At 37.0% G+C, this 72089-nt stretch overlaps 1 protein-coding gene, 1 non-coding gene and 1 pseudogene across 6 annotated transcripts; 2 read left to right on the top strand and 1 right to left on the bottom strand.

The window, feature by feature from the left end:
• Positions 1–14805: 14805 nt before the first annotated feature.
• On the bottom strand, positions 14806–14879 carry TRNAN-GUU (transfer RNA asparagine (anticodon GUU)). Its single transcript has one exon. It is a non-coding gene; the product is annotated as a tRNA-Asn (tRNA).
• Positions 14880–42272: 27393 nt separating this feature from the next.
• Positions 42273–50346, top strand: LOC145804498 (beta carbonic anhydrase 5, chloroplastic-like). Of its 4 annotated transcripts, none has more exons than XM_082898580.1 (5): positions 42273–45098; positions 49291–49452; positions 49537–49585; positions 49723–49836; positions 50000–50346. In XM_082898580.1, the coding sequence occupies exons 2-5, from the start codon at positions 49322–49324 to the stop codon at positions 50210–50212; spliced, it is 507 nt and encodes a 168-aa protein (XP_082754706.1). In that variant the 5' UTR covers positions 42273–45098; positions 49291–49321; the 3' UTR covers positions 50213–50346. The 4 variants fall into 4 exon arrangements, with proteins under 4 accessions (XP_082754706.1, XP_082754705.1, XP_082754710.1 ...); XM_082898579.1 differs by lacking the exon at positions 42273–45098 and adding an exon at positions 49038–49180; XM_082898584.1 differs by lacking the exons at positions 42273–45098; positions 49723–49836 and adding an exon at positions 49038–49180.
• A 1136-nt stretch (positions 50347–51482) lies between these two features.
• On the top strand, positions 51483–66523 carry LOC145822800 (cullin-1-like; annotated as a pseudogene). The gene is made up of 14 exons (XR_014364510.1): positions 51483–51486; positions 51550–51737; positions 51832–51909; positions 52070–52159; positions 52282–52362; positions 52481–52543; positions 52956–52996; positions 53079–53166; positions 53246–53395; positions 53486–53541; positions 53639–53759; positions 53859–54020; positions 66069–66212; positions 66303–66523. The product of XR_014364510.1 is annotated as a cullin-1-like (transcript).
• Positions 66524–72089: the final 5566 nt, after the last annotated feature.

Genomic DNA, 72089 nt, shown 5'->3' with positions numbered 1-72089 from the left:
AGGTTAATTCGCTCGAGTGTACATGCAGACAAAGCTTTCCGCTCGAGCGTAGTCTTATCCGCTCGAGCGTTCTGCAAAACAGTCAAAAGTGCTGGATAGGTGAAAATCACGCTCGATTGGGCGCTCGACACCCGCTCGAGCATAAGACACAACATCACGCTCGAGCGTCAATTATTCCGCTCGAGCGGACTTCAAACAGAACAAAATGCTGGGAGCACGATTTCCACGCTCGAGCGCCAGTCACCTCGCTCGAGCGTGAGTCCAAATTCTGGAAATTCCAAATTTGAACCTCAAGCTCAAAACCAAGTTTTAAACCATAAATTTCGATCCTCTTTGGCCAATTTTCCAGAAAATATCCCAAAACTCATACTTTAACATGATTCAAAGCTCAATTTGTAAAATCAAAGCCCAAGGGTGTTTCAAATAAATCCAATTCAAACCAATTTTCATGAATATAAAGAACATGCAAACATGCATGTATTTAAATCATATCAATGCTCAAATACAAGCTCAAATGAGCTAACTCTTACAAAAACAAGATGAAAACATGGACTTAACCTAACCATGAGCATGCATGTGACAATTCTCCATGGAATCAACTCAAAATTCAACAATTCAAACATGCATGCATGGAATGAGCTCTAATCCAACAACTTGAGCTAGTTCTAGGCTTAGATCACTAAGAACACAAGAACCATGGATGAACATTCATAAACACAACAATAAAAGGTTGAATTTCCTTACCTAAGTCTTGAATTAGAGGTATGGAGGCTCAATGTTGCAAGAACTCCTTTAATCCTCCTAATTTCCAAGCAATTCTCTCAAGAACAAATCAATTCTCTCCCTCTCTCTCTCTCTCTCTTGGTCGGTTGGGACAAGGAAAGGCTGATGAAAATGTTTTGTAAAGAGTGTAATAAGGCTCAACAATAGTCCAAGTAGTGGGCCACTAGGTGGCACCAATGTAAATAAGGCCAACTATGCAATTTATCAATATTTAATCTAATTTAATCATACCTAACCAGTTTTCAGATAAATATGCCATAAAATCCTATAAATTCTAACTAACACAGAACATCAATCAATTTCAGATTCGGCCGCCGATAAGGCCTTCAATTCGCAATTTAACCATAAGAACACGAACAGATCAATTAACAATCAACAGATAGAAAATGCATTTAAACAGATACAGTCAATCAATCAGATAAATATATGTATATAAAAAATATATTTCACTAAGAGAGGCCTTTAAAAAGAATGGACCAGTAATAAGAGATCATTAAAAAAAAAAAAAAATTAAACTCCATTTGGTAAGCTTTTTGAATTATAGTTCCACCCATTGATTTGTGTGTGTTGTTTGTTTTGAGCTTTCAAATTATAATTCTACACTCATTTCTCAAAATTCAATTCAAAGCATAATCATTACTTTTCAAAACTCATAACCAAACACATAATTCAAAACTCAATTCAAATCAATATTTTAATTTTTTAAATAATTTAAATATTTAAATATTTTAAAAATATTTAAATTTTGTTAAGATTTTAACTATTTTAATATTTAAATATGTTTAAAAATTTTAATTTTTTAATTTTTGAATATTTTTAAATATTTTAATTTCAAAATATTACGATTTTAATTTTTTAAATTTTAAAATATTTTATAAAAATATTTTTAAATATTTTAAAACCATTTTAATTTTGTTAAGATTTTAAATATTTTAATATTTAAATATTTTATGATTTTTTAATTTTTTGAATTTTTTTAAATATTTTAATTTCAAAATATTACGATTTTAATTTTTTAAATTTTAAAAATATTTTATAAAAATAAATTCAAACTCTATTTTATAAAAATATTTTTAAATATTTTAATTTTTTTGTTATGTATTTGGTTACGATTTGAGTGTACAGTTGTAAACGTAGTATGGAGTTTCGAGTTATGTATTTGGTGATGAGTTTTAAAAATAATTTCTTAATTGAGTTTTGTTTTATGTGTTTAGTTACGATTTGAGTGTAGAGTTGTTTTTAAATTTAAAATATTAACATTTTAAATTATTTAAATTTTTGAATATTTAAATTGTTTAAATTTTTACGATTTAAATTTTTTTAATATTTATTTTAATTTTTTACTTATTAAATTTTTTAGATTATTTAAATATTTATAATTTAAATTTTTTGAATATTTATTTTGAAAAAAAATTGTTTCCTCTGTAGTATTTTCAATTAAAAAATTAATTACTATTATTTTCTGTTAATAATAAATTTTTTTAATTGAATTTTAAAAAGAGTTTGGTTATGAGTGTTGATCAGAATTTTCAATAGTGTGAAAGTAGTGTGTTTTGCTATGAGTTATAACAATTTGAATTAAGTTTTGAAAACTTTTTTCAAAACTCATAACTAAACAAATTTTCTTACTTCACTTGTCAAATCAAACTTTCAAAACTCAATTCTATACTCTATTCGAAAATCATAACCAAACAAATTTTCTACACTCAAATCATAATTTCACAACTCACAAACTCAAAATACAACTCATACTCTTAAATCATATTTACAAAACTCTATCAAATACAACCTTATATTTTCTGTGGATTCTTCGACTTTCTTGTGTTTTGTATAATTTTTAATTTTTTCGAGAATTATAGCTAATATGTCTCGAAAAGTACAAACAACTAAAAGAAAATAAAAAAACATTAGCCAATATATATATATATATAAGGTGTGGCTTCTCTCATGTTAGGGTTAAAACTGGATCAAACAGTCCAATCAACAAGATCGTGACACATCAACAAATATAGTAATCAAAGGTTGAGATTCAGCCACACATGTAGAGTCTTAACTCTTACATCAAACGGCATCGTTTTGTACTAACAGAGGATCACAAACTAACGTTGAGGGCTTTTCATCGTCATCTTCTGGTGAGACTTCTTATCTTCACGCTCAAAAGCAATAGGTGATTTTTTTCGAGCTAAAAAACGATAGTGATTGTTTTTCTAGAAATTTTCTCTCCTCACCAAAAATCTTCATTCGTAAAAAATGAATGGATGAATCAATGTGTACTGAAGCTTTTGAACCTCCATGGATGAGAGATTTGTTGGGACCAAACAGGTGATTTGTATGCTCTGTCTCTCAATAGCTAGTGTTATAGGAGTTTATATGTTCATAATATACATACACACACACATATATATAGGGATATATATTGTATATCTATGGCTTCTTTTTTTTCTTTACCAGATGTTCACATGGTTTATATAACTTTTGTGAATGTACCTATATACAATAACTTCTATACTTCTAGGACTAATTTATAATTTTTCCAATCAATTTGATAGGTGTAACTTTTTATTTAGAAAATATCATAGGTATTTATGTTCTCAATTATGTGTTCACTAGAAACTATATAAAAAGAACGTGGTAAGGTTATATTACTCTGAATGATTTCATAATATAATTTATTTTGTTGTTGAAAATTAAAATAGGGATGCCAATCCAAACCTCAATATACCAGATTACAAACCCCGAAGAGGTTTGGAGTTTGATTCATTGGATGATGCAAAAAAAATTTACAATGAGTTCGGAAGGATTGCTGGTTTCAGTGTTCGAATTGAATACTCTAACACATGCAAAAAAACAGAGAGGATCACTTCTAGGAGGTTTGTTTGTTCGAAAGAAGGGTTCCGACGTGAAGACAATAGGGATATCAAAACTAAAAAGCCGCGTCAAGAGACAAGAATTGGTTGCAAGGCCCTTATGACAGTTGTATTGAATAAAAAGAGCCAAAAATATAAGGTTACTGATTTTTTTGATGATCACAATCACCCACTTCATATTCAAGAATGTGTCCATTTGATGCCTTCGCAACGAAAAATTACAAAAGCTCAAGCAATTGAAGCTGATTTGGCAGAGGCCTCTGGGATTAGATTACGATCATCGTTTGAGCTTGCATTTCGACAAACAGATGGAAGGGAATGTCCTGGTTTTACTCGCCAAGATTTGAAAAACTATCTTTGGACCAAACGACAACGGGACTTGAAGTTTGGGGAAGCTGGAAGTTTATTGGCGTATTTCGCGGACAAATCAATGAAAGATTCTTCATTTCACTTTAATATGCAATTAGATGTTGAAGAACAAATTACTAACATCTTTTGGGCTGATTCGAAAATGATAATTGACTATAGTGTGTTTGGGGATTTTGTTAGTTTTGACACAACATATAGAACCCATAAGGATTATCGTCCGTTAGCAGTTTTTTTGGGGTTTAACAATTATAGAAAGAGTGTTATATTTGGGGCTGCACTTCTCTATGATGAAACTGTTGCCTCGTTTGAATGGTTATTTAGGAGTTTCTTAGATGCTATGTCGGGAAAGAAACCGAAAACATTTTTCACCGATCAAGACCCTGCTATGGCAAAGGCTATTTCGTTGGTTATGCCTGGCACATTCCATAGAATATGCACGTGGCATATGAAGCAAAATGCAATTAAGCACTTGGGAAGTAAATATGTTGGTGATAATGGTGGGATTGGTGCCGAGCTTAGTAAATTCATTTACAATTATGAGGCTGAGGAAAGCTTTTGCATTGCTTGGGAAGAAATGCTTGACAGATTTGATGTTCATGATAATAGTTGGTTGCCTACTATATATGGGGTGAGGGAAAAATGGGCAAAGCCTTATGTTATGACAGTTTGGTCGGCTTGGGCTGATACTACACAGGTAAGTGAAAGCTTCAATGCCAAGCTTCGTAATTTCTTGCAATCGGACTTAGGAATAGTGCATTTCTTTAAGCATTTTGAAAGGGTTGTTGATGATATTAACCACATAGAGTTGGAATGTGAATATGCTTCTCGTCAAAAGTTGCCGAGAATCGGATTACCCGTTCCCATTTTGATTAATACAGGAGATTTTTACACAAACCAGATTTTTGAATTGTTCAAGATAGAATATTTGAATAGCTTGCTTGCTTTAGCTTGGAAACAAGATGAAAGTAACCTTTCACATGACTATATGGTCAAGATACCTGATGAGCCTATGGTTCGTGAAGTGAAAGCCAACCCCCAAGGCCCTCAAGTGTCATGCACTTGTCGATTGTTTGAGAGATGTGGAATTTTGTGTTCCCATGCTTTGAAAGGCCTTGACATGATGAACATCAAAGAGATACTAGAATCTTACTTGTTGAAGAAATGGGCAAAAAAAGCCAAAGATGGATTGGTGCAAGAAAATAATAGATGTGTAGCTAAACAAGTTATGGCTGATTTGGATATGAATGCTCATTATAGAATGTTGTGCCCGAGTTTGATTAAGTTGGGTTGTCGTGCGGCTGAAAGCAAAGAAACTACATGCATTCTTATGAAAAATTCTATTGAAATGGCAAAAAAGATTGATGATGTCTTAAGCAAACAAGCTAGTGTGAACGAACAAGAAAATGATGCTCATGCACCTTCATGTCCACAAAAATCAAGTGAAAAGGTTGCAGAAGAAAATCAACCTCATAACCCACATGTTTTTAAAGCGAAGGGGTTAAAAAAAAAGGAGGGTTTGGGGAAGGGTAGGCCAAAAAAAAGGCCTAAGAGTTGGGTTGAATTACAACCCAAAGTAAAGAAAAGTAGACGCAAAATAGGATCTCAATCAGCCCCTCAGCCGTCTATTACAGATTCTACAATACAGGTTGAAGGTTATTTTCTGTTTATATATGTTTTCTTTCTTAATCATACACTTCTTATTGATTTTATATAAATTTGCATAATATAGGATAATATGCCTCTTTATGTGCCTGCGTTCGAAGATAAGAACATGGATCAAAGTCCTCTCTATCCACAGGGTGTTGAGATGCCCAATTCCATGTCATGGATGATCCCAGAAACACCTCAAGCTTGGAACCATCTTTCATTCACTCATTTGTTATAGGTGAAAATGAGTTCTACTGAAGTTTAATTATTTGGTTTTATACAACTTATATTATTCGTGTCAAGACTGCATAGTTTTGATTTGTTTTCTGACACATTACTTTCTTTTTTGATGTAGGAGTCCTTACTTTGTCCTTCAATTGAAGATTCTAAAGGATCCTCAAGCGCACAATATAGTAAATTTATCGGACTTCAGTGAAACTAGTTTAGACAATTTTTGTAAAAGAATTTTTTGATAATGGCATTTTTTGAGATCTTAGACAACAACATGCTTGTTATTTACAGTGGCCTTTTGTTCTTGGTAATGCTTGTCATGTGCTTTTGATGTTGATTATGGGGAAGGTTGTTGATAGCAAAGAATTATTTTTGTAAGTAAATATCAGCAACAATATTTCTGCAAAATTGGAGATAATAACACTTTGTAATTGTGTATGGATGGGGGAGATGCCTAACTTCTTTTTCTAAGTTATTACTGCTGAAACAAATTTTGCTTTGTAATTGGTTTTTGAACTCATGGCCACCATCAAAAAAGGGAGAAAAAAAAAACCATATGTACTCTGCTTTTTCATTAACATAGTTGAACAAACACAACATTGTATATATTATATATATACAAAAAAAAAAAAAAAATCCTGGTGCCTCTCCAATTTCATTTACAATTTGTCCTCTGTTTTAGAACTGTTATTCACATAATTGAATTTCGAAACTAGATATAGATATAACCTTTGTATTATATGCACAAAGTGGCTGCATTTTGACTTGATTCAACATTTTCCCTTTTGGCAGCGTGAACTTTTACCATTGCACCAAGCAGTGCCTTTATTTGATAAGCAAGGCAACACTTCAGAAATAATTGTCACTTACCAATGGTTTGTACTTTTAGGCGTACAGATTTGACTTGCCACTAAACAAGTTTGGTTGAATTCAATTCTTAAATCCTAATCATGAATTGCAAAATTTATATCAAATGCGATTTTAATGACAAAAGTCTTGAATGATACTAATTTTCTGTTCCCAATTTCAGCCCATCAATCAACTTCCGCGTTTATGTTGGTTGTCTATCTACAATGATGTGCTTGGGATTGGTTGTATATTTTTTATTTAAGCTTTGCTTATAAGATAATTTGCAATGAATTTTAAAAAATGTATCATTTTCCATGTAGTTGTTCTACATTTTGAACTTTCTACTTCTTTTTGTGTTTGTATTTTTTTTAATTTAGATATTTTGTTTATCTCCAATTTTGCAATCTTGGTTTATAGCTGTTCATTTTTCTGCAAAAATATTTATATGCTGTTCTGGTTTCCAATATTTTTCTTTTGTGCTTCCTGTATAAAGGACTGAATCTGAAATGATTCTTATATTTTTGATGCCTTCAGTTGTACAGTTAGACCCATGTTTCTTTTCTATAACAGTTATATGGATTTTGTTACCCTTCTTGCATAAAAATTATAAGCTACAACTTTTGGATGAGATTTATAATGTATACAATCTTTAAATCTCTTTTTCACTATTTTTAGTCATTAAAGAGAATGAAATTATGGGGGAAATTCTTACTGATGCTTTGACTTGGTTTTTGTTCAGTTGCTTGCACAGGCTGGGAAGAAAATTTTTGGTTCTTTGAATAGAGAGAATGATATGCTGAGTATAGATGATGGGGGATCTGGTGCAACTAGTGCTTGTGAAAGCTATGCTAATATTCCAGAGTGGGTACAATTGTTGGAACTTGTTAGAAAGTTGCCCACAAATGTGGGAGCCCGAATAAGAAAGTGTGTATATAGTGCTTTGGAGAAAGGTCCGCCAGATTGGGTAAAGAAAATATTTGAGCATTTAATCAGCAAGGAAGTTTATAAAGGAAATGCTTCTGGACCGACCAAGGTGATATTTCTTGATAATCACTCTCTTCTGTAGTTGTTGATGAAATTCCTGTAGGATGTTGATAAATAAACAGTATGGGTATGTGCTTTATTAATTGGCATGTAGAGTAGTTTTTGCACTTCTAACTGATTGATTTATTTCCTTCAGATATGTTGCTATGTTGTCAGAGTTTGTTGTGCACCCTACTATCCTTGAGCTTTTAATTCTTTTTTCTATGTTAGATATATGTCCAATTGGTGTTTCTTCTCTAAGACATGACAATCCTTTTTAGGTTTAAAAAACTACTGTTGTATTCCTTGGAATGAACCACTACCTTGCCCTTTAGAAAAGAAAAAAATGCTTTAATTATTAGTTATATATACACTCCAACTGGTGCCTCTCAACAGTCCATTGTCAAAATCCTCTTTGTGCTCAAAATTGTTCACTATGAACCTTTTTCATGGTTTACCATAGGCAGAGATTCCCCCAAACCTGCAAAACAAATTATAATCAGTGAACTCTAAACCCAAAACACAAAAACAAATCATTTTTGCCTATAATATTTTCTAAATAAAAGTTACAATTCTTATCAAATTTATTGAAAATATTATAAATTAATCCCATAAGAGTTATCTAATAGAGTTCTTATCCAATAGAGTTATTATATAGGTACATTCACAAGAGTTATTTAAACCATGTGAACATCTAAAATACCAAAAAAAAAAAAAAAATTGACAGTAGATATAAAACATATATATATATATATATATATATGAACGTATATACTCTTGCAAAACTAACTATTGAGAGAGAAAGAGAATACAGATCACCTGATTGGTTTCGACAAATCTCGCATCCATGAATGTTCAAAACCTTCTGTACCCATTGATTCATCCATTCCTTTTTTGCGAGAAAGAATTTTTGGTGAGGAGACAAAGTTTCAAAGAAAAAGAAAGAATTTGAGAAGTTAGGAAGGAGATAACGATGCAATACAAATTTGTCCAGCTTGTGAGACGTTAGTTTGTGATCCACCGTTAGTACAAAACAATGTCATTTGTGTAAGAGTTAGGACCTACATGTGTGGCTGAATCTCAACCTTTGATTGCTATATTTGCTGATGTGTTACGACCCTGTTGCCTGGACTGTTTGGTCCAGTTTTAGCCCCAACATGAGAGAAGCCACTTCCATATATATATATGGCCACGGCTTCTGTCCAGTCCGGGATCGAACTGGACCGTGCTGTTGGGCCCGTGGGGGCCCACCACGAGTCCCGTTTTGATAATCTGAACCGTTCAATGTGTAGAACTCGTCGAGTACTATATGCTTGTAAAAAATCACGTTGATCGGATATCGATAGTTATGTGAACAAAATAGTTTTTTATCAACCGTTAATTTTTTCACCGTCCATTGTTTTTATACAAAACTAATTTGATCACATAGCTATCGATATCCAATCAATGTGATTTTTCACAGGCATGTAGTACTCGACAAATTCTACATATTGAACGGTTCATATTTTCAAAACGGGATCCGTGGTGGGCCCTCACGGGCCCAACAGCACGGTCCAGTCCGATCCCGGACTGGACAGAAGCTGGACCCTATATATATATACAGTTAAACTATAATTGTTACGAAACAAGTCAGCTTGTTTGATTTTGATTTTCAGAAAATACATTTTAGAAAATTTTATTATTTTTATTTTTTGTATTTTATTTTTGTTTTCAATGAATTTTTTTTAATATTTTAAGTAATTTTTTTTATTTTATTTTTAGACACACCTGACGAAAATAAACTTAAAAAGTATAATCTTTGTGAAAAAATATTTAAAAATTTCACTAAATAAAAAAATATAAAAAAATAAAAATTCAGTACATTTTCTATATTTTTGTGTATTTATTATTTTTTTAAAATATTTTTCACAAATATTTTACTATTTAGATACATCTAAGTAAGGTGAATATAAAAAAATAAAAAATTACTTATAATTTTAAAAATATTCACTAAAAAAATGAAAAATAAAAAACTCAATTTTTAGAAAACTAAATTCAAAAAACTCAAACAAAAACACTGAAGTGTCGTTTGGTAACATTTGGTATCGTTTGGTAACACTTACGTTTTCAGTTTTCAGTTTATATTTACAAAAATTTAAAAAACTCAAATAAAAACTTGTTTCATAAAATTTTTGATTTATAAATCAGTGGTCTCAGTTTATAAATTGGGCCAAAAAATGAAAACACAAAAAATGTGTTTCCATTTTGAGTTTTGAGTTTTTTTTTTTTTTACCACCCAACACTAGCCACCACCCGCCACCATTTTCCACCACCGTCTTCCGCCACCACCACCCACCCCTCACCACCACCTGCCACCACCACCAGCCACCCCTCGCCGTCGCCACCACCACCACCCACCACCCACCTGCCATCCACCCGCCACCACTGACCACCCGCCACTACCATCCCCGCCACCTACTTGCCACCACCACTCGCCACTCACCTGCTACCACCATCCACCACCAGCCACCCCCCACCCACCATCCACCACCACCACCCACCACCACCACAACCCACCCGCCACCCGCCACCCAGCACCACCCATTCGCTACCACCTACCACCCGCCACCGTCACCCACCTACCCGCCACCGTCACCCACCTACCCACCACTACCCGCCACCGTTACCCACCTATCCACCCACCACCACCACCCGCCACTTACCCGTCACTACCACTCCCCATCCGCCACCCACCACTCGTCACTACTACCCACTCACTACCACCCGCCACCGTCACCCACCCACCCACCCGCCACCACCTACTACCACCAACTACCCACCAACCACTGTCACCACTTTCCACCACCGTCTTCCGCCGCCACTTGCCACCACTTGCCACCATCCATCACTAGTCACCATCCGTCACTATTTTCCAACACCGTCTTCCGGCACCACCACTCACCACCCACCTGCCACCACCAGCCACCAGCCACCAGCCACCCACTCACCACCACCACCCATCCCTCGTCGCCGCCGCCACCACCACCACCATCACCCACCATCCACCCGCCACCCACCTGCCACCACCACCCACTCGCTACCACCTACCACCCGCCACCATCACCCACCCACCCACCACCCGCCACCACCCACCACCACTACCACCACCCGCCATCCGCCACCCACTTGCCACCATCACCCACCACCTACCACCCACTTGCCACCACCACCCACCACCTACCACCACCACCGCCACAACCACCCACTCGCTACCACTTACTACCTGCCACTATCATCCACCCGCCATCTGCCACCCACCTGCCACTACCACCCACCACCACTCACTATCCACCCGCTACCACCCGCCACCGTTACCCACTCACCCACCACCGACACTACCACCCACCCGCCATCCGCCACCCACCTGCCACCACTACCCACCACCACCACCATTACCACCCACTCGTTACCACCCGTCACCGTCACCCATCCATCCACTACCACCACCCGCCACCTACCCGTCACCACCACCCACCCGCCATCCGCCACCCACTTGCCACCACCACCAACCACCCGTCACCACCACCACCACCACCCGCTCGCTACCATCCGCCACCGTCACCCACCCACCCACCACCACCACCACCCATCGCCGCCACCACCACCACTCACTCGCTACCACCCTCCACCACTTGCCATCCGCCACCCACCTGCTACCACCACCAACCACCACTACACACTCGCTACCACCCACCACCCACCACCGACACCCACCCACCCACCACCACCACCACCACCACCCACTACCACCAGCTACCCACCACCCACCGTCACCACTTTTCACCACCGTCTTCCGCCGCCACTTGCCATTTCTCACTCTTTTTTATATTTTAATTTTTTTTTAAATATTTTGTCAATTACCAAACGCGTTTGTAATTTATATTTTTCTAAAAATAAACAAAAAATAAATAAAAACCAGTTTATAAAATTTTTGTAAATATAAACTGAAAACGTAAAAGTTACCAAACACACCCTGAATGATTTTAACTTGTTTTTCAAACTTCAATGTTTTACAAAGTCTTATTTTGAAATTATGAAATAGTGTCTTGGAAACAAATAGTTCAATTAGCCTTCGTTTAGAATGTGGAATGTTTTTTTAGTATTTTTAGTTTTTTTAGCCTTCGTTTGGCAACCTGAGTTGGGTTTGGAACTATTTTAACCACAAAAAGGAATAAGTTTTTACCCTAATAAGACAAAGTGGGTGTTTGGGAAGTGGCTATTTTAGAGGTTTTTTGACTATTTTAATAGGCTATTTTAGTTTTTGTGTTTGGGAAGATGGGATGAATTTTTATTTAAGTTGTTGTATTAAAAAATGTATTTGAAATTATATTTGAGGTTGAAATGACAAATTTGTCCCTAATCCCACTTTTTTTCAAAATTAGTGTAAAGGGGCAAAAGTGTCGTTTTGTACCGGTGGGACAGCAATCAAGTGATAGTGGCAGGCTGCAGTTCCACTGACCATAGGCTGTAGAGCTACAATTTTTTTTTTCTTTTAATATAAATCAATGGTGTAGCTACAATGCCGAGCTACATGGCTTTTTTCCAACTTGAGGATAAAATAGCCTACTCCACAACTTCTCAAACACTGCTAAAATGTTACATCTAACTCATAATCATTACATTATTTTTCTAAAAAAGAGTCAAAAAGTCAAAAATTTATTTGAAACGAGGCTTTTTAGCCCCAGACTAAAATAGTCAAAAAATCAACCCACTTCCCAAACGAACTTTTAGTCTGGGCTTAAAAAGTCTCGTTTGAAATAAACTTCTTGACTTTTTTGACTTTTGTGAGAAAAAAAATGAAATGATTATGATTTGAATGTGATATTTTATCTTATTAACTTTTTAACCTATTTTATATTTGTGTGACTAAAATAACCTCAAATTGGGTGGTGGTCTTTGTAGTAGTTTCCAAAAAAAAAAAAAGGGTCGGTGGTCTTTGTAGCAGTCTCCAACCTAGGGGTGAGCATAGCCCGGATTGAGATAAAATCATGACCAATTCGTTATCTATAGTTTCTGAAAAATTGGAACTAATCCAGTCCGTTTAAATTGTTGAACCAATCCATTTAAATACGGATTGAATCGATTTATAACCACGGATTTACATAAATAAATAAATAAAAACTATATAACATTTTAATTGCACAAAAACATAAATATAGTATTATATTAGTTCCATAATAGTAAAATGTCTTTCCATAATAGTGACATATTGTTATAGAATTTAAATAACCATAAGAAAACTGGTTATACCATAAGTATTTAGATCATTACAAATTAAAACTAAAAAATAACATACAAAAGTTATAAAAGAAGATACTATGGGGGTTTGGGGTTTACGTTTTATATGAAATACGTGAAGATACTATACGGGAGGGTATATAATTTAAATATAAGCTATATGTATACGGTCCAGATCGGTTTTAATTCAAAACTGATTTGTGGACTACGATTTTTTAATTTTTCAATCCGAAACCGAACCATGAATTCAAAAAATCAATCCAAGCCTACTAGATTAAACTTAACCAAATCGAATTATGAATTTTACAAATTCCTTATTCATCTCTACTCGAACCCCGATCACCTACAGTTGTTAAGTTGGCATAAGCCTAACAAGACACATTTTTCATTGCCACGCACTATCAAAGCAGGAAACCAACATTTGTTTTCTTACATGCTATGTTTCTCTACATTTTTCTCCCTCTCATCACCTTTCTCCCACATTTTTTTTCTCGCTCATCCTTTTATTCTTTCTGTCTATGTTTCTTCTTGCGATTCATTATTAAATACTAAAATGCGTAGATGATAAGATAATAAATAAATAAATATGCTCAACAGTGGCTAATTTTACAGGATTTGAATGTGACAATGACAATTGACAGCAGTGTAGTGATTGTGCATTGTTAGTGAAAGAGAAGGGCAAAATAAAATATAGATGATAGAAGAAAAAATAAATAAATACGCCCAACGGTGGCCAATATTGCAGAATTTGGATGTGGCGAAGACAATTGAAAGTGGTGTAGTGATTGCATTTGCCGTCAGAGAAACAAAAGATGAAGAAAAAAAAAAGTTTTTGAAGTGAGAGAAAAAGGCGAGACAAGTTGGAAAAAAGAAATGTAGGTTGCGTTTGGTAGAGTTTTGTAAATATAATTTGAAAGTATAAGTTCTATTTTGAATTTGTGAGTTATGAAATTATGATTTTAGTGTACAAAATTTGTTTAATTATGGCTTTTGAATAGAGTGTTGAATTGAGTTTTGAAAGTTTGATGTGACATGTGAAATAAGAAAATTTGTTTGGTGATGAGTTTTTAAAATAATTTTAAAAACTTAATTCAACCTATAACTGATAATCAAACACACAACTCATAACTCAATATCCGTATTTTTTATCAACAGTCATAACCAAACTATTTTTAAAATACTCAAATAAGAAAATAATTTTTTTTTTCAATTAATTATTTTTAAGTAATTTTTTTGAATAATTTTTTTTTTCAAATAACTTCTATGTCAATTATTTTATGTTAATTAATTTTTTTGTCAATTCATTTTTTAAGCTTGTATAAACATTAAAAATATTTTAAAATTATTTAGAAAATTAAAATATTTCGAAAATCAAAGTATTAAAAATATTCCAAAAATCAAAAATTTTACAATTAAAATATCAAAATATTTTTATAAAAATTAAAATATTAAACATATTCCTATAAAATAAAATATTTAAAATAAAAAAATATATACTTAAAATAAAAATTAAATTATTTTTGAGTTGTGTATTTGATTATAAGTTTTGAAAAATAATATTTATAGTTTGAAATATATTTTAAAAAATAGGTATAAAATTATGATTTAAAAACTATAACTAAAGATCACATTTAACTCAATGATGGAATTATGTTATGTTTTCAAATCTAAATCAAACAGAGCCTATTGTGTGTTGCCAATGAGACAAAAGTCCGTGAAAAAAATTTGGAGAGAGAAAGGCACAATAAAAGGTAATAAGCGCTAGAAGGAGGGCTTGAACCTCCGACCTTGTGGTTAACAGCCACACGCTCTAGCCAACTGAGCTATTCCAGCTTCGTGTTTTGGAATGATTCCAAGTGCTTATTTATTATAAACCGTTAATTATTCAGCATATTATATTTTATATTCATGTGCACATAATGTTATATTTTAAAAATAATTACTTTTTCCATTTGTTAATTAAAACAAAGTGTTAACTTTCCTTTACATTATTTATAAAGTTTACTTAAATGCCTTTATATTTTTCATATTTTTAGAATTAAATTATCCACTTTATCCACTATTGCATAGTTTATATGGACAACTCAATAATTTGAAAATAGAAACGGATATAATGCATTTTCAATATTTATCATATTTTTAGAATTAAATTATCCACTTTATCCTCTATTGCATAGTTTTGTTGGCTACATATTTTGTAAAAGCCAGTTACAGTTCGACACGTGGCATAGTAAGGGTAATAAAGGAAGGTTATTCAAGCCTTTAATCCTGATCATACACGTGGCAATAAATATTGGTCCTCACATGATCTGAGTAACACTAGATCAAATAACGGGATGCAAGATGACGTGTCTTCAACGGTTACTCATATTCAAATCCAGTACAAGAGGGAAGCTCAACTGCCAGTAATGGTGTAATGGAGCTACTTTTAAGGAAGCATGATCAGCGATCATGGAGGAGCAGTTCGACGGATCGAAGTGCAGTTCGAAGGTCATCATTGACGAGTATAAATAGCAGAGCAGTCCCCAGGAAAAAGGACAGACTCAGATCATACAAACCAGTCATTTACTTCATATATTTTCTTTTCCAGTCATTTACATTTCCAGTCTTTAAATACCTGTTCTTTAAATACCTGCACTTTAAATACCAGTACTGCACTTCGATTCATAGGAGTAGCTTCAAGTAGATTCACAAGTAGATTGCTGTTGTAAACCTCTTTGAGGCTGAGTTCGGACCATTGTAAGTGTTCATTTTTATGAAATACTTCAATTGTTCTTCATATTACTGTTATTTTCTATTAACTTCTCCTAAATCAAGCCACCAGTAAAAGTCCTCTTCATTGAGGCTGAAAAGAACTAAAACACAATCGTCTGATAATTGGTTGGCAATCACAATTTCTGTAAGGACTGATTGATCCTTGCTGGCACGCTCACATTCACAAAAATACCCTTCGAAAAGCCAAAAAGCCAACATATATTTTTGGCACGCCCGGTGGGACTTAATTAAAAATGGCTAGAAGAAGACGACAAGGAGAAAGTGAACGCTTCGAAGAAGGCGTGGAAGGAGAGGTAGAAATACCAAATCCAGAGGATAATGTAGTAACACATCCTGTGGAAACTCCTATATTGTCAGAACCTATGGTCGAACAGACCAGTACTTCTGGACAAGAACCATATGTTCATATTATTGGACAAAACCAAGGAATTGGACCGTCCACTGTGCCATTTATTCAACCAATAAATCCATGGGATGGTTTAGTAAATGCCATGGGACAACAATTAATGAACACAATGGAAAGGTGGGCAACATCCTTTTTGGATCGAATGAATAACCACCAACCAACAAACACAAGACACACGGAGGAAGTCGTAAATGTCCCCCAACAAAGATTGGCTAGAGAAAAACAGCCTATGCAAGTTAATGGACATGCTAATGGTCAAACTAGTACCCAAAACTTTGAAAGACCATCGCCTCAGTCTTGGTATGAACCCATTTCAAGGCCTATAGCAGGCCAAAATACCTCAGTACTTAATAATGAAGCCACACAAGTTGGTGGATCTGGCCAAGCACAAGAAACTGGCATAAGAGTGGTTACAAATCCCATGTTCGAAGCCATACCTGGCACGAGGGGGTACACTAATCCCTTATTCGAATTTACACCCGGGGGGTTGGAGGGTTTTCCCACAAATGGCAGAGACACAACACCTGTTCCAGCACCTTTTGCAGGTCATTTCGTGGGTCATGCTCAAAGAGGTTACCCATACCCTCAACAGCAACCTGCATTGCAAGGACAACCAGCCCCAAATTTACCGCCTTATGGACCAAGAGGACCACAAGCACAAGTTTGTCCACCAAATCCTGTGTTTGCCCCTCCAGTAGTGGTTCAGCAGGCACAAAATATGGTCCCTAGAGACCAGATTGCTGATATTGTTAGGGAGATATGTGGACCAATGGCTCGGGGGGTCCAGACTCCCATATACAGAAAACCATACCCAGAATGGGTGGATAGGGTACATGAATACCCGAGGGGATTTAGGATACCAGATTTTACCCTTTTTTACGGGACTGGAAATCAATCAACGATAGAACATATTGCTAGGTTTGCTGCTCAATGCGGTGAGTTTACTAACCATGACTATATGAAACTGAGATTATTTCCAAATTCCCTAACAGGGGGAGCATTTGTATGGTACATCAACCTTACACCTGGATCCATTCAAAATTGGCAACAAATGGAAGAGGCATTTCATGCCCAATTCTTCCAATCAGAGCCAGAAGTATCTATGGCAGATTTGGCTAGATTGAGTCAAAGACCTGAAGAAAAGGCTACTCAGTTTATTGCCAGATTTAAAAGGGCTCGAAATAAATGTAGAGTTATCCTGCCAGAGCCAGAATTCGTCAGATTGGCTCAAAATGGTTTGGAATTCAGGCTTCGAAAGAAGTTTGATTCAACTGAATTCAGAGATTTGGTCGAACTGACCTATAAGGTGTCTCGATATGAAGCATTATTAGAAGAGGAACAAGATCGAAATAATGCATCATATAAGACATATTATAGAGATCCTAATTATGAAATAGATGCAGCAGAGATTGTAGGCAAAGAACCTGTAATCTGTGAAGCATTAATTCATAAGGATACAATTATAGACCAGCAGTTTAAAAAGAAAGACTTTCACAGAAAATACTCTTTCGATTTAACAAAAGCAGATGACATCTTTGATCATTTGCTCGCGGCTAATTTCCTTAAGTTACCTAAAGGAGTAAAACTACCATCTCCAGATGAACTGAAAGGAAAAGTATACTGTAAATGGCATAATTCTTGGTCTCACTCGACTAAAAACTGCATTGTTTTTCGAGACAGGATCCAAGAACAGATTCGAAAGGGAAGTTTGAAGTTCTCAGCTAAAACAGAAAAAGCCATGGGAATTGACAGTGATCCCTTTCCAGAAGTTGGAGAGGCAGCAGCCAATGTCATCACATCAGACTTTCAGAACTTGTCCTTGACAGAATTGGAGGAAGTCAATGTGCAGATGCATGTTGCTAATCAAACCAACATCAAGAAGAATGCTAGAGGCCCACCAGTTATTGAACAAGGTTTCTCGCACCAGAAGGAACACTCTGATGAAGAATCACTGGATGATGATTCTTTAGAAGCAGCGGTGATGCAGAGAATGTGCCCCAGGTGCAGACTCAGTTACAAGTGGTTGAAGGGGCTCCCAACTGATGGGAAGCAATACTACAGGGATGTTCAGAGACGTCCTAAGTCAACCAATGCTTACAACAAAAGGCCGTATCCGGCTAGTGATAGGCAGAGACCACCAGTGGTTGAGCCTGTGGTGAACAGAATGCATGACAAAGGCAAGAAGCTCTTGCATGAATCCAGGCCACATAACTATTATAGAGTGAAGAGTAGCCATTCCGAAAGAAAATTGGAGAGAGGTTCAGTTCATGGAATCAGAGCCAGAGATTGGCCCCCTAGGCCAGTTTCACGCAGGACAGAAAATGGTCACCCTTATCGAAGGTCTGAATCAGATTCAAAACATGAGGACAAAACCAAGCACTTACCTTCACGGCCAGTTTCGAAGATGGCTTCGAAGGTGGAAAGGGGCAGTTCAGCGTCTGAATCAGCAAGTTCATGGGTACCTGGAGTCCCAGACTGGTTTGTAATGCAAAACAAACCTAGAGAATTGCCTGTTCGAGGAGATGTTGTAAACCAAGGCAGGATGATCAGGCCTCCTATGGTAGCTCCAAATAGCTGGGTGCTGCTTAAACACCCAAAGACGAAGGAACCAGGAATGGTCCCAGTCATCTCAAGGTCACAGAGAAGAAAAATTCAGCGCAGGTACACCCAATACCAGAAAGATCTGAAGGAAAGTGGAGAAAATTCTTCACCAGTCAAAATGGAAGGAAGGAAGAACCCAAAGTCAGACCATGCTCCAAAGCCGGTTCCACAGAGCAAAGTGGTCTGTAGCCGAGAACAATTGGCTAAGGTTCATGCCGAACTAACAGCCAGAGAGAAGTCTAGTCTTGTTGGATTGGAGAAGACTCTGATGGAGACAGATAGCGAGACCGAAGAAGAGAGTAGCGTAAGCCAGAAGAAAGAGGTCGTGGAAGAAGAGATGTTCGAAGCCTTCATGGCTGAGCAAACGTTTCTGACTGAAGAACCAGTTGAGAAAGATCCTTCGAATGGATCAGTTAGCAATGAAATACCAGAATGCATCATGCAGGATGTTTCTGAGGGAGTCGACCAAAGTAACCAAGAGGGGGAACAAGTACAGCCAGCCATCCAGTTTGGCTCGTTTCCCCCAGTCTCAGTGAACATGGTACACATACTACCACAGGAATTCCGAGCTGGAGATGAAAACCAAGAGGGGCAGGAAGCTGATCCAGTTCAGATTTCTAGTGAAGACTCGCAAGCAAGCATGGTGCAAGATAACTTCAAAATGGTTACACCGATGAAAGATGAATATGAAAGTGAGGAAGTGGTAAGCATCAATCTATCGTATCCATTCGAGTACCCCTCAGATTCGATGACGCAGCACGTCAGGCCTTTGTACATCAAGGCTTTCTTTGATGGAATACAGCTGAACCGAGTTCTGATAGATAATGGGGCAGCAGTAAACCTACTCCCGAAATCTTCTTTGAAGAAACTAGGAAAAAAGAATCCCAGGTTGATACCAACCAGCACAACCATTGCTGGTTTTGCTGGAGATAAGCAAATGGCTCAGGGGATTCTTCCCATTAATTTAAGTGTGGGAACCAGGGATTGTATGACAGCATTCTTCGTAATCGACAGTAATGCTAAATACAATGCTTTGCTCGGAAGGGATTGGATCCACACTAACAAATGTGTGCCTTCTTCTTTACATCAGAAAATCATGATGGCTCTAGGCAATGGAGAGACAGAGGAAATCGATGCAGATCCTCAACCCTTCATAGCCTGTGCAGACTTTGCGGAGGCTAAATTGTATATTGAGGGAGTAACACCTCTCAGTATACTGATGAAAGATGACAGCTCAGCCGAAGTGACGGCTGATGAGGAGGTGACACACCTGAAGCACTTAGTCCAAAAAGGTGCTGATGAAGAGGTTGTTCTTAGAGATGACAATGATGCCTGGTTATAGGCAAAGAGAGGAACCGCAAGAAGCCAAGTCCTTGGCTTTGATTAAATTTTCAGCATTGGACATAAAAGCAATAGTCCAGAAAGTTCAGGAGCAAGAGAGAGAGGCCATGATAATTGGCCGCAAACAGCAGAAGCAACAGGTTGGAGTCTTGACTCTTGATAAGTACTGTGCATTGGACATTGAAACAAAAGTCCAGGAGATACAGGAAGAGGAAGCCTTGTGGACAGACTTTGTCTACGAGGAGGAGGACAGAGATATTGAATTGAAGAACCTGGGGGCAGAACCAAGCTTGAAGATCACTTCAAAGGTAGCAGAAACCAGAGGGAGTTCTCATGCACAAGACCCTTTAGAAGAAGTAAATCTAGGGGAAGGTTCTGTACAACAGCCCACTTACGTAAGTACTCGTTTGAACGCTCTGGACAGAAACCAGCTTTTGGTTGTTCTGAAGAAATACAAAGATTGCTTTGCATGGTCTTATAATGAACTACCAGGATTGGACAGGTCATTAGTGGAACATAGGCTCCCTATGAAGCCTAATTTCAGGCCATATAAGCAGAAACCAAGAAGGATGAGTCCAGAAGTAATTCAGAAGGTCAAGGAAGAGATCCTTAGACTCCTCAAGGCAGGTTTTATTAGAACAGCCAGGTATGTCGAGTGGCTATCTAATATTGTGCCTGTAGTCAAGAAGAATGGCAAAATGAGGGTATGTATCGATTTCAGAAATTTAAATCTGGCAACTCCTAAAGATGAGTACCCTATGCCTATAGTGGACTTGCTGGTGGACAGTTCAGCAGGTCACCAAGTCTTGTCAATGATGGATGGGCATTCCGGCTACAACCAAATCTGCATTGCAGAGGAAGATATCCACAAGACAGCATTCAGATGTCCTGGGAATATTGGCACCTTTGAGTGGGTTAAAATGCCATTTGGTCTAAAGAATGCTGGAGCTACATACCAAAGAGCCATGAACACTATCTTTCATGATCTTATTGGAGGATATCTGGAATGTTATATTGATGACATTGTAGTTAAATCCCAATCCATGGAAGAGCACCTGTTTCACTTAGAAGCAGCTTTTGAAAGGATGAGGAAGTTCAAATTAAAGCTCAATCCTCTTAAATGTGCTTTTGGTGTATCATCTGGAAATTTCTTGGGTTATGTTGTTCACAAGAAAGGAATACAGATTGATCAGAATAAAGCCAAAGCAATCATTGAAGCCAAACCCCCATCAAGTAAGAAAGAATTACAAATGTTCCTTGGGCAGGTTAACTTTCTTCGAAGGTTCATTTCTAACACTGCAGGGAAAACTAAAGTATTTTCTTCCTTGTTAAGGCTGAAAGATGAAGAGGAATTTGTGTGGACAGCAGAGCATCAAATTTCTTTCGAAGGTATCAAGGCCTACTTGGCTAAACCTCCAGTGCTGATGCCACCAAAGGGGAACAAGCCCTTGAAGTTGTACATAGCTGCAGTAGAGGATTCATTGGGAGCTTTCTTAGCCCAAGACAATGAAGAAGGCAAGGAGCAAGCTATTTATTACCTTAGTAGGTTTTTAAATTCTTGTGAATGTAAATATTCAGCTGTTGAAAAGCTGTGTCTTGCTTTGTATTTTGCTGCAATAAAATTAAGACATTATCTTTTGCCTACAACTGTCTTGGTAATTGCAACCACAGATTTGGTTAAATATATGTTATCTAGACCAATGTTGAGGGGAAGAATTGGCAAATGGATACTTGCCTTATCAGAATTTCATCTAGAATATGTCCCTCAAAGGGCAGTAAAAGGGCAGGTTTTAGCCAACTTCTTGGCAGATCATCCATCTCAAACTGAGAGCCAGGAGATAATGGAACTTGGTATGACCAGTGTTGAGCCATGGCAAATGTGGTTCGATGGGTCGAAAGCAAATGGGTTAATTGGAATTGGTATTGTAATCAAGTCTCCACAGGGGACAGAAACTACCCATGGTTTTAGAGTGGATGAAGCTACCTGTTCCAATAACCAGGCTGAATATGAAGCCTTAATTGTGGGACTATAGATTCTTATTGGATTACAAGTACATGCAGTTGACATATTTGGAGATTCTCAATTGGTGGTTAACCAAGTGAAAGGAATTTTCAAGTGTCAAAGCATAAGTATCCTATCATATTATGTTGTTGCATTACATTTGCTTTCTCAGTTTCAAATAGCAAATGTAACCCATGTTCCAAGATTCTTGAACAATAGAGCCAATGATGTGGCTCAAAAGGCTTCGAACTTCAAGAGAAGGGATAATACCCAACGGGACATAAGCCAAACAACATATCAGAAATTAATTCAACCTTTGAATAAAAGGAATGTGATCTTGGAAGTCAATCATAATGACTTACAAGAACAAGATTGGAGGCATCCAATAATGCAGTACTTGGCTGGTCCATCTTCGAAGGCCAGTAGAAAAGTTAAATTGCAGTCTATGCAATATATGATATATGGTAATGCTCTCTACAAAAGGGGGGGAGATGGCTTATTATTAGAATGTCTAGGCCCAAAAGAAGCATTAACAGCCATGGCTGAGGTTCATGAAGGCATCTGCGGTGCTCATCAGCCTGGTGTAAAAATGAGATGGTTGCTTCGAAGGCATTCCTATTATTGGCCAACCATCCTTAAAGACTGCATAGAATATGCAAAGGGGTGTGAGGCATGTCAAAAGCATGGCACAATAAGGCACGTGCCCATAACTGACCTACATGCAGTAGTGAAGCCTTGGCCATTTAGAGGGTGGGCCATGGATATGATGGGAAAAATACACCCACCTTCTTCGAAGCATCATTGTTTCATTCTAGTGGCCACTGACTACTTCACTAAATGGGTCGAAGCTAAGCCATACAAGGCTGTAGACCAAACAGAAGTTATTGGTTTTATTAAAGACTTGATCCATAGATTTGGCATCCCGCAAACCATAACAGTTGATAATGGAACTGTGTTTGATGGGAAAATGGTGAAGGCTTTTGTGGCAGAATTTGGAATTAGCCTTGTTAATTCCACACCCTATTATGCACAAGCTAATGGTCAAGCTGAGTCATCCAATAAGTCTTTAAAAAAAGGAATACAAAAGGTTGTGGATGATAATCCCAGGGATTGGCATAACCTATTATTGGATGTTCTGTGGGCATATAGGACCTCACCGAGGTCAAGCACAGGAGTCACTCCCTATGCTTTGGTGTATGGACATGATGCAGTCTTACCAGTAGAGATTAATGTTAAATCTTTGAGAGTAAGATGTCAAGATCAATTGAATCCTGAACAATACCATCAAAGTATGTGCTTAGAATTAGAAGGCATAGATGAAGCCAGAATTTTGGCATTAAATAGCATTCTTTTCCAAAAGAAGAAAGCAGCCAAGAATTATAATAAGAAAGTCAAACACATTGGCTTTGATGAAGGTGATTTGGTATGGAAGACAATACTCCCAATTGGGATTAAAAGCCATAAGTTTGGCAAATGGTCACCTAATTGGGAAGGACCATATCAAATTCATAGGGTTCTGCCTTTTGGAGCATACCATTTAAGAAATTTGAATGGTTATGTACATCCCAAAAAGATTAATGGCAGATATTTAAAACCTTATTTTCCAACCGTTTGGGAAACACAAGGGATAGAGTGAACACCATATGCAAAAACACAAGCTTGTTCAAGTAATATTCAAAATATTGTGCTTTCATAAAGAATTAAGTACATTGTGCCACAAATTGGCCCAAAAATCATTACAATGCTTTAGTTGTTTTTGTACAATAGCTTTCCTATTGCTAAGAGAAGGAAATAATTGAATAGCCGCAGCCATGTCTTCTTTTCGATTAGCCAGCCCTTGATTGGTGATGTGCAGTTTCTTATCAGTTCGAACCAAGGCTTGGTTTACCGCGGCTAACTCCTCTTCGAGCTGAGCTTTCTTCTCCAGAAGTTGGACTCGAAAGTGGGAGGCAGAAGAATATTGTTCTTTCAGAGATGATACTTCGGTATGCACTTGAGAAACAAAACTCTGGTCCTTAGCCAGCTTATCATCCGCAGCCTTAGCAGCATGGCAAATGTTGAGATAAAAATCAATAGTAGCTGCAGCCTGAGATAGATGACTTGAGACACTCATGGCAGACTGCTCAGCAATATTACAGCATTGAAGGAACCCATTCCTGATGATTGGCCTTTGTAAAGCCTCGAAGGGGATCCTTGAAAAGGAAGTCAGCAGTTGCAAGCATGTGTCCAAATCTACTGAAGGTACAAAAGGCTTGTTACTGGAGGAAGGAGAACTCTCGAAGATTTCCAATAAGGAGTTAGCCAAGGCTAATGGCTCAGCTTCAGCAGTAGAAGTGGGAGAGGTAGAAGGTACGTCAAAGAGACTAGCTAGTCTTCCTTCAAAAATGTCTACCTCATCCCTTGACATTAAGGGCATAGAGAGTGTTGTGGTGGAAGACGCAAAGGGCTGCATAGGGATGGGAGAAACGGATGGAGCATCTTTGGCAGCCTCTATGGTCTTGGCCACCAGCAAATCAAGAGAAGAGGGACTGGAAGTGGGCATTGGTAATGAACCATGAATTGAAGGGCTACCAGTGTCTTCTGTGGAAGAATCAACTGCCATTGGGGATGGAGTAGCAGTTGGAGTTTCTATAAAGGATGGAGAAAGAGCAAGGCTCGAAGGAAAAGTAGATTGAGGTAGGTTACGAGCCAAAAAAGGGAGGTATGGCTTTAATCCAAGAAAAGGAGATGCAGGAATACTGGAGTCTAAAGAAGGCATGACAAATATAGGCTTTTGAAGTGGAAGCACGACTCGAACAACCCTGACATTCTGCATTTGGTCAACCTCAACCGAAATTGAGGAAGGTCTCATTGGAAAGGTGAGTGCAGTAGTTGTCGCTGTAAAAAGAAGAAATGCAGAACAATGTTAAACTTCAATACCACAGGCTAACAAAGTAAAAAACAGCAGAGGTATGAAAGAAATTACTTGTTCCAGAGGCGCTAGTACTGATGAGAGAACTGCGGAGAGAGTAATGTCCAGCAGTCTGCTGCCTTCTTACCATTTCCCCTTGTGCTGCATCGGCAGCAGCAGCTTCCTCTCTTTGTTCTTGCCATCTTTTCTTGGCTCTCTCAAATACAACGATTGCCCTGGAATGTTCTTGTTCGACTGCCTTATGAGTAGAATCCTTAACATGGTCAATGACAGGAACAGTCATTCTCTTTCTCTTCTCCCTCGGCAGAGATACAACCAATTCTTTTCCAACCTCCCCTTCTTCAGATCGGGGTTCAGACTCTCCAGAGATAAGTTCTTTCTCCGCTATTATGACGATTGCCTCGCTAACAGGATTTTCAATGGCATCAGATGAAGACACAGCTACCTTTTGTCTCTTTGTTCTTTGTAAGGGCACTTCCTTCTCTGACTCAACCTCTCCTTCTTCTTCAAGAGATTCAGGTACTTTAGGAGGAAGGACTAGTCTCCTTTTTGTTTTTTGTTGTTTCTTCTTGAGAATAGCTAAAGTCTCAGCTCTCTTGGGAGACTCTTCTTGTGGAGACCCTACACCAAAAGCATGAGTATAAGAAAACCAACAAAAGATTCAGAAATGAAAGGGGAGGAGAAGAACTTGAAGGTACTCACCCTTCTTCGAAGCAGCTCTAATAACCCTGGCTGGAAGGGGTAAAGTGGCAGGAGTAGTGGTGACAAATTCAGGAGGGGGAGAAGTGCTTTGGGCTGTTGTTGACTTATCCTTCGAAGGCAATCCCAACCCCACCAATAAGTCATGAGGATGTGCAGAGAGGCGCACTTCCATATTGGCTGTCCACCAGTTCTTAAACCTTTTTAAGACTGAGCCAAAAGGGCGAAAGGGGATAAATTGGAATTCACTCAATTCCTTCAACAGTCTGAGTACTGCTGCCTCTGGTTTGGATTTGGGTATTCTCAAATCTCTGGCAGTGAGATAGACATTTGAAAGACTGCAAAGAGGAACAGGTATCCCTTGAGAGAGCCCAAGTTGCCTTGCAAATTGAGAAGGGCAGTATACCTCTGATATGCATTTATAGGCTCGAGGGTTCAGAGTGCCAATGAACAGCTCCCTTGGTAATAATATAGAGGCCCACATATCTTTGTGGGGAGAAGTGGAACATTCCTTATCAGCCAGAAAAGATTGTAGCCAGGTTGGCCCTCTATTGGCTTCGAAAGGACAAAAGAAGGAAGCAGATGGAGAGATAGGAAGTTGATAAAAGAAGGTGAAGTAATAAGCAAAGGAAGCAGGGTAAAGGGCAATCCGAGCATATTTTTCCCCGTAAGTACTAGGATCCTGAACAAGGAATCCTAAACACTTGGGATGTAGGTCAGTGAAATAAGCAAAGAGCCAGAGTTGGAGCACCCAGAGGGGACCTCCTTGGTTAGCATCGAGGGGTTTTTCGCAAAATTGGGAGCAGGCTCTGTAGACATGACCTAGAAGATAAGGAGCAAGAGCGATATGTTTCTTCAAGACGAGTGCCTTCGCAAGTGGAGCAAACTCAGGCATAATCCTCTGAGATGAGGTGCAAAAGAGAAATTTACATAACCAGTATAATATGAAGGAGAAGAATTCTCTGTCCCGCACAGGACCTTCTCTCTTATTTTCAGCCTTTACGAAGTCACTATAAGAAGAGTTTAGGGCTGGGAGAGAAAATTTAACAGGAAGGTCTGGATAGTTGGGAGTAAAAGGAGAACCATGAGGTGAAAGCCCTAGGAGATGGCAAATATCAAGAACGGTGGGGGCCATCATACCACACCGAAACTGGAAGAAATTGAAAGCCATATTCCAAAAGCATAAGGCAGCAGGAATCAAAAAGGGGTCTTCAGGAATAATGAACCTGGAAAGTCGAAGGGCATCGAGGATATAAATCTCTTGTAGGTCATCTTCTCTCGCAGGCACTACTCTGTCATACCATTCCTCCCATTCAGTCCTCAATGTCGGCCAGCAACGATGAGGACGGTTTACCCTCCAAGTTCCCCAATCAAGTCTTTCTTCGTAAAGAAGGAAGTGGTCCTCCAAACGAGGGTACAGAGCTGGGAGTTGAGCAGGAACCTCCTGGAAGATAGGACCCAGGATGTACTCCTGTTTGTTGCTGTGGCGAGGAACGAAAAGACGACCATCGATGTTACTTGACTCACCAGATGTCAGCTTGCTGATTTCTTCATCAATACAATGTTTCAAAGCCATGGTAGGACTGATTTGGTCGCCAGCAAGTACTTTTAGAGAGGAGGGATCCATTGGTAGTAAGCAAGAGAAGAGCAAAGAAGATCAGAAAAACCAGTAGAGAGAAGGGTTTGAAAAAGGCAAGAGATTTCGGAACACGAAACGAGAGGGTTTTAAAACCTTTGTGTCCGAAATTATACCCCGTAAGTCGTTAAGTACTAAAAGTACGAATGCGGGGAATTTCTTCCAAATTGATAGTTTTGGAGGGAAGAGCTTATTCCGGGGATTGGGGCCGGCTTCGAAATGAAATATTTGGCTTCGAAAACAAGATCTTGGCGTCAGAAAATCAAATAACAACGGCTTCGAAATACATAAGTCAGCTTCGAAGCCTAGTATCTGCTTAAAGGTGCTAAATTGCTTGATTATGGGTCTGTTTAGGAATCAAAGTAACGACCTTCGGAGCAAACCCTAGTATTCTCTGAGTATGAGAAGCGCTGTTCAGAGCATACTACATGCTTAAAAATGCCTAAATGCTCAAAAGTATTGGTCTACTTCAAAAAATCCAAAGACCCGTTTGAAGGTTATCAGTCAAAATGACTCTTTAAGGAAGAGGGGCACTGTTCGAAACATCCAAAACCAATCATTGGTTTCTGTATGAGCAAGTGGGAATTGCCATAGGTTGCCCTTCGAAGCCAAAAGAGATCAGTTTAAAATTGATTGGCTATATCAACCATGACCATATATTGGTTACAGTTAGTGTTGAAAAAGTAAAGTCATTGAAATCGAAGTACTAAAATAATATCTGCCAGAATTGTCAATTTTACTCCATGAATTGGACAAAGACATGATTGGTTCTTTTAGTTCTTCATTAAACAGTTGATTCGAAGGATGAGATTGTTCAATTCGAAGTTATGAGTTAGCTTTTAGAGATGAAAGAAAATAGAGTCAAACAGTGTTGAGTACAGAAAGACTTTGTTTATATTAAAGCCAAGATGATTACATTAAGTAACTCTATCTGGGTACAAATTCAAGCTCATAAAAATAAGGAATAGAATAAATAACAAGGTCATGAAATTTTGTCCAGCAATGGTCAATAAATTTCTGTTCTTTCTTTATTATTTCTTCTATCTCTTCTAAAGTTGATTGCATAAGCTGATGAGCTCTCACTTCATAATAAAGTTCTTCAGCCTTTGCTTCGAAGGCCTCTTCCCTTGATTTTTGTTCCAATTCATCTATAACCAAATCATCCCAGTACGCAGAATCTTTATTCCTGAAGTCATCGAACTCTTCGATAAAATTCTCTGCTTCATATTGGGCATGAATTCGGAGAGATAAGAGTTGATCCAGATTCTGGATGGTGATCTTAGAATTTCGATGCCAGTAGAGGAGCACTGGGAGTTGGTCCAAAAACAAATGAAGTTCTGCCTGGGCAATAGGGTTGAGAACATGACCTCTAGTCAAGATATCACAAGCCCATTGAAAGTTCTTAAGAGGAATGTCATCCTCAAGAACATTGAAGGGCAGATGGGAGAAAGCCGCGAGCAAAAGTTGAGCTTGCTTTCGCTCGGCTGAAGAAGGGGGTGACGGAGGTTGGTAAGGTGGAAAGACTTTGTCCATGGGAAGGGCAAGTCTTAGTTTCTCTGTCCAGGAGAGGATGGGAGAAGGAGAAGGAGAAGATGGTTCTGCTTCAGAAGACGAAGGGGAAGGAGCAGGTGTTTCTATCTCAGAGGATGCAGATGCAGAAGAAGGAGTGGATGCTTCTATTATGGGAGATGGCACAGGAGCAGATGGAACAAAGGCATTAATGTAGTCAAGCCAATCAGAAGAACAAATCTTCACCTTTTTGGCTAAAAAGGAAGGGGTGTACCCTTGTGCTTCTTCTGGACGCTGGGCAGGGTGCATTATCTTCGTAGGCATGGAAGAAGTATACCAAGCCACAAGCAGATTCTCCTCCAAGCTACGTCGAAGGTCAATGGGCACGTAAGGGTAGACCACTGAGCTTCGAGCGTAGGAGGGAAACTCCAAGGGGTCAGTAAACTCAACAAAATGGTGATTGATTCGCTCCCTTAGATCATAAGTCTCAGGAGTGGACCAGCTTGTCCAGCCAGAAGCTCCAGAGGATGAAGAGGTCACAGTTTCATCCCATGCAAAGGTCTGTGAAGAAGAGTTTCCTAGATCCATATTTGCAACTTGTCGAAGCAAAGGCTCGAGGGTAGTTCGGTCAGAACACAAAGGGAGCTTAGGGGAAGAACTCTTTGTATCTGTAAGTTTGTAAACCAAGGGATTAAAGGCAATGTGTTCATAGTCCAAAGGTTTATAATCTGCAAAAGCCTCCATTACCTGAATATAGAAGGGCGGGTAAAGGTGGCTAATGAATGCGTGGAGGTTCTTTCGAGGGGGAACAACATCACTCAAAGGCTCTTCATATGCTTGATCAATAGAAAGGGAAGTTGATGCAGCCATAGCCTGTTCGAATACTAAGGTATTGGGATGTTCGACGAGTTAATGCAGATGATCTCCAAATGGATGACGGTTGTGTTTCCAGAATATGGACTCCATACACGTTCTGGAAGCGCGGGAAAACTGCAGTCCACTAATATCACCAAGTATTGGGTATATTAGTGCGGGGGGTAATGTTGGCTACATATTTTGTAAAAGCCAGTTACAGTTCGACACGTGGCATAGTAAGGGTAATAAAGGAAGGTTATTCAAGCCTTTAATCCTGATCGTACACGTGGCAATAAATATTGGTCCTCACATGATCTGAGTAACACTAGATCAAATAACGGGATGCAAGATGACGTGTCTTCAACGGTTACTCATATTCAAATCCAGTACAAGAGGGAAGCTCAACTGCCAGTAATGGCGTAATGGAGCTACTTTTAAGGAAGCATGATCAGCGATCATGGAGGAGCAGTTCGACGGATCGAAGTGCAGTTCGAAGGTCATCACTGACGAGTATAAATAGCAGAGCAGCCCCCAGGAAAAAGGACAGACTCAGATCATACAAACCAGTCATTTACTTCATATATTTTCTTTTCCAGTCATTTACATTTCCAGTCTTTAAATACCTGTTCTTTAAATACCTGCACTTTAAATACCAGTACTGCACTTCGATTCATAGGAGTAGCTTCAAGTAGATTCACAAGTAGATTGCTGTTGTAAACCTCTCTGAGGCTGAGTTCGGACCATTGTAAGTGTTCATTTTTATGAAATACTTCAATTGTTCTTCATATTACTGTTATTTTCTATTAACTTCTCCTAAATCAAGCCACCAGTAAAAGTCCTCTTCATTGAGGCTGAAAAGAACTAAAACACAATCGTCTGATAATTGGTTGGCAATCACAATTTCTGTAAGGACTGATTGATCCTTGCTGGCACGCTCACATTCACAAAAATACCCTTCGAAAAGCCAAAAAGCCAACAAGTTTATATGGACAAATCAATAATTTGAAAATAGAAATAGATATAATGCATTTTCAATTAATTTATTTTTAATCCACAAATCACATGCTTACAACAACTCTAATGGAATTGCTAAAGTAGTCCTTATTTCTAAATCATAGCAAAAACTGCAATTTTTATCATTTACTTTTACTATTTTTTTAATTATCATTTATGTCGCATATTTTATGACGTTTGAATGTTAGTAATATGTATATGTAGAAACCACTATACCAATGACAGTAAATTATGCTGCATCAAATGACAAATAAAAATAGTAAAAACAACTTCTGGACATAACATTTATTTATTTATTTATTTTTTTGATCGGCAAATGTTAATTGTTAGTTGTTTGATTAGATTAGCACATATGGAAGAAAATCTCCCCACCCTTGGCAAAACACCTAAGTGTTTGCACTCCCTTAATTCAACCTCCCTAAAAAAAATTGAACCCATGACCTCCTTAAGACTAAACCCTAAAGAAGACATGGTGGCCAACTAGGCTAGGCCTAGTTGGTTACTGCTAGACATAACATTACTCAAACTATAACAACTTTATTAAAAAAAAAAACAAATTATAATGGCATGCCAAATGTTAAAATATGACATTGTTAAATTTTACACTAAACTTGGCACAATATTTAACAAAATGCCAAATCTCAATTTGATGGAAAAAGTTGTTTATCCTTTAATTTGACAAATATTTAATAGAATAATTATAAGTGATTTTTGATCATTTTTTTATCAAATTTAAAATTGATAAAAAAAAAGAGAGCCAATAATTGGATATTTTTAGGATTTGCCCAATAGTAAATTGTTTTTTACACCTTGTTTAGAAAATGACGTTTTAATTTTTTTTATGAAGTGAATTTTTATTTAATGAGTTTGGAAATTAATAATAAAGACCAATTATCGCCCCAAAAATTATTTTTTTAGTTAGGTTAAAATAGTTAAAAGTCAAAAAGCCAACTAACATAGTCAAGTAAGACCATCTCCAACGTTTACTCAGATTCATCACTAAATTTAAATTTGGTAAAAAAGCACAGTTTTTAGCTCTCCAATGATATCACCAAAACAATACCAAATTGAGAATAACTCAAATCTTGTACCAAATTGAGGACCTGGCTCGGCTTTTACCAATTCACTATGTGTAACCGTTGGGTGTGGGGCCACAAGACGACCAGCCGGACGTCCGGCGGGTTGCCCTCCCAGTCATCCGAAAACCATGGTTTGGACAGTTTTTACCAATTCATTGCTTTCGTGTTTTTTGCCCAGTACCTGCTGTTTGTTTTTTTGCGTAACAGAGAGAGAGAGAGAGATATATATATATATATATATATTTAAGTGGTATGTGTGGGGGTTAAAGGAGGAGGATTTGGTGAGTTGTGAAAGAATTTGATGGATTGAAAGAAGAGGAAGAAGAGGTGAGAGGACCCCACTTTTTGCAAGTTTTAATTTCATCTTCTTCTTCATCAATCAATTTCCTCATCTTCTCTTTCTTACCTTATTATTTTCAAATACGTTTGTATTTGTTTCACTACAACTCAAAGATCTGTAGATACAAGTCTTTGTATCTAGGCCCATCTTTTCTTTTTTTTTTAATATCTTTTCCTGGAGATTTCCCAATTGTAAAAGACGCCCATGGATTGCTCTGAATTCCCCACTCTCTAGGTTCATCCCAATCCCCTGAAAGAGTAGCAGCCATGGATTACACAGAAAATGAAAAGCAGCATCAGCCATGGAGGGGGGAAAAAAATTAATTTTCCATGTCTGGTCGACCGGCCGGTCGTCTCTCCGGACATCCTATAGGACAATCTTCACTGTATTTAAATAAATTAAATTCTGTTGTGTACTAAACAACAACTAGAATATAAAGAAATAAAGGAAATGAGAGAATATGTTTGATTACAAAAATCAAACTCAAAATAAAAATAAATAAATAAAAACAGATTTTATTTTGTTACAAAAATAAAATTAAAATCTGATTTAAATAAATAATAATAACACTAAAAATAAATTAAATAACTTACTTGGTTTAATTTGTTTGAATTATAATCTGATCAAGTCCAGTGTTTGACACTGTGTCCTTAAGACAGATTCGTCCTCTCCACGGTACTTTCAGAAATTGGACGTCTATCTCCCAGGATAAAATGATCTACTACAAATAATAGCAGCACTACAAATTGTTTACCTAACGAACACACTAAGTGTTTATACTCTCTCTGACAAGAAAATAATGCAGCAAAATGAAGAGGATGTTTGCAGAATTATGAAGGACGGAAATTAGAGTTTTAAAATCCAAATGAGGACTGTCCTATTTATAGATGTAATGGTGGCTGTAGGTTTTGAATTGAACAGGTATGAAACTTGTTGGTTTTGAATTCAAACAGATTTGAGTCTGTTGGATTACAATTCAAACAGATAACAAAAATGGGAAGGGCCCTATTTGGGTGTACAGTAAATTCGAACCAGTTTAATTCCGGTTTAAAAACGGGAAGGGCCCTATTTGGATGTACAGTAAAACCAAACCAGTTTAATTTTGAATTCTGGATTTTATTTTACCAAAAATAAAATTAAATTTAAATGTTTTTTGCCCAAAAAGATTAATATTGAGCTGAACAAGCCCAACCCAACCACACACCACGCACCCGCGCCCAAGCCCAGCCCGGACGGACGGCGGCAGCGCGCGCGTGTGTGGTTTTTGGGTCCAATAAGTCTAGCCCATTTTGCCCATAACCTCTCCCTCTAAAACACTTGGGTACCCCTTGGGGCACACCCCAAGTACCAAACCCAAGCCTTATAAACCCATTCAAAACTTCCCACCAAATCAATGTGGGGCAAGCCATTTTACAACCTTAAGGAATTTCTACCAAAACTTCATTTCCATGGAGCACACTTTGGCTTCAATTTCCCATTTACTCGGTAATGGTTTTGAGCAACCAAATATACCACGTGAATCACAACGCGGCATAGAACGCGTTACCTCTTTGACCTGTGAAAATCGATGCACGGGGCCCACCTAAAAAATAAACCGAACTTAGGATAAAATTCTGGTTTTACCCAGAATTTATAACCATGTCCAACAATCCCCCACATGAATGGAATTTGATGACAACGGAAATGCAACAATATGCAAATTTATCGAAAGAGTATAAGTCGAAAATATCTTGCATCAGGATAGGTAGTTTTCGGCCTTGAACCTTCCCTAGTGATAACCTATCGGACTTACTGGCTAACCAATGGACGCGATGCCTTGAATTGTTCAGCCGTTTGTGTAAGCCAAGACAATAGATTTCACACAAAATATCTTCTCACACATCGTGGTTCTCACTGTTGTGTTCATTTTGGCCTTGAACGCGTCTGGTTTTCATAAGTGTTTCTAGAGAATTTAGCCTCTTTATTCTCATAGAACCGGCCCCAGTTCGACACTCATATAGGTGATTCTTATTGTGAGTATCTCCTTATACTCGTCTTGATTTTATGCCTTAATCAAGATATAAGTAATCATTAAAAGCAAAGCTTATCCTTATACCCCTACATACAACATATGTTGCAGATATCACTCTCACCATAGGAATGGGTAGGAACTTAATCCTTTGGTGATTTCTGGCGAGCCATACATAACTTAGTTGTCCCTTTGAACTTAGTTCTTGGGATCTCCAGTCATATAAGTAGGGTTACCATTATGACGACTCTTATGTAATAGGCTTTAATCTCATCTCCTTTGATGAACTATACACTAGCTCTTTTGTCAAACCTTTTGTTAACGGATCCGCAATATTCTCTTTAGATTTTATATAATCTATTGAGATTATTCCATTTGACAACAATTGCCTTACGGTATTATGTCGACGACGAATATGTCGTGACTTACCGTTATACACATGATTCTGTGCCCTGCCTATTGCAGATTGACTATCACAATGAATGCAAATAGCTGACACAGGTTTTGGCCACATCGGAATGTCTTCTAAGAAGTGACGAAGCCATTCTGCTTCTTCTCCTGCTTTGTCCAAAGCAATGAACTCGGATTCCATTATGGATCGTGCGATGCATGTTTGTTTCGTGGATTTCGAAGAACAGCAGCGTCTCCTAGAGTAAAGACATATCCACTTGTGGATTTTGAATCTTTAGTATCCGATATCCAATTGGCATCACAATAACCTTCAAGTACTACTGGATATCAAGTAAAGTTCAAACCATGATCGCGAGTAAATCTTAGATGTCTAAGAACCCGAATGATCGCTTTCCAATGGTCTTCTCCGGGGTTACTAGTGTACCTACTCAATTTACTGATAGCATAAGCTATATCAGGACGAGTACAATTCATTAGGTACATTAGGCTTCCAATAATTTGGGAGTATTTTAACTGAGACACTGCATCACTTTTATTTTTCGATAAATAAAGGTTGACGTCTACAAGTGTTCTAGCTAAATTCATATCATCCTTGATAAATTTACCAAGAATTTTCTCAATATAATGTGATTGAGATAATGTATATCCGTCAAATGTTTTAATAATTTTCATTCCTAATATAACATCTGCGACCCCCATATCTTTCATATTAAATCTTTTGTTAAGCATTTGCTTAGTTGATTTGATCATATTTTGACTCCTTCCAATGATAAGCATGTCATCCACATAAAGACAAACTATGACATATCCTTGGTCAGTGTTTTTAACATAAATGCATTTGTCACATTCGTTTATCTTAAACCCATTAGTAAGCATTGCATGATCAAATTTTTCATGCTATTGCTTAGGTGCTTGTTTTAATCCATAAAGGGATTTTACAAGTCAACAAACTTTCTTTTCTTGCCCTGATACTACAGACCCTTCGGGTTGCTCCATATAGATCTCTTCATTTAGATCACCATTTAAGAAAGCTGTCTTAACATCCATTTGATGTATTTCTAAATTAAACAACGCTGCTATAGAAATAAGCATGCGAATGGATGTTATTCTTGTCACAGGGGAATATGTGTCAAAATAGTCTAGACCTTCCTTTTGTCTGTAACCTTTAACTACAAGTCTTGCTTTATACTTGTCAATTGAACCATCTACTTTTATTTTTCTCTTGAATATCCATTTATATCCAAGAGATTTAGAACCTGGTGGAAGATCCACCAATTTCCAAGTATGATTTTGCATAATGAATTCAATTTCATTATTGATAGCCTCTTTCCACAAAGGTGCTTCAGGACTTGTCATTGCTGCCTTAAAGCTTTGAGATTCATTTTCTAACAGGTATGTCAGAAAATCTGGACCAAAGGATTTTGATGTTCTCGCTCTCTTACTTCGTCTTGGTTCATCATCAGTTAAATCCTGTTGGTCGAGACTATTACTAGTCTCTTGTGTTTGATTGTCATTAGTCTCTTGACTTTGTGTACAATCATAAGTTCTTTTCTGTGAACTTAATTCTTGTCCTTTCTTGTAAGGAAAGACATGTTCAAAAAACACAGCATTCCTTAACTCTATAATAGTGTTCACATATATATCAGGTATTTCTGATTTATAAGTCAGAAACCGATATGTACTACTATTCTGAGCATAACCAATAAACACACAGTCTACTGTTTTTGGTCAAATTTTAGTCTTTTTAGGAACAGGAACTTCAACTTTTGCCAAACACCCCCACACTTTTAAGTATTGGTAGGAAGGCGGTCGACCTTTCCACAATTCATAAGGAGTGTTGTTTGTTTTCTTGTGGGGTATTCTGTTAAGAACATAATTAACAGACAATATTGCTTCCCCCCACAAGTTCTGTGGTAAACCTGAACTTAGTAATATGGCATTCATCATTTCTTTTAGGGTTCTATTCTTCCTTTCAGCAATTCCATTTTGCTGTGGAGAATAAGGGGCTGTAGTTTGGTGAATAATGCCATGTTGTGCACAAAATTCATCTAATGGTGCATCATATTCACCACCCCTATTCCTTCTGATATAAATCAATGAATTTCAAAACAAATTGAAGAAAAAATCAAAATAATTATGACTACTCAAGTCAGAATTAATGTTTTGACAAAATCATATCCTCATAAAAAATTTGCCTAAGAATCAAACAATTCAAAAACCCATTTCATTGTATACATTCTTGCAACTCAATAACAAATAAATGTCACTGTCATAAAAATATTGGTGACAGAAAAAAATTAAATTATCTCAACTAATGCAAGAGATACACCCCCATATTAATAAAATGGTTCATGGTTTAACAAATTCTACTACGCAAGTAAAATAATTATTAATGACATCTCATGTCACATAATTCAAAATAAACTAAAAATCCACATAAAAGATTTCTTAAATTTACTTTCCAATTAAATGGAATGATATAACTACAAACATCTTCATGTTTAAATTTCCCTGGTGTTTAAACACCCATTCAAAATTGATTGGAAAAACTCAAATTAATCAACATATCAATTTAACATTCCAAATCACATGAAATTTTTGTTAAGAAATAACTTGAGTTGACATCATACATGCATATCAAACGCATCAACTAAAAATAATGAATTAACAAAATAAATTAATCATGCATGATCCCAAAATTTGCATCATGAAATAAAAAGATTCTCAACTCATAAATAAAATTCAATGCGTTTTGAAATTTAAACTCCAAAATGACAAAACATACCTTCATTTAATAAGTTTGATTTGTACATAAATAAACTAATTAAATATGCAAGCAAAAGTCCTTGTGAATATATATATATATATATATTATTCCGACTCATATGCAGAAACTATTCACGACTACAGATCCACACAGAAATGTAAAAAAGATTCAAAAAACCAGTAAAGAAATTAAACTTGCCACAAAGGTTTCTTTGTAATAAAAATGAAATTTGTTTGTAAATTAATATTTTACTCCAGAAACAAATTCTCCCATGTACTACGATAAAGTCAAAAGAACTATGATAAATTAACAACATTAATTTTCTAGTTACTAAAATCAGAAAATAAATTATAACATAACATAATTTTCTTTTCCTTGTTATTTAAACTAGTAAAATAATATACCGAAATAATATCTGATTACAAAAAATTAGAAAAACAAACCACAAATTAATTTTCTAGTTACTAAAACCAGAAAATAAATTATAATACAAAATAATTTTATTTTTCTTGTTACTAAAATTAGAAAATACTGTAATTTTATTTTCCTTGTTACTGAAACTAGAAAATAAAATACCACAAAACTATCTGATTACAAAAATCAGAAAAAACACAAAATAATTTTCTAGTTATCAAAATCAGAAAATAAATTAAAACACAAAATAATTTTATTTTCTTTGTCACTAAAACTAGAAAATAATATAATTTTATTTTTCTTGTTACTAAAACTAGAAAAATAAAATACCAAAATAATTTTCTGTAATACCAAATAATATTCTGCAATTGTTAATGACACCAGTATATTACTACTAGTTGTCAAAGAAAAGAGACAGTATATTACTACTATCTGTCAAATAGCATAAATCACTATTTGTTTTTCCAACCAGAATATTATTTTGAAAACACACAAAATTAAATACAATGAAGATACCAAAAACAAAATACGGATCTGTCTTAAGATTGTTGGACAATCTTCACTGTATTTAAATAAATTAAATTCTGTTGTGTACTAAACAACAACCAGAATATAAAGAAATAAAGGAAAGAAGAGAATATGTTTGATTACAAAAATCAAACTCAAAATAAAAATAAATAAATAACAACAGATTTTATTTTGTTACAAAAATAAAATTAAAATCTGATTTAAATAAATAATAATAACACTAAAAATAAATTAAATAACTTACTTGGTTTAATTTGTTTGAATTATAATCTGATCAAGTCCAGTGTTTGACACTGTGTCCTTAAGATAGATTCGTCTTCTCCACAGTGCTTTCAGAAATTGGACGTTTATCTCCCAGGATAAAATGATCTACTACAAATAATAGCAGCACTACAAATTGTTTGCCTAACGAACACACTAAGTGTTTATACTCTCTCTGACAAGAAAATAATGCAGCAAAATGAAGAGGATGTTTGCAGAATTATGAAGGACGAAAATTAGAGTTTTAAAATCCAAATAAGGGCTGTTCTATTTATAGATGTAATGGTGGCTGTAGGTTTTGAATTGAACAGGTATGAAACCTGTTGGTTTTGAATTCAAACATATTTGAATATGTTGGATTACAATTCAAACAGATAACAAAAAATGGGAAGGGCCCTGTTTTGGTGTACAGTAAATCCGGACCTGTTTAATTCCGGTTTAAAAATGGGAAGGGCCCTATTTGGATATACAGTAAAACCAAACCAGTTTAATTTTGAATTCTAGATTTTATTTTACCAAAAATAAAATTAAATTCAAATGTTTTTTGTCCCAAAAGATTAATATTGGGCCGAACAAGCCCAACCCAACCACACACCCGCGCCCAAGCCCAGCCCGGACGGCGGTCGCGCGCGTGTGTAGTTTTTGGGTCCAATGGGTCTAGCCCATTTTACCCATAACCTCTCCCTCTAAAACACTTGGATACTCCTTGGGGCACACCCCAAGTGCCAAACCCAAGCCTTATAAACCCATTCTAAACTTCCCACCAAATCAATGTGGGACAAGCCATTTTACAACCTTAAGGAATTTCAATCAAAACTCCATTTCCATGGAGCACACTTTGGCTTCAATTTCCCATTCACTCGGTAATGGTTTTGAGTAACCAAATATACCACGTGAATCACAATGCGGCATAGAACGCGTTACCTCTTTGACCCGTGAAAATCGACGCACGGGGCCCACCTAAAAAATAGACCGAACTTAGGATAAAATTCTGGTTTTACTCAGAATTTATAACCATTTTCAACACATCCATTGTGTTTTGATGAAAGCTATAGTGCACTTGTTGGAGTTGCTCTAAGGTTGACCTTGGGCTAAGGTCATTAAGACTTGTGTCTTAGGTCCCAAAATTTGGCCAAAAAATAGGTCTCCCAAATTCATTAGTAGTATATTTAAAATTTAAATAGGCTTAATTTATTTTTGTTGATTTAGGGCCAGTCTAAAAGGTTTCAAAAAATTCTATTGGATCCAATTTAAAAAATAATTTAATCACAAATGTAGTTAGGCCAATTGAAAAAAATGAATTAAAATATATACAAATATAGTTAACCCAATTAATAGAATAAATAATTTTGCCATAGTTTTCTCTCTCATAAACTATCATATCTTAATGGAGTAAATAATGAGGCCCTATTTTTTTTTTTTTAATTCTATGTCTTTATCATATTTTAATTGAATAAAATTTCCCTAATTTTTTTGTCATAATTTTGTTTCATTAAATTGTGTTCCATAATTTATCTACTATCACATATCAGATAGCGAGTGGATTGTGTGTTTTGTGTGAAAAATTAATTATATAGTAATGTTTCATTTTGATTTATATTTACTTCACACTGCTGGAACATTTCATTAATTAGATTTGTTAATTAATTAGTTTGTTTTGTTGATTTAAACTATACCTTTTTGTAACTTTTTTTTTGATACTTTAGAATGAATATATTTTGATATGTATTTTGATATTATTAAACAGTAGTAATATTAAACAAGATGATTTTTTATTTTTCTATTTATTATTATTATTTTTTTGAATATGGGTCTCCTTTTTTAGTTTCACCTTAAGGTCTCGTTTGGCAACAGGCCAGTTTAGCCAAAAAGCTAAAAAGTTATTAAAAAAATAAAAAGCCAACAACTCATACCAAAAAGTCAAAGATTCTCTTTTCTCTTTACTTTTTGTACATCTTTTCGTAAAAAGTCAAAAAGTCATCCCAAACATACTAGTTTTTTTTAGCTCATATTTTAGCCAAATAGTCAAAAAGTTACTAAATTAGCCTGTTCCCAAACGAGGCCTAAGTCTCTAAAACTTAGAAGCGGCTTGTAGCCACGTTTCCAAGTAAATTTATTATAATTTTTTATACTTATTTTTATATATTTTTTTAAAAAATGCAAAAGTAATCAAATCCAAATGAATATTAACTTTAAACTTATTTTAAAAAAGCTTAAAAAATGGAAAAAAAATTTATCAATTGGTGTCATTATCTTATGGATAAAAAAAAAAGGAGTCATTATCTTATGAGTCACTACAAGAATTTACACAATTACCGACCACTTTTGCCGACCAAAAAAATTTTGGTCGCAAAAAAATGACATTTGGCGACCAAATATTAATTAGTCGCGAATGATCATTATTTTTTGCGACCAAATATTATTGGTCGCAAAAAGTTATATTTTGGTGACCAAAAAATGAGTTGGTCGTAGAAAGTGGTATGCTTTTGCCGACCAACTACAAATTTGGTCGCGGAAGGTCACATATTTTTTGGCGACCAAAGATTTGATCGCCAAAAACTTATTTTCAGCAACCAAAAAAAATTGGTCGCCAAATTAGTACATTTAGCGACTAATATTTTAGTCGCCATTGATTGAGATTTGGCGACTAAAAAAATTTGTTGGCGAAGGTACCTTTTCTGCGATTAATATGGTCTTTGGTCGCCAAAAGTTTGAGAGGGAAATTTGAAACGTGGAGGTGAGAATTGAAAGCCCTGGCTCCCAAGATCAACAAATAAAAAAAATCAAAAACCCCGACTCTCAAGATCAATCTATAGCCAATGGTTCTAATCATAAAGGAAGAACAAAGAATGCCATTAGTGGCATGGGTTAGTGAGAGAAGCTCTTCCATTCTCTGGAATTCCTAAAATTCTACGGCTGCAATAGCTCATTGATGTCGATGGAGTCTCCACAGTTTACCAAAGGGGTTTCGTCTAGGGCTAAGGATGTAGTTAGGGATTCGAAATCACCAGCGTTATTTGGTTAGGGGCAAACTGAATCGGGGTTTGAGCTTAGAGCAAGGGGAATCAAAAATTTCCTCTGAGGAGGTTTCTTCGATTAGTGTTAACAGATTGACGATGGGGGGTGAAGGGAGTCTTAGCCCTAGTTCGAGGTCATTCGCTGCTTCTATGGAGGGCCTTCGATTAGAAATTGTTGCGATGGATGCTCTTGGTCCTGATGAGCGAGGTTCAACTAGAGGTAGGGTTTTAAATCGGGGTTCAGATGTGGTAATTTCTCAGTCTCAGGCTATTGAGGACCTGCGGGCTAGGCTCAACACCATTTGTTTGCAAATATGTTGGGGGTTTCGAGGGAGGATCTGGTACCTATTGAACTTGCGCGAGAGGAAATATCCACTCCTGCACTTCAGCGTTCAACCTGCTTCAGACTAAGTGGTCGGACAATGTTGAAATGGAAGGGGGAGAGGAGGCTATTATTGATCGATTCAAGGACCAAATGGCTACTTCCGTTCTATTTTTTGGTTGATTTCTGATAATTTAATTTTCAGTTTATTATCTGTTCTGGTTATTTGTAGTATTACTAATTCCAGGCATTCTGCATAACATAAGGCTAATTCAATATATTTTGTTGCTGAATAATCATGCTATGACAAACTTCTCACTGCACTGCACTGCACTGCACTGCACGAAACAATCTAAGTGGCATAATGAAATATGTTTCCTTTCACAATATCTCTAACTAATCAAGTTTGTTCAGCACTTTGTTGCTGAATTTGTGAGTATTATTTATTTTTATTCACAGTTAAACGTTCAAGGAATTCAAGTCACTAAATAATTTCTTGGAATTATCTGCTTTTGGGAGATAATTACGAGTAACTTTAACTTTAGTATGTTGGCTTAAAAAGACTCGAGAATTGATAAGAGTTACAGTGATTGTTTATTTAATGAGACTACTTGTTCTGTAGATTGTCATTTCTAATCTATCAGAACTGTAGGCTGAGTTTTGTGGGATCTTAGGAAGGCAGGAGTGCCTTTGGCTTACCTAGTGGACCACATTTAGGTATGGGTTCAAGGGAAATACACGAAATAAGGGTTATGTTTTTACCATTTAGTTGATTGTTATACTATGAGCTAAGATCTTCACTGTGTTCCTATCTATGTCTAGTCTTTTTTCCTCATTCTCTACGGCTAATTTCATAACTAATGAAACTTATTTATAATTATAAGGTGCAGTGAATTTTGAAAATTTAACCACCATCAAGCTGTAGTTTGTTTTATGGTGGGCTGAATTGTTCTTATGGTCAGTAGATGTCGCCAACGATGAAATAATCCTCTCCATCAAGTATTAGTTTTGCATGCCGTATCACTATACTTTTCATATAATAGACATATTTTTATAAGTCAAATAGTGAAATTAATATTACCAACTTCAAAATTAAAGTTCTAACTTTAAAAACTGTTAGCTAAAATAATGTTGTGATTATTAATGTTTAGGTTATTCTGGTACAAGCAATAAATTATCTAAGGACAATAAAATTTGATACAGAATGACTATTAGAGTAAAGCTTAGTAATTATTAGTTTTGTTGAATGTTGACTATTTTGCATTTGGAATGATATGTGGCTTTTATGGCTTTGAGAATTCTTCTACAATTTACCTGTGTTCTTTCATTTTGCTTTTGTTCAAGTTTGAATTATTAGTTTATCTATTTCTTACCAAAAAGGTGTGCCTCACCTTGCGCCTACGCCTGAATCTGGCCCCTTGGTGTGCCTTGAGCATTTAAAATCACTGGACAGCCACTATGGATAATGACTGCATGAATGTAACTTTTTCTTCTCTAAAAGGTTAACTTAGTTTAAGTCAAAGTAAGACGATTTCCAAAAATCAGATGTTTCTTGGGTTTATTTCTGTGTGTTGTATATTTCAGTACTCCCTAGTCTAATTACATCGTGTGGTTTAAATCTATTTTCTGTGAATTACTTGGTAATTACGATGTATGTTGTTTATTTTGTGTGGTACAATTTCATATATTTTTTGATCTTCAAAAGTAAGATCTGTATCTACCACTGAAGTTGCATTTCCTCAAAAGTGAACTGTTTGTGTTCTGTCTTTTCTTTAATAATTGAGAGTTGTCTGGTTTTCAACCTGAAAATTGATTGGTTTTTTTCAAAAAATTCATTATATCATACTATTTCATATGCCTATCATGGTTAATGAATGGAAAAAAAAGTACTTTTGCATGTATTCCTTAGTTTTTGAGTTAACGATGATCGGATTAGATTTATGGTTGGGTTTTACATCTTATTTGAATTCATCATTGCTTGATTGTAATTAGTCGATCGGATTTATGTAGTCTTGAAATCATCTTTGGCTTTGTTAATTGCTGCTTATAAATAAATAGATTAATGCTTGTTTCTGTTTTAGCTACATTCGCTTTCATGTTACTTTGTGTGGACAAAACAAAATCATGGAAGCATAGAACATAGAATCTGTAGATATATCTGTGTATTTTTTGCCTAAAACAGTATATCTTCTTTAACATCAATTGCTTTGTTAGTTCTCAATCTTTATTTCTTTCTTATTTGGAAGGATCTTCTATGTGTCAATTTTTGAATAAAAGTCAAACGTTTCGACATAAATTTATGAACAAAAAGAGTTGTTAAGATATAATCAATTGAACAAAATTATAACAATTCATTTTTGTTTATAAGTTTATGTCCGGACATTTGATTTTTATTTAAAAATTTATATCCAAACAATAGAAATAGTGTGCATTGAAATTTTTTGTGATTTGTGAGTGGATTTCTCAATTCGAAGGGACCAAGGAGAGACGGGCTATGGTATATATGGGAAGTAAATTTGCCAGAGATGTTTCTATTTTTTTTTATTTTTTTTGGGGGTCTTAATTTGATCAAAATCATTAGATTATTTGAAAATTTTAAAATATGATCAAATGCTTACAAATAAACCAAGAGAGAAATAAATTTGAAACAGATGATTGTGGTAAGTATCAATAATCCAGAAACACAAAAACTAAACATGTATCCGGATATAAAAAGAAAACAAACAGATGAATTTGATTTTTGAGAATTGGACCCTATGAATAAATCTTATAAAATTTTATCTATTCATATGTTTTTTGTATCCAATGTTATGCTTGGTTTATGTGTTTTTAGCATTGTTGATTAAGCATAGGCTTGCCAAACTAAAAAAGATATTATCTGGCTGTGTATATGGGTTAGGAAATGCAATGCAAAGCAAGTCATTGGTTCTTGTGATGAATAGCTGTGTTAATAAATAAATGTAGTCTGTTTTCAGAAATGGAGGAGCACAAGCAACAACAGTGTACATGGCACGCAAATGGCATGTGGATATTGAAGAAGATATGAAGATGAAGACAAAGAAGATTTACATTACATTAAAAGAAAGTAGAACTTCTGCATGAGGGAGAAGATATCAACTTTTTTTATGAGTTAACGATGATCGGATTAGATTTATGGTTGGGTTTTACATCTGATTTGAATTCATCATTGCTTGATTGTAATTAGTCGATCGGATTTATGTAGTCTTGAAATCATCTTTGGCTTTGTTAATTGCTGCTTATAAATAAATAGATTAATGCTTGTTTCTGTTTTAGCTACATTCGCTTTCATGTTACTTTGTGTGGACAAAACAAAATCTTGGAAGCATAGAACATAGAGTCTGTAAAAATTTATGTATTATTGATTGATGTTTATTGATGTTATTTTCTGTCTATTACAAATGGTTCCTTATATAGATGTAGGTGTAGTGGATGGTGTGTAGTGGATGGTGATAGTGGTGTAGTGGGTTAGGTTTAGTGGAATAGGTGAGGTGGTAGTGGTGGTAGGTTTACAAATGGTTCCTTATATAGATGTAGGTGTAGTGGATGGTGTGTAGTGGATGGTGATAGTGGTGTAGTGGGTTAGGTTTAGTGGAGTAGGTGAGGTGGTAGTGGTGTAGTGGGTTAGGTTTAGTGGAGTAGGTGAGGTGGTAGTGGTGGTAGGTGATAGTAAATTCTAACAGCCCCCCGCAAACTCAAGGAGGATAGAAACTAACCAACTTGAGTTTGAAGAGAGGAACAAAACAAGAAAATACATAAAAATAAAAAAGGATAGGAGACACTGAATGGTCGTGTCAGACCGTTGGTGAAGACACTGAAAGGTGGTGTCATAACGGTTTAGAGGACAGTTTATGGGGACATGTCGGACCGTTGTAGAAGACAGTTTATGGGGTCATGTCGGACCGTTGTAGAAGACAGTTTATGGGGTCATGTCGGACCGTTGTAGCAGACAATGCTGTGACAGTTGTTGGGACAGTTTACGGAGTCTTGCTGGACCCTTGTAGAAACTAACCGGAATCAATGTCGGGACAGTTTACAGAGTCTTGTCGAACCCATAAAGGAGCTAACCGGAATCAATGTCGGGACAGTTTACAGAGTCTTGTCGGACCCTTGTAGAAACTAACCGGAATCAATGTCGGGACAGTTTACAGAGTCTTGTCGGACCCTTGTAGAAACTAACCGGAATCTATGTCGGGACAGTTTACAGAGTCTTGTCGGACCCATAAAGGAGCTAACCGGAATCAATGTCGGGACAGTTTACAGAGTCTTGTCGGATCCTTGAAGGAGCTAACCGGAATCAATGTCGGGACAGTTTACAGAGTCTTGTCGGACCCATAAAGTTGCACCCTCAAAAGGTGTGCCCAATTTTGTCAAAAGGCGTGCCATCAAAAGGCGTGCCCAATTCATCAAAAGGTGTGCCGGACATGATGGCGAGGCACGTGGGCGCCTTGGCTTGCGTGCCCGGTTGTCGGCTGGTGGCAAGAGGCGCGCGATGCGCGTGGCTGCCTCAGCTATAAGACCAAGACGAAGGCAGAGGCTGAGGCAGAGAAAAACTGAGAGAAACCTCTGAAAAATCCTTCGCAGTCTGAAACACTCTGTAAACACTCTGTAACCAACCCATCTCTGAAACACTCAGCAACATGGCCTCTTCTTCCCGTCCAGCTACCCAGAACATGGCCTCCTCTTCCCGTGGTCTGCTCACGCTCTTTCCAGAATTGAACGAGTCCACAAGAGAAATAACTGGTGCGGTGGCCAGTGAACCTCAACCAAACACCTCTAGTTTTGCTCCGTTGAACTTTTCGATGCGGTCGGTGGAGCAAAAAATGGCGGTGCAAACTGATATTGAGGCCAATCAGTATACTCTGAAGTCATGTGTGGAAACCATGACTGCGGTCACAAACCTGTCGCACCGGCTGCAGAGCAGGACAAATGAGGTGCAACAGTTAAACTCCCAGCTGGCTCTGCTCCAACGCATGTATAAGGATGCGCGAGCAGAGATAAGTGTGCTAAAGACAGAAAACAAGGAGCTGAAGCGGAAGGCCACCGTGATGTTCCGATTTGGAGGTCCACCATATGCTGTAGTGGAGGAGCAGGGAGGAGGCAACTTGCTTGGTGGTCTAGGAAGTACGGAGGCAACACCGGCAAGGACCACCCAGGACGGAGGCAAGAAGAAAAGACCGGCGGCTGAGTAGAGAAGAACAATCCCACTGTGGGTGTGGTAGTTTTGTTTTTTATTTGTGTGGGTTTTTTTTTTTTTTTTTTTTTGATGTAAAAGTGTGATCGGGGTTGATCCTCTGATATGAATAAAATGACAAGGTTGTGGAATGTTGTTGGTGTTATTTTGTGGTGTTGTTTTGTTTAATAAGAAAAATAAAATAAAAGAAAATAATGGATAAAGAAAATAGAGAAAAATATTTGTGGATGGGTGATAAGAAAAACAGCAGTGTGATTTTTTTTTTTTTTTTTTTTTGGTGGAATATAAAATAAATAATAATAAGAGAATGGAAAACGGGTGATGCTTACTAACAAGGGATAGGGAAAATATATTATAATAAAAAATATATATATATATATTAAAATAAAAGAAAAGGGTGAAAGAACGTGGATGAAATAAATTAAGAGAAAGGAGAGATATGATTAAAGTGGGTTTGAAAGTGGGAAAAGATGAGAGAGAGGGAGATAGAGTGGGTGCATGATGATGATGTTGGGTCCATGGAGAGAGAGAGAGAGGGATGTCCAAGAAGCTTGTGCTTTTGACAGTTACACATTACCCAAGCTGTATGTGAAGATGCATGTTACTGTCTTACACTTCTGCAGGCTTGGTATTCTTTGTGGGGCACTTGCAACACGTGACATTGAAAATTGTATTCGAAAATGATGACATCTCCAACATGAAACGTCTTGGAAGCAGCCCAGGCCTTGTAATCAATATTCCCAATGATGGTTCAACCAGCGGAGTCCCCAACCTTGTACACTGCTGCCATTGAAACCTTCAAGCCAGCAAACATGGCTACCAACAACAGAGCCACAGCTCTACACCCCACACCCAAATCCATGGCTAAGAGAGAGAGAGCAAATCGGAAAAAAAAACAGCAGTGACGAGCAGAAAAGCAGCGCCAGAAACGCCAACGACGACGAGGAGTAAGAGTACAACCACGGATATGTGAGAGGCGAGGTGAACGGCGATAGAGGCTAGACGATGATGCGTGTGCCGCCGCCGACATAGCGGAAGAGGGGTGTAAGAAAATGTTGAAGAAGTCAAGGTATGTGTAGAAAATAAGCGGAATAGGTTGAGGTCCGGCGGGCGGCCAAGGCGAGGTTGCCGCCCGCCAGTGAAGCGAGAAATACTAAGGTCTTAACCTTGCTCTGATACCATGTAAAAATTTATGTATTATTGATTGATGTTTATTGATGTTATTTTCTGTCTATTACAAATGGTTCCTTATATAGATGTAGGTGTAGTGGATGGTGTGTAGTGGATGGTGATAGTGGTGTAGTGGGTTAGGTTTAGTGGAATAGGTGAGGTGGTAGTGGTGGTAGGTTTACAAATGGTTCCTTATATAGATGTAGGTGTAGTGGATGGTGTGTAGTGGATGGTGATAGTGGTGTAGTGGGTTAGGTTTAGTGGAGTAGGTGAGGTGGTAGTGGTGTAGTGGGTTAGGTTTAGTGGAGTAGGTGAGGTGGTAGTGGTGGTAGGTGATAGTAAATTCTAACAGAGTCTGTAGATGTATCTGTGTATTTTTTTGCCTAAAACAGTATATCTTCTTTAACATCAATTGCTTTGTTGGTTCTCAATCTTTATTTCTTTCTTATTTGGAAGGATCTTCTATGTGTTAGAAACTGTGTGTTAAATTGATATTTTCTCCTCTTTTTTGGTGGATAAGATTCACTTTTTGTCACTGTCAGGGCATCTGATGTTGTGTGTTTTTTATTTTTTGGTTCAGTTTTAGTAATTTATTTGTTTTTCCCCGTTTTGTTGTCTTTTTCTTTTTTGTATTGGGATGTGATTTGTATGATATGGAAACAATTCTCTTGTAAAAGTATTTGTGCTTCATAGGTTATACTGGAGGAGCTTAATGCCATGTTTCTTCTTTGTTGTGTTAACTCTTACATAATAAGCTTCTAATTTTATTGTCTGATTATTGATTTATAGGAAAGTCATTCTTTTTAAGATTACAGGCTACCATGCAACCTCGGGATTGAGCCCAAAAGATGAGAATGTATTTGATTTGATTTGAAACATATGCACTATGTATTTTGCCGATACTAAACATAGTAACATGTTTTGTATCCTGTTCTTAATTTCTACCTTCCATGATTGAATTCACAGAAGCAATCCTGTTTTGAGGTTGAAGGCCTCGATGGAACCACCAGGGCTGACTGAGGGGCTCACAAATAGCAAACAAGAGAGCATAATAGGAACTCAAAATGGGTCTGATCTGTTCAATGAAATGAAACATCAGTTTCTGAGTTTCAAAAGGCAGAAATTCCTGTAAGCAAGCTTATAATTCTGACATCTTGTTGTTTTGCTTCACAGAAAATTGAGTTTCCCTGATGTGATGTTTTCTTTGAACAGGGAAAACTTGGAATGCTATGAAAATCTTGCCAAGAGTCAAGCACCGAAGGTATGATGGGTTTTTTAGGGTTAACTTTTTTTTAGTCCATGATATATTTTGGAGCCATCTGGGGATTACATTGGCAATTTGCCTCAATTTTGTGCTGAACTGGTTAAGATTTTCTTAACTGATGCTTGCAAGAACAGTTCATGGTCATTGCTTGTGCAGACTCTAGGGTTTGTCTCTCCTACATCCTAGGATTTCAACCCAGAGAAGCCTTTGTAGTTCGCAATGTGGCAAATCTGGTGCCCCCATTTGAGGTACCATATACATTGCATTTGTGTTTTGTTGGCTTTAGTTTAGTACTACTAGTTCTTCATTTATTGTAAGCATAAATGTGGGAAAACGGAAATATATGGTTGTGATAAGTGTATTAGAAGCAAAATTCTGAATAGGCCTATGCTTTTTTATCTTCTGATGCAGAATGGACCAACAGAAACAAATGCTGCCCTTGAATTTGCCGTCAATTCTCTAGAAGTAAGTGACTTCTGTAGACAAATCTTCTGCCAAGTTGCTTTATTCTTTGTCAACCAAGGCAGAAAAAATGTGTGTAGTTACTATTGGTTGCTTATGGTCTGCACATTGACTGGGACTGCAGCTGACATGTTAGGAATTCAAAAATCTGAAAGAATTTGACATCGTGTGTCATTCAAAAAAAAAAAAAAAGAGATAAAGTAAGAATAAGTTTGGAGAAAGGGAATTGTCTGCAAAAGTATAGCAATTAGTAACCAATTATGAAGCTTATGTTCTCATTCTGGAGTTGCTTACAGTGGACTATGATATAGTTACAATAATGAATAATCTGGAATTGCTGATTCATGATTAAAAAATATGTCTCTGTGTTTCATGACTAAGTCACTAATACCGTACACAAATATATTAGATGACTGGAATTGCTGTAATTAACCTCTTGATATCAATGTGTCAAACAAATTGGCCACTATATTTGGCAACAAACTTTGATGGGAAAACATTTTGGTAAATATAAAGTTTTCTACATGTTGAAAATATACTAGTCATTGGCCACAGCTGCTGTGGAGGTATTTGTGCTCTTATGAGCATGCAAGATGATGTAAATTCAAGGTTTGGCCAATTCCAATCTTTTCTATTTTTCATCTCTCTCTCACTCTTACACATGCGCGCAAGTAAGCAAGCAAGCGCACATTATACAAGAAATCATTTGATTTTTTTTTTTCCAATTTCAAGGAAGCTGTGAGCTGTCAGTATTGCAAAGGTAAATTCCTTTTTGGTTTATGCTCTCAGGGATATTTTTTTTCCTTTGGTTTATGCTCTCGGATTTGGATTACCTTTATCATACTATGGATTTTTTGCATCTAGTATGTTGGGGCACCATACTCTTGTGATATCAGCTATGAACCATTTCTTGGGCTTGAGGTTTGTTCCTATTTTCTTTTCAATTTTTGCTTCTTTTGAACATCACAATGTATGTTAGTGAAATGATGACTCCAACACATCTCCGAATCTGATAAACATATTTTGGTTTGATTTGAAAGTCATGCTGAAAGTACTATATGATTTTATTCTTGTTTTATTTTTAGAGATGGTTCTTTTTTAAAAAAAAAAACAAAAAACAAACTGTAATTTCATTTATTGGTAGCCTAGGTTAAATGAGAAGTGAAAATACATTCCACATGATTCTCATGACTTTGCTTGTTCATTTACCTTCTGATTGAAAGATCTTGCCATCCTCATGGGTACTTCAGTTATAGTGGGCAGTCCCTCTTCTTGATTATTTATGAGCAAATGAAGATATGCTGACTATATTTACAATTGCGAGCTTATAGGGGGCAGTCCCTCTTCTTGATTATTTATGAGCAAATGAAGATATGCTGACTATATATACTTTAGCTATAATAGTCAGCTTGATCTTCATCCATAACAAATGATGGGTATGTATGCAGATTATCAGCCCATAAGAAGCTGGATCATAAGAAGCTGGATCATCTCATAAGAATGCGGCAAATGGATATATTATGAGAATGACTTTGTTTTGGATATATTTGTTGAGATCGGAATGGGGCAAATGGATCATTGTGAGAATGACTTTGAAGCAGATATGCTGAAAGATACTGCGGATTATTATTCTCGAAAGGCTTCAAACTGGATCTTAGAAGATTCCTGTCCAGATTATATGTTGAAAGTAAACATCTATTCATTTTTTTTTTCTTGTTAAGGTCAGATATATTTGTTTGATAATCCTATATAATTTCTAAAAATTCCTTTTGTAACTCTAGGTTGAGGAGTGTTTGAAATGAGAGAATGATAGGGTTGCTCATTACCTACATTCTAGTAGCGAGCTAAAGTTGCTTAAGGTTTGTTCTTCCTCTTGTAAAGTCATACTAAATTTCTTTCTACCCAATAATAATTAGTCTTTTAATGGTTATTTCTTTTATTTATTTATTTATTTTCAGGCCAATTTTGAAGATATGCACTTTCGCTGTTATAATTATGGGTAATTTTGTCTTCCTATAGAAAGTTCAACATGAATTGTTGTCCGTTTATGCAACCCAATTGCTCGAGCAGGAGCACTCTGGATGTCATGCATTGCTTAGGGATGACAAGGTAGTCATTTGGACCATTTTTTTTTATCAGACTTGGACAATGTTATTATTCAAGCCTTCTTGCTGTTATTTCAGTTGCAATTAACTAAAGTTTATTAACATTTTTTTCCTGTTCTCTTGTAGGTAGAGGATTTATCAAGGATGTATAGGCTCTTTTCCAAAATACCTCGAGGTTTAAATCCGGTTTCTAGTATATTTAAACAGGTTTTGGTCTTTAACTTGCAATACATTGTTCTGTAAAGAATGTAGCATTGTGCCTCTGGTATTATTTGTTTCTTCCCCTTGTTTATTTTGAAGTTTGGCTGGGTTTTTCTTTATGCAGCATGTTACTGTTGAAGGTACAGCATTGGTTAAACAAGCGGAAGATGCAGCCAGCAATAAGAAGGTGATGTAATCTTGATTGTGTTATTTCAGATCCCATAGTCTTTGTGCAATTTGTCTTCTGAGGAGGTGCATTTCACAAGGCTCATGATTGATCTGCCATTACATTGGACTTGGTTAACAAGTTATATACTCTTTTTTTTTTTTTGGAAGGAAATTAAATTTGGATTTTAATTAAATGAATGGCAATGTACAAAATTTAGCACTACATTTGACTTTGGGGGTACAAATAATTGTTTGATGTGGTGGCATCATTAACCAAGGTTGTTCACTTAAAATTTTTCTTTCTTTTCCTTTTTTTTATTTTATTTCCCCTTTTCTGGGTGGAAAGAACATATCTACTCTTATATATGTCTTAGTGATAATCTTTTCTAATTTTATTTCTGGTTCTAATGCTAAGAAGTGTCCTGGTACAGGCAGATAAGAAAGATGTGGTTGGTTTGCAGGAACAGGTAATGTCAAATTCTTATAGTACTTCACTTCTAGGATTTGTTAATGGATTCTTGGTATGGGAACTGACTAACCTGTGGGGCCTTCAGGTTTTTTGTTAGAAAAGTTATCGAGCTTCATGACAAGTACATGGCGTACGTAAATAACTGTTTTATGAACCATACTCTTTTCCACAAGGTTTGTATTAAACAATTGCTGCATAGTCGTGGTTTCCTTCCTATTATTCATGTATTAAAATCTCCTTTGTTTGCCTTAGGCGCTCAAAGAGGCTTTTGAAGTCTTCTGTAACAAAGGTGTTGGTGGAAGCTCGAGTGTAGAACTACGAGCCACATTTTGTGATAATATTCTTAAGAAAGGTGGGAGTGAGAAATTGAGTGATGAAACCATTGAGGAAACACTTGAGAAGGTATGCTTTTATCTTTCATAGCATTTGCTTTGACTTATTGTTGAGAATGAGATACAAACAGTTGCAATTGGATTTCTTTTTATTCTACAGGTAGTAAAGCTCCTTGCTTATATTAGTGATAAGGATTTGTTCACTGAATTCTACCGGTAATTTTATTTAATTTTTTGTTGGTTTTTAAGTGATTGCAGAATATTGTGATTCGATGATTCATAGATACTTATTTTTTGTTGCAATGACTGGCAGAAAAAAGCTTGCTCGACGCTTACTTTTTGACAAGAGTGCCAATGATGAGCAGGAGAGAAGTATCCTGACAAAGCTGATGCAGCAGTGTGGTGGTCAGTTCACATCAAAGATGGAGGGAATGGTGAGTTGTCTACAACCTGTATTAATTTGCAAGCCATACTTTAATGTAGTTTTGGGATACTGGCAGAAATAATTGTTTTCTTGCTTTGCTGTTTTCCAGGTGACAGATTTGACTTTAGCAAGGAAAAATCAAACTAACTTTAAAGAGTACCTCAAAACCAATCCAGATGCAAGTCCTGGGATTGACCTAACTGTTACTGTCCCAACTACTGGCTTTTGGCCTGGTTACAAGTCTTTTGACCTCAACCTCCCAGCAGAAATGGTAATGCTTGTAGATTTTTATTCGCTCATAGATTGAAATTTTGAAATTGTTTCTTTTAATGTGAATTTATGTCATATGCTGTTGTCACGACCCAAACCCGGCCCTATGGGTTTAGCACCGTAACCGGCCAGTAATCCGAGATTACCGAAGGCCTGCAGAACAGTAGTACAGTAAAACAGAGTACAGGGCCTGGCGGAAGCCAATACAGTAAATGAATAATGTCCATTGAGCTGTGTCAGTCTGTATGCCAAAAAGATTTTTCATGCATTCACATATACCAACAGTACAGTCTATACAAAATTTACAGTCACACAGTACAGGGACCTAATCCCTTGATAACAGTACGGTTAGCAGTTAACAGTCTATACAGTAATCCAAACAGTATGGAGACAGACGGGGGAAAAACAAGACACCCCAAAGCCATAGCATGGCAACTCGGAACCTCTCAGTGAGGCACAAAGGCTGGCTTGACAAAACTGGAGTCTAACCCACGCTCCTAGCTCCGATCTGGCGGCTGAGCACCTACATATATATATAAATAGTGAGCTAAAGCCCAGTGAATAACATAATGCGTAAAAGGGGTTATGAATGAAATGTCCTTACAGTAATGAAATCAGTTCATTAAACAATACTTTAGTCTTTCAGTCAGAACAGTTATTCAGTCATATGTGGTACATCCATTAGCATAGCAGTAAACAGTAGGTCTTAAAGACCGAACAGTAATGATGGCCATCAATCAGTAAACAGTAGTGGTCCCACGAGGGAACCGACAGAGATCTCTGTAACAGTAACAGTAAACAGTAGGTGCCAAGGATGCCACAATACAGTTTAGAATATAGGACATACATTCATTCAGTAAACAGTTCAGTTCAGTATTCAGAAGATAATCATTTGAACATATCTTTACACAATTGTTACTCACAGAGTTTGGGCTACAGTATGCTAGAGCGTGTCTCCCCAGTCGCCAACCCTACACAGTTCACAGGTTGAACACACACTAAGCTACACAGTTGGGAAAGATAACAACTTAATCCCTAATTTGCCTCGGTATGTTCTACATCTATATCCTCAATAAGATACCTTAAACTAGGTCTAAGAATGCCTAGAATGGGATGAGGATGCAAAGATGTGATCAGAAAACAGTCTCAGAATTTTCAGAAAAACAGATTCCCGCTCGAGCGCATGCTTCCCCACTTGAGCGGACATGCAACAAAGGTACACGCTCGAGCGTAAACTTTCCCGCTCGAGCGTACTGTAAAAGTACTGGATGGGTGAAATCTCCGCTCGACGCCCGCTCAAGCTTGAGACATGACTCCGCTCGAGCGCCCAATCCTCCGCTCGAGCGGACTGTAAAACAGTGCAGAGAGATGCTGGATGCTCGGATTTCACGCTCGAGCGTTACTTTCCCCGTTCGAGCGGAAGTGCAAAATCTGGAAAACCCAGATTGCACCTCCAAGCCAAAACCAAGTTTAAATGCATCAAAACCAATCCTCTTGGGCCCATTTTCTGGAAAACATTTATAAACACATAGAATAACATGGTTCAAAGCTCAATTTGAGAAATCAAAGCCCAAGGGTGTTTAATTCACACTCAATTTCAAACCAATAACATAAACATGGAGGACATGCAATCATGCATGAATTCAAATCATTTTGAAGCTCCAATTTGATGCTCTAAGGAGCCAATTCTTTTCAAAACATGGTGAAATCATGGACTTAAACATAATTATGAACATGCATGTAACCTTTTGCCATGAAAACAACTCAAACATCTACAATTCAAACATGCATGCATGAATTATGCTCTATATCAACATGTATGAACTAAAACATGACTTAGCTCTACAATTTAACATGGACCATGCAAGAATTAGTTCAAACACAAGAATGAGAAGATGAAATCCTTACCTAGGTTCCTTGAATGCAAGTCTAGAGGTCCAATTTAGCAATCTACACTTCAATTACCAAGCAATTCTTCAAGTTTCCGAGCAATTCAAGGTGAAAAACCAATTTCTCTCCCTCTCTACTCTCTAGGTCGGCAAGGCTCAAGAAGGGGCTGAGGAAATGTTTGTTTCAAGTGTATACAAGGCTCACATGTTATATTGAGTGGGCCACTAAGGGTGGCAATTTGGTAATTACGGCAAACTTTGCAATTAACTCGTTTTAATCTAATTTAATCATACCTAATCAGCTTTCAGATAAATACACTATAAAATCACATTAATTATGAGGATCATAAAACACCAATTAATTCCCGATTCGGCCGCCGATAAGGCCTTCAATTAGCAGTTTAAACACAAAACACAAACAGATCAAATGATCAATCAACAGATAAAAATGCAATTCAAACAGATGTACTCATTCAATCCAGTTCCAGTTTTCAGTCAGTCAATTCAGTACTTTAATCAGTTCAATTATTAGTCACAATCAGTTCAGTTTAACGGTAATCAATGTTTAAAGGTAAGCAGTGGTGAGGGTTATTACAGTCTCCCCTCCTTATAAAGAGTTTAGTCCTCTAAACTCGAGTTACCTTCATTCTGGAAGAAAACAGGGTTCAGTGGAAATAGTTCAGGATATCTTTTAGCCATGTCATCTTCCCTTTCCCAAGTGGCATACATGCCACCATGGTTCTGCCAGTCGACTTTCACTAGCGGGATCTCTTTGTTCCTCAGTTTCTTGATCCGTCTGTTTACAATCTGTATAGGCCGTTCCTCGTAAGTGTAGTCATCACTCAACACTACGTGGGTAGGCTCTATTACATGGAAGGGATCCCGGAGATAATCTCTTAACATCGAAATGTGGAAAACATTATGCATGTGCTCCATTTCCAGAGGGAGTGCAACTTGATACGCCACTGGATTAATTTTCTCAATAATCTCATACGGTCCGACGTATCTTGGCGCTAACTTGCCTTTGACTCCAAAACGAGTCTGGCCTTTCATCGGTGTTACTTTTACAAATACGTGATCACCCACTTCATACTCTCTGTCTCGTCTTCTGACGTCAGCATAACTCTTCTGTCTGCTCTGTGCAGTTTTCAATCTCTGTTGTATCAGTTTCACTTTCTCAGTTGTTTCATAAACAATCTCGGGCCCAAGCAAAGGCCTATCTCCAACTTCTGCCCAGCAAATCGGAGATCTACATTTTCTGCCATACAATGCCTCGAAAGGTGCCATACCAATACTAGAATGGTAGCTGTTGTTGTAGGCGAATTCAACTAATGGTAGATGACTTTCCCAATCTCCCTGAAAATCAAGGACACACATTCTCAGTAAATCCTCCAGAGTTTGGATGGTTCTTTCTGATTGGCCATCTGTCTGAGGATGATAGGCACTACTCAGTCTCAGTTCAGTACCCAGTGCAGTCTGTAGGCTTTGCCAAAACCTCGAGGTAAACTTCGAATCCCTATCAGAAACAATAGACACAGGCACTCCGTGCAGTCTCACAATTTCATCAATATAGATAACAGCCAATTTGTCCGCATTATAGATTGTCTTGACAGGTAAGAAGTGAGCAGATTTGGTTAGTCTATCAACAATAACCCAAATTGAATCCATACCTTTTCTGGAGCGAGGTAACCCGACAATAAAATCCATCGTGATATGCTCCCATTTCCACTCTGGTATGGGTAGGGGTTGCAATAATCCGGCAGGTCGTTGATGTTCGGCTTTGACTTGTTGGCAATGAAGACATTTGGACACAAAGTCAGCAATTTCTTTCTTCATTCCCGGCCACCAGAAATTCTGTTTCAGATCTTGGTACATTTTCGTATTCCCCGGGTGGATAGACAATTTTGAATTGTGGCCCTCTTGCAGAACTCTTTTTTTCAGTTCAGTATCATTTGGTACACACAGTCTTTCATGAAATTTCAGTACATTGTTCTCAAATTTGAATCTCGGTCTCGGTTTAGATTCTCTTTCTTCGATGATCTTTTTCAAGAAATCATCCAGTTGCTGTTTCTCTTTAATCTCTTCAATCAGTGCCGATTGAGCAGAAATAGCAGCTAAGGTTCCACCTTGTTCTCTCAAAACAACTTCAATTTCAAATTTGTCAAGGTCACTAAGCAGCTCTTTCTGTCCGGTGAGCAAACAAGCTAAGTTGGAAATTGACTTTCGGCTCAATGCATCGGCGACAGTATTAGCCTTTCTCGGATGGTACAGAATTTGTAGATCATAGTCTTTGATCAGTTCTAGCCATCTGCGCTGTCTCATATTTAGTTCCTTCTGTGTGAAGAAATATTTTAAGCTCTTGTGGTCGGTGTATACTTCACATGTCACCCCGTACTGGTAGTGACGCCAGATTTTTAGCGCAAATACTACTGCAGCAAGTTCTAGGTCATGGGTCGGGTAGTTCTTTTCATGTGGTCTCAACTGTCGGGAAGCATAAGCAATAACTCTCCCATTCTGCATTAAAACACACCCCAAACCCTTATGAGAAGCATCACTAAATACAGTATAACCATCCGTACCTGAAGGTAAGGTAAGAACCGGTGCAGTCACTAATCGAGTTTTCAACTCCTGAAAAGCAGATTCTCTTTGGTCAGTCCAGTCAAATGATGTCCCCTTCTGAGTTAACTGAGTCAATGGTAGGGCAATTTTGGAGAAATCTTTGACAAATCGTCTGTAATATCCAGCTAATCCCAAAAAGCTTCGGACTTCAGTCACATTTGTCGGTCTAGGCCAGTTCACTACAGCTTCAATTTTCTGCGGATCAACAGAAATTCCATTTTTGCTAACAACATGCCCCAAAAACATAATATGGTCAAGCCAAAATTCACACTTAGACAGTTTAGCATACAGTTTCTGTTCTCTTAGGGTCTGTAGGGCAAGTCTCAGATGATGTTCATGTTGTTCTATACTTTTAGAGTAAATCAATATGTCATCAATAAACACTACAATAAAATCATCAATGTATGGTTTAAAAATTCTGTTCATGAGGTCCATAAAAGCAGCAGGGGCATTCGTGACTCTGAATGGCATAACTAAAAATTCATAATGGCCATACCTCGTTCTAAAAGCAGTTTTATCAATGTCTTCCGGTTTAACCTTCAGTTGATGATACCCCGATCTGAGGTCAATCTTAGAAAACACTTTGGCACCCTGTAACTAATCAAACAGGTCATCAATACGCGGTAATGGGTATTTATTCTTTACAGTTACCTTATTCAGTTCACGATAGTCAATACACAGTCTCAGTGAGCCATCTTTCTTCTTTACAAACAAAACCGGTGCACCCCACGGTGAAGTACTAGGCCTGATAAACTTCTTGTCCAGCAGTTCCTGCAGTTGCACTTTCAGTTCTTTCAGTTCAGTTGGGGCCATTCTGTAAGGAGCTTTCGATATCGGCTGTGTACCCGGAATCACATTAACGGTAAATTCAATTTCCCTGTCAATCAAATCCCCTGGCAGATCATCTGGAAATACATCTCGGAATTCCCTGACTATAGGAATACAATTCACATCAGTTTTAACACTATCATCAGTAGACACAGTCAGCACAGAACACAGATATCCTTTACATCCCTTTCTAATTAATTTAACGGCTTTCACTGACGAAATCAAATACGGAGGAGGCACTACTCCACTCCCATTAAACACGAATTCAGGCAAACCAGGTGGACGGAAAACAACTTGCTTGGTCACACAATCAATAGTGGCATGATATTTTTGTAACCAATCCATCCCCAATATTACATCAAAATGATTAATGTTCAATGGTAGTAAATCAATAAACAGATGCATATCCCCAACAATGATTTCACATGCGGGGTACATATAAGCACATGTCATGGATCCTCCTACGGGTGATGATACGGCTAGCAGATAGTTCATGGGTTCTAAGGGTCTATTCAATTTCCGTGAGAAAGCATGCGATACATAAGAATGTGTAGACCCCGAATCAATCAATACAAATGCATTTTGTGTACAAATAGAGAGGATACCTGACACAACGGTTTCAGTATTTTGCACGTCTCCCGGTACTAGGGCGAACACTCTGCCCTGCCTCATGGGCTCTTTCCCGGTAGCCTTGGGGTTAGGCTTTGGTGCTACAGTTGATGCTGCCACGCTTGGTGCAGCTTTACTACTGGCTTATGGAGCAGAAGGGCAGTCTTTAACCATGTGACCCACCTTGCCACACCTGTAACAGGCTCCAGATATTTTGTAGCAGACCCCTTTGTGCTTCTTGCCACACTCAGAACAGGGTGGTATGAAACCACTCCCTTGGCTGGGGCTAGTTGTCGACCCCGTATTCTGTTTCTTGTTGGCCGGGTTGTGCTTGCCTTTCTTGAATTTGAAACCCTGCCTCTTACTACGCCATTCCGACGTTGGTGTTTCAGTTTTCAATGCTTCAATGTTTGATTCAGCCATTAAGGCTCGATCAAGAACATTTACATAGTTCGGTAGCTTCAAAACATTGATTCTGTCGAGAATTGCAACATTAAGGCCGCCTTCAAACTTCCTGGCCTTCTTATATTCAGTATCCACCATATGCGGTGCATATCTAGCAAGCTCGGTGAATTTCGTCTCATATTTCGCAACGGACATTGTGCCCTGCTTCAGCTGTTCAAATTCGGTCACTTTTCTATCCCTGACACACTGAGGGAAATACTTTTCAAAGAAGGACTCCTTGAACTGAGCCCAAGTCATAACGGTATTTGTATCGCGGATCAACATCCACCACCTTCTAGCTTCTTCTTGTAGGGTGAAGGTAGCTAACAATACTTTATTCGCTTCTGAGCACGGAAACACTTCAAATAGTTTTTCCGTTTCAAGCACCCAAGCTTCAGCCTTTAGCGGTTCCAGTCCTCCCTGAAAGGATGACGGTTTCATCTTGCTGAATTTATGGGTGAGAGTAATAATATCCCCATCATTCACATTCGCATTAGGTTCCGGCTGTACCGGAGGAGGAGGAGGTGGGAGCTGTTGGTTCTGTTGTTATTCAAGTCTAGCGGTTATCAGTTCCATCATTCTTTCCATTCTTTCCATTCTTGCCTCAGTAGATGAGGATTCAGGTTCATTTGCATTGTCCATTTCACTATAAGCAGTTATAACAGTTATAAATTGTAACATAAACAGTCGCATATTTAGACAGTTATCACATCAACATGTATTCAGTCATAACATAGCCAAACACTTTTCAAGTTCATGAAATGCCCTAATCACTTTTCTAGGACACCCTATAGCTCATTTGGACACGTGTGTGCGGTACAACTCGTGGTTAAGTATCGCTCTGATACCACTCTGTCACGACCCAAACCCGGCCCTATGGGTTTAGCACCGTAACCGGCCAGTAATCCGAGATTACCGAAGGCCTGCAGAACAGTAGTACAGTAAAACAGAGTACAGGGCCTGGCGGAAGCCAATACAGTAAATGAATAATGTCCATTGAGCTGTGTCAGTCTGTATGCCAAAAAGATTTTTCATGCATTCACATATACCAACAGTACAGTCTATACAAAATTTACAGTCACACAGTACAGGGACCTAATCCCTTGATAACAGTACGATTAGCAGTTAACAGTCTATACAGTAATCCAAACAGTATGGAGACAGACGGGGGAAAAACAAGACACCCCAAAGCCATAGCATGGCAACTCGGAACCTCTCAGTGAGGCACAAAGGCTGGCTTGACAAAACTGGAGTCTAACCCACGCTCCTAGCTCCGATCTGGCAGCTGAGCACCTACATATATATATAAAGAGTGAGCTAAAGCCCAGTGAATAACATAATGCGTAAAGGGGTTATGAATGAAATGTCCTTACAGTAATGAAATCAGTTCATTAAACAATACTTTAGTCTTTCAGTCAGAACAGTTATTCAGTCATATGTGGTACATCCATTAGCATAGCAGTAAACAGTAGGTCTTAAAGACCGAACAGTAATGATGGCCATCAATCAGTAAACAGTAGTGGTCCCACGAGGGAACCGACAGAGATCTCTGTAACAGTAACAGTAAACAGTAGGTGCCAAGGATGCCACAATACAGTTCAGAAGATAGGACATACATTCATTCAGTAAACAGTTCAGTTCAGTATTCAAAAGATAATCATTTGAACATATCTTTACACAATTGTTACTCACAGAGTTTGGGCTACAGTATGCTAGAGCGTGTCTCCCCAGTCGCCAACCCTACACAGTTCACAGGTTGAACACACACTAAGCTACACAGTTGGGAAAGATAACAACTTAATCCCTAATTTGCCTCGGTGCGCTCTACATCTATATCCTCAATAAGATACCTTAAACTAGGTCTAAGAATGCCTAGAATGGGATGAGGATGAAGATGTAAAAGTACTGGATGGGTGAAATCTCCGCTCGACGCCCGCTCGAGCTTGAGACATGACTCCGCTCGAGCGCCCAATCCTCCGCTCGAGCGGACTGTAAAACAGTGCAGAGAGATGCTGGATGCTCGGATTTCACGCTCGAGCGTTACTTTCCCCGTTCGAGCGGAAGTGCAAAATCTGGAAAACCCAGATTGCACCTCCAAGCCAAAACCAAGTTTAAATGCATCAAAACCAATCCTCTTGGGCCCATTTTCTGGAAAATATTTATAAACACATAGAATAACATGGTTCAAAGCTCAATTTGAGAAATCAAAGCCCAAGGGTGTTTAATTCACACTCAATTTCAAACCAATAACATAAACATGGAGGACATGCAATCATGCATGAATTCAAATCATTTTGAAGCTCCAATTTGATGCTCTAAGGAGCCAATTCTTTTCAAAACATGGTGAAATCATGGACTTAAACATAATTATAAACATGCATGTAACCTTTTGCCATGAAAACAACTCAAACATCTACAATTCAAACATGCATGCATGAATTATGCTCTATATCAACATGTATGAACTAAAACATGACTTAGCTCTACAATTTAACATGGACCATGCAAGAATTAGTTCAAACACAAGAATGAGAAGATGAAATCCTTACCTAGGTTCCTTGAATGCAAGTCTAGAGGTCCAATTTAGCAATCTACACTTCAATTACCAAGCAATTCTTCAAGTTTCCGAGCAATTCAAGGTGAAAAACTGTCACGACCCAAACCCGGCCCTATGGGTTTAGCACCGTAACCGGCCAGTAATCCGAGATTACCGAAGGCCTGCTGAACAGTAATACAGTGAAACAGAGTACAGGGCCTGGCGGAAGCCAATACAGTAAATAAATAGTGTCCATTGAGCTGTGACAGTCTGTATGCAAAAAGGCTTTTCATACATTATACAAAAACAGTACAGAACAGTATACACAATATTCACATCCATTTAACTAGGGACTCAACCCCACATAACAGTACAGAAAACATTCCGTCTGTACAACACAGTATACAAAATTAACAGTCACACAGTACAGGGACCTAATCCCTGTATAACAGTACAGTAAACAGTCAGTCTATACAAAACAGTGAAACAGTACAAAAAGGGGGAAATTCTAAAACACCCCTAAGCCTTAACAGTAGGCTCGGAACCTCGCAGTGAGGCACAAAGGCTGGCTTGACAAAACTGGAGTAACCCTGACGCCTCTAGCTGCGGTCTGGTGCCTGTACACCTACATATATATATGAGCAGTGAGCTAAAGCCCAGTGAATAACATAAAGCGTAAAGGGGTTTAGAATGAATGTCCTTACAGTAATGAAAACAGTTCATTTCAATCAGTAATTCAGTTGCTCAGTACAGTAAACAGTCATATGTGGTACATCCATTAGCATAACAGTAACAGTAGGTCTTAAAAGACCGAACAGTAATGATGGCCATCAGTCAGTAAACAGTAGTGGTTCCACAAGGAAACCGACAGAGATCTCTGTGACAGTAACAGTAACAGTAAACCGTAGATACTAAGGATGCCACAGTACAGTTCAGAAATAAAGGACATACATTCATTCAGTAAATAATACCAGTTCAGTAAACAGTTCAGTTCAGTATTCAGAAGATAATCAGTTGAACATATCTTTACACAATTGTTACTCACAGAGTTCTGGGCTACAGTATGCTAGAGCGTGTCTCCCCAGTTGCCAACCCTACACAGTTCACAGGTTGAACACACTAAGCTACACAGTTGGGAAATCTCATAACTTAATCCCTAATTTGCCTTGGTGTGTTCTACAATGATATCCTCATCAAGGTGCCTTAAACTAGGCCTAAGAATGCCTAGGATGGGATGAGGATGCAAAAATACACTTAGAAAATATTTCGCAAAGTTTGCTGAAAATAGGAGCCTCGCTCGAGCGAGACTTTCTACGCTCGAGCGTAAGTCCAAAATCAAAGGCTTCGCTCGAGCGAGTAATCCTTCGCTCGAGCGGTCTGCAAAACAGTAAAAGTACTGGATGCTGAAATTTTACGCGCGATGGTCGCTCGATGGTCGCTCGAGCGGAGCCCTGGACAAAGGTGCTCGCTCGAGCGGGGAATCCTTCGCTCGAGCGAGGAAGCCAAATCTGGAATTTCCAGATCTGCCTCCCAAGCTCAAACCAAGCATTCAACCACTCCAAACTCGACCTCTTGGGCCCAAATTCTGGAAAACATCATTAAATTCAATGTATAACAAGTTTCAAAGCTCAATTTATGAATTCAAGCCCCAAAGGTGAGTCAATTAAAACCACATTCAAACCCATTTTCAAGAATATGAAGAACATGCAAACATGCAAGGATTTAAACCAAATCAAAGCTTCAAAGCTTGTTCAAATGAGCTCATTCTTTTCAAAACAAGATGAAAACATGGTCTACTCTTACAACATGGACATGCATGTAACCCTTTACCATGAATTCAACTCAAAACTCATTAATTCAACCATGCATGCAAGAAATGAGCTTCAATTCACCATTAATGACCCAAATCATGACTTAGTTCTACAATGAAGCATGAACCATGCAAGAACTAGTTCAATAGCATCAATAAGAAGATAAGATCCTTACCTAGAGCTTGAATTAGAAGACTAGGAGCTCAAATATGCAATCTATACTTCAATTCCTTCAATTCTCCAAGCAAAACCCAAGGTAGAATTCAATTTCTCTCACTCTCTCTCCTCTCTTCCCTCTTGGTCGGCAATGAGAAGGAAAATGGCTGAGGAAATGTTGTTTTTGGCTCAAGTATGTGTGTGAGATAGTGGCCCACTCAATGGCAAAACGGTAATTAAGTCCAACTCTTCAATTGGCTTATTTTAATCTAATTTAATCATACCTAATCAATTTTCAGATACTTATACCATAAAATCACATTAAATATGAGGGTCACGTAACATCAATCGGTTTCAGATTCGGCCGCCGATAAGGCCTTCAAATAGCAGTTTAAACATATAAACATGAACAGATAATCAGACAATCAAACAGATAGAATGCAATTGACTAACATATACTCAGTTAATTCAGATTCCGATTTCAGTCAGTCAGTTCAGTATTTCTTTCAGTTCGATTATCAGTCAGTTATCAGTCATTATCCGTTTCGTTTAACAGTAATCGGTGATTATCGGTAATCAATCAGTCCCTAGTCAGTAAACAGTATGAGGGTTGTTACAAAAACCAATTTCTCTCCCTCTCTACTCTCTAGGTCGGCAAGGCTCAAGAAAGGGCTGAGGAAATGTTTGTTTCAAGTGTATACAAGGCTCACATGTTATATTGAGTGGGCCACTAAGGGTGGCAATTTGGTAATTACGGCAAACTTTGCAATTAACTCGTTTTAATCTAATTTAATCATACCTAATCAGCTTTCAGATAAATACACTATAAAATCACATTAATTATGAGGATCATAAAACACCAATCAATTCCCGATTCGGCCGCCGATAAGGCCTTCAATTAGTAGTTTAAACACAAAACACAAACAGATCAAATGATTAATCAACAGATAAAAATGCAATTCAAACAGATGTACTCATTCAATCCAGTTCCAGTTTTCAGTCAGTCAGTTCAGTACTTTAATTAGTTCAATTATCAGTCACAATCAGTTCAGTTTAACGGTAATCAATGTTTAACGGTAAGTAGTGGTGAGGGTTATTACAGCTGTGTTTCTGAACATTCCCATTGACGTCATTCTATTTATTCACTTCTGCTCTAGGTTAAGTGTGTGCAAGTTTTCAGAGAATTCTATCAAACAAAAACAAAACACAGAAAACTTACATGGATTTATTCATTGGGTACTTGTAACCTCAATGGAAAATTTGAACCCAAAACGATGGAGCTCATTATGACAACCTACCAGGTATTTTGTTGAAGAAACTTATTTTAATCTAATACATGGATTTATGATTCTTAACGCAGAGGTTTGAGCTTTAGCATTTCATCCATATAGGCTTCTGTGCTGCTGCTTTTTAATGCCTCAGACAGATTGAGTTACAGGAAATCATGACTCAATTAAACTTGACAGATGATGATGTTGTTAGGTTGCTCCATTCTCTTTCATGTGTAGTATAAGATTCTTAACAAAGAACCAAACAACAAAACAATCTCTCCAACAGATCCATATTAGTGTGCTTTCTATTCCTTTTTAATTTTTTGGGGGAAATTACACTTCTTGACCATTTTGATTTTAATTGATGTATTCAAAATCTGAATTGTGTCTATTCTTAGGTATGCAATGCATTGTTTTTTATTTTTAATTTTGTTTTCAAGCTTAGTTTATTTATTATTTTAATAAACATCAATTTTAGTTCTTGATAATTATTTGACAGGTTTTTTTTTTGTTCAACCATATTAAATTTGCTCTAAACCTAAATTTCCTTCTAACTTTGTATTCTATTGTCCTTTAAATTTGACTTTAATATTGGGAAGTTGTTTGTTGCAGGGTATACTGTCAGATGTTTTGAAATGCCTTGGTGACAATAACAAACATATGAGAGAAAGCACTCTGACTACTTTAGATGCTTGGCTTGCTGCTGTTCATCTCGAGAAATAGTTATGTTTCAAATTGTTATGCTAGATGTGACTTGTGAATGAAAACTTAGAATAGTTGTATTTTGTCGAATGTTAATGAATTATGTATTGTGTTGAATGTTAATGATTCAGTTAATTTGAATGATGCTTTAAAATTATAGGTTTATTATGGATTGAATGAATTATTAGGAATTGCAGATTGTTTTCCTGCTTTGGCGACCAATTTATTAGTCGCGACAAATAAATAATTTTTTTTCGTAAAAAAAGACAATTGCCGACCAAGAGTTTTGGTTGCAAAAAATACATTTATTGCCGACCAAAACAGCTCTTGGTCGTGGAAACTCACTTTTGCCGACCAAAAGTTTTGGTCGCGAAAAGTAACAAATGGCGACCAAACCTTTTGGTCGCGGAATGTCATAATTGGCGACCAAACTTTTTGGTCGCGGAATGTCACGATTGGCGACCAAACTTTTTTGGTCGCAGAATGTCACAATTGGCGACCAAACTTTTTGGTCGTTGAATGTGATAATTGGCGACCAAACTTTTTGGTCGGGAAAATATCACTTTTCGCGACCAAAGTGTTTCAGCGACTAAATGAATTAGTCGTGGTAATGATATATTTCGCGACCAAAAATTTAGTCGGCAAATCCGACTTTTCCTGACCAACCAATGCAATGGATAAAAAACGGTTTATTTATTTATTTTATAATATTACTGTATTTGGTTAAGATTTGCCCTTCTTTTATTTAGGGGAATTTTTTTAAGGTCCCTAATAATAGTAATTTAGAGGATAAAGGACACCAAAAAAAAAAGTGATGCATTAGGTCCCTGAACAACATGGCGCGCATTTTTAATTATTTCGTGGACCAAAATACCCTTCACACAATCAACACACAGACGAAACTGATTTCGACGACTGAGTTTCATTCCAAGCATCTAACCATCTTCATGAAAAACAGAGCACGAAAAATGAACTCTGATCAGCATGTTGATGAAAAACAGAGCATGAAAAATGAACTCTAAACATCAAAATCAACCACACTGTCAACACTCTTTGAAATTGATAAAAAAACAGAGAATAAAAAATTAATTCCAAAAATAAAAATCAACTCTATCAAGCTGGCCTCTGTCTAAAATTGATCAATAACAGCAAATGAAAAATCAACTCCAAAAATCATAAACAACTTCACTGAGCTAGCTTTTCTTTTAAATTGATCAAAACTGAAAACAAAAACCTAATGCAAAAATACAGTTGAAAAATTAATATGAAATCGGAATCCTTACATAAAATTCAAAACAAAAATCAAAAATTTATATGGAATCTCTATCGAAACCAAACCTGATTCAACTCCACTGAAAAACCTACGCGATCAACACATTATAACACCTACAAGATCGTCATAATCTCTATTGTGAAGTCCACTGCAACACTTGCGAAATCCCTACAAAATCTCCGACAAAATCTCTATCGTGAAATCAGTTTCCAAAATCTCACCGTGAAGTCAGCATTGCCAAAATCCAAACAATCTTATGTTATAACGAGGGTAAATTAGGTATTTTATAACATAGAATAAAGTTGAGGGACCTTAGCCATCATAACATATTATTGTGTACCTCTCCTCCTATTAAAAGTTGGGGAGGGACCTTAGACCAATTTTCCCTTTTATGGGAATTTTTTTTAAGGTCCCTAATAATAGTAATTTAGAGGATAAAGGACACCAAAAAAAACAATGATGCATCAGGTCCCTGAACAACATGGCGCGCATTTTTAATTATTTTGTGGACCAAAATACCCTTCACACAATCAACACACAGACGAAACTGATTTCGACGACTAAGTTCCATTCCAAGCATCCAACCATCTTCACGAACAAGAGAACTGCAGAACTAGGGTTTCAATATCTTCACCATCGACATTAGAGCTTCGTTATCTTCTGCAAAAATCATTCCCATTCCTTTCTCACAAATTTCTCTGACTCCGTTTTCACTGTTCATTGTCATCTCAGTTCATCTTCGTCACGTCACATTTTCGTCTTAGGACATATCAGCTCGTCATTAAAGTTTCATCCTAACTCTAGTAAGTTTTTCTACAATACAACTAGATTTTCTCTAGAAACACAGTTAATTGCATTTTATATTAACTTTTCATAAATTAGGGTTTCAATTTCGTAATAAAAAGCTATATGAATTTGAAAAAAGTTATTTATGTATGTTTTGAACTTATTATTGAACATGTTTGTCATTTTATCTGTAAATTTCTCTGGCATTTGAATTTCTCTGGTTTTTGCTTGATGTATGTTTCTTCTTTCAATTTTCTCTAGCATGTTTATTTTGAAAAAAGTTATTTCTCTGTGTTTTCATCTTATACTTGAACATATTTCTATGATTTTGTCTATAAATTTCTCTACTTTGTAAATTTCTCTGTAAAGTATTTTTAATTGGAATGTCTATCTTTCTCTGGAATGTCTATTACTCTCTTATCTCTGTCTAAGTTTCTCTGGTATTTATAATTTTCTCTGACCACATCACTTTCCTCCCTTGTGTGTTTCTATCATGTTTAATTTTCTCTGATTGTGTATGTAAATTTCTCTGGCATTTTAATATTATCAACTGGAATGTATGTTTCTTCTTTGAATTTTCTTTAGCATGTTTATTTTGAAAAAAAAGTCATTACTCTGTGTTTTGATCTTATTCTTGAACATGTTTCTGTGATGTTGTCTATAAATTTCTTTGGAATATGTATTTTTCTCTGGAATGTTTATTACTCTTGTCTGTGTCTAAGTTATAATTTTCTCTGGCCACATCACTTTTCTCCCTTGTATGTCTCTATCATGTTTAATTTTTTTTGGTTGTGTATGTAAATTTCTCTGGCATTTTAATATTATGGATTTGAAATTTTCTCTAGAATGGAAATTTTCTCACGAATGTGTAATTTTCTCTGGTATGTTTATTTTGTTCAATTCTTGGTTTCAATGTGGAATAATTTTCAGTGGCATGTTTACATTACTTTGTTTATTTTATCTTGCTAATTGTGGAATGGAAATTTTCTTTGGCTTGCCATGTTTACTTTTCTCTGTCCTTAATTTCTGTACTTGCTAGATATATGTTTCTTTTTTCAATTTTCTCTAGCTATATTTTACTTCTATATGTAATTTTAACAATTATTGAAAATTTCTCTACCATGCTTATAATGCTTTGTTGATTTTCTCTGGCAATGAAAATTTTCTGTAGCTAGATGTATTCCACAGGAAAACAATTAGTAATCTGAAATTTAATTTTTAGTGTCTGATTTTGTCTGACATTTATAATTTTCCTTAGCCACCTTAGTTTTCTCCCTTATGTGTAATTTTCTCTGACATGTCCAATTTTCTCTGGCATGTTCAATTTTCTCTGGGATTTAATGTTGACATCTTTATGTTTTCATCATTGTCTATAAATGGCAAAACGTAAAAGCAGCGAAACACCGGAAACACCAAGCAAGAAACAGAAAACTCTCTCAGTCTTCTTATGATCTAAGATAAAAAACCAGCAGCAAAAAATCGGAAACACCAAGCAAAAAACGGAAACTCTCTCGGTCTTCTTATGATCTAAGATCCAAAACCAGTAGCAAAACACCACAAACTCCTTGCCAAAACACACAAGTCCAAGGTGATGAAGCAACTAGCATCAAGATGAGTACCCCAACTTCAATAGACTCAAGCTCAAGGGGGAAAAAACCTGTTAAACTCCAAAGAAAAAGAGCTCACTACAACATTCAATACCGATCCAACCTCTCATCTGTTGTCTCCTTTTTTCAAACACTTAAATTCAATTCAAACCAACTTGTAGAGCTTCAAAAGACCCCATTCTGGTATTTGATCCAAGCTCTAACCACTAGAAGGATAGATCCAAGGAAATCTAGGAAATCTGATGATGATGTAGTTGCAATAATCCAATGTTACAATGAAAAAACAAAAGCATTCACAGTTGGTAAAAAGAGCTTGACCTTCACAACCAATGACATGACCTTGATTTTTGGTTTGCAAGGAGGTAAAGGAGCCATGTCATTAAGATACTCTAAAAAGTCAAAATCTGCATTCCTTAGGGGAAGATTCCAAAAGGACACAAGGCTCACTAGTCCTGTTCTTAAAAATGCCTCGGTCAAAGTAATGAAAGGCAAGCAACCAACTGACTTAAAAAATGTAGCAATCATTGTTATATTGTACTTGTGTCTCACCCTATTTTTTGCAACAAGTGGGAATTCAATAGGGTGGGTTTTTATAAAGTATGTGGAACCTCTTGAATCAATAAAATAGTATGATTGGCCAGAAGCAATCACATCAACATTGATTGATTCTATCATAGCATTGCACAAAACTCCAGAAAAAGTTACGGGATGTGTCATTGCATTGCTGGTAAGTATAATATCCATTCAAATTTACAGTTATCATAGTTACAAATTTGTGTATTTAGCAAAATTTAATTACTTTAATTTTCATCACATTTTTGGCTATGTGAACATGCAAATATCATTGACTTGGAAGACAGTAACACAACTGACTTCCCAAGATGTGCCAAGTGGAACCTGCAAAGCTTGACGAAACAGCTGCAGAAGACACCAGTCTACTTTCTTGCACCTCGACAGGTTAGATTTCTATCGCCACTGAAATCTCAGTGAAATTCCAAAATTTCTCTAACCACTGGTTTGTTTCCCTCATTATGCCTTGATTGATTGAGATCAATTTTCTCTGAACTATCAATTTATGTTTCTTCTTTGGTTACCACTGGTTTATTTCTGCCATTGTAATCAATTTTCTCTGCAATCCAAATTTCTCTGACCATAATTGTAACTCATTAACTTATATGTCCTGATTGATTTTCTCTAATATCTGAATTATGTTGGTTGTTTCATAATTTTCTCTGGCCCATAAAATTGTTTCTCCTTGTGTGTAATTTTCTCTGGCGCATAACTTATGTGCCTTGCATCTTTGATTAATACTGTTTATTTCTACCCTTCTAATGAATTTTCTCTGGAATCAAAATTTCTCTGACACAATTATAGTAAAACATTAACTTATATGCCTTGATTGATTTTCTCTGATATCTAAATTATGTTCCTTGTTTGTAATTTTCTCTACCTCATAAAATTAACTCATTGTCTGTAATTTTCTCTGGCCCATACAATTTTCTCTGAAGTTTGTTTCCCATTAGTATCATTTAGATGAAT

Source organism: Camellia sinensis, chromosome 1 (genome assembly GCF_055761805.1).
Source record: "Camellia sinensis isolate YWXY chromosome 1, ASM5576180v1, whole genome shotgun sequence".
Lineage (NCBI taxonomy): Eukaryota > Viridiplantae > Streptophyta > Magnoliopsida > Ericales > Theaceae > Camellia > Camellia sinensis.
This window is presented reverse-complemented; position numbering and strand designations above follow the sequence as displayed.

Coding starts and splice junctions, on each gene's coding strand:
- LOC145804498 (XM_082898579.1), top strand. Junction 49,453..49,536: donor TTCAAAAGGCAGAAATTCCT/GTAAGCAAGCTT, acceptor TTCTTTGAACAG/GGAAAACTTGGAATGCTATG. Junction 49,586..49,722: donor CCAAGAGTCAAGCACCGAAG/GTATGATGGGTT, acceptor TTGCAAGAACAG/TTCATGGTCATTGCTTGTGC.